The sequence below is a fragment of the Sebastes fasciatus genome, chromosome 8 (assembly GCF_043250625.1).
Source record: "Sebastes fasciatus isolate fSebFas1 chromosome 8, fSebFas1.pri, whole genome shotgun sequence".
Classification (NCBI taxonomy): domain Eukaryota; kingdom Metazoa; phylum Chordata; class Actinopteri; order Perciformes; family Sebastidae; genus Sebastes; species Sebastes fasciatus.
The window spans coordinates 3835603-3907691 of record NC_133802.1 but is presented as its reverse complement, the minus strand read 5'-3'; the positions used below and the strand labels follow the sequence as shown (position 1 = coordinate 3907691).

At 40.5% G+C, this 72089-nt stretch overlaps 2 protein-coding genes across 2 annotated transcripts; both read right to left on the bottom strand.

Annotated features, from left to right (window-relative positions):
* Positions 1–39658: 39658 nt before the first annotated feature.
* On the bottom strand, positions 39659–52993 carry LOC141772165 (protein NLRC3-like). Its single transcript, XM_074642858.1, has 8 exons — positions 52883–52993; positions 50509–50606; positions 48375–49892; positions 45974–46313; positions 44037–44210; positions 42736–42909; positions 41898–42071; positions 39659–41658 (listed from the first exon to the last, which is right to left on the bottom strand). Exons 1-8 carry the CDS (start codon positions 52948–52950, stop codon positions 41643–41645), a joined length of 2562 nt encoding a protein of 853 aa, XP_074498959.1. The 5' UTR covers positions 52951–52993; the 3' UTR covers positions 39659–41642.
* An 8096-nt stretch (positions 52994–61089) lies between these two features.
* On the bottom strand, positions 61090–70228 carry LOC141772164 (troponin C, slow skeletal and cardiac muscles-like). The gene is made up of 6 exons (XM_074642856.1): positions 70083–70228; positions 68453–68483; positions 65736–65882; positions 65417–65531; positions 64973–65109; positions 61090–61417 (listed from the first exon to the last, which is right to left on the bottom strand). The coding sequence occupies exons 1-6, from the start codon at positions 70104–70106 to the stop codon at positions 61386–61388; spliced, it is 486 nt and encodes a 161-aa protein (XP_074498957.1). The 5' UTR covers positions 70107–70228; the 3' UTR covers positions 61090–61385.
* Between the last annotated feature and the right edge of the window lie 1861 nt (positions 70229–72089).

Sequence of the window (72089 nt, the reverse complement as noted above, 5' to 3'; positions counted from 1 at the left end):
CTAGTAGCACGACATAAACAGAATTTAATGTAGTTGTAGGTTATTTACTAACACGCAGGACAAAAGCACAGGACACAACCTCTTCTACATCCATGGTGTGTGGTCTGTTGGACATCCATTTTGGATCCTTGACATGAAAAGTTTGAGATTGTTCTCAAAATCTGTGTGCTGGATTTCTTCCATATCCGTCCATCGCTCACTTGAACATGCTCCTCTGGGAAGCAAAAAGTTTAATTAATTAATAAATAAGTAATTAAGTAAATAGTTATAATGGTATGTATATTTATAATATTTTTATTGTTCAACACAGGAAATTTTGGTAGGGACATTAAAATTATGACAACTGAATAGAAATAATTGTTTTATTTTGTAGGGCACTTCGTAGGCAAACGTTTTACTGGCGTCCGGTAGTCGCTTTCAGTCCAAAATGGCGGAAGCGTAGCTCTGCTGCTGGGCGCTGACGTTACAAATGGAACGAACAATTGACTTTCACTTATTAGCAATATCCGTTCTTTGACGGATGTGGAAGACCGGAAAACACTGATGTAATGCTATATGCCACGAGCTCTTGTAATACAGATGCCAGGTGTGTAAATTGGTAAGTGCAAAATAGAGGCATTTCAGCTAGGATTTTTAGTAGGTGAAATTACACACATGCTCTTTCAGGAAAGGATAAAATTCCTGGGCTCCTGTGGTAATAATTACCTATTATCAGCCATCCTCTGCTTTTGCTAATGCACTCTAGAGAGAGCTTTACACTTATGGTGTTCTTTAATAAAATATTTCACTACACAATAGAGCAAAAATGTTGCTAACATTCAATTTAAAAAGCCATCAAGCTGCACACATTCTGTATGATCTGCAGCACCGGCAGCACTCAGATATGAGAAATTCTGCTCCCAGCGTACATATTTTATACTCAGGAATGTAGCTACATCATTCTTTAGAGAGAGATTTGTGTTATAGAATATCCTTTTTAAAGCCAATTGATTATTCCATATAGTCACCAAACAGCAGAAAGTGATGAGGGGGGAAAGGTGAAGATGGATAAGTGAGGAAAAGGAAAGAAAGAAGAATGGGTTTGGCGGAGGGAGAGAAATAAGTGTTGAGAAGCGAGACCGTGAAGAGGCAGTAGTTGTAGCTTCAGCAGGCAGATTTAAGTCTGGCGTCAGACTTACATCACTTGTAATACAACTGCTCTTATTGTGGCCTTTGACTACCATGAAGATGAGGCGACAGAGGTCAACTTCTATTAGACGAGAGAGAAAATGCGAAGGAAATGTCGGCAGATTTCCCCCCAACAATGTCTCGGGGAAAGTGCTGACGGGGACAGAGCCCGGAGAATGAAAGATCAGGGCTTTTTTCACACACCTTTATCATTGTAATGAGCCAGAATGGACAAGGGCCGAGCTTTTTGCAGGACGGTGTTATAATGTGCATGTTCGCAGCAGGTATGGAAAGATAGAGAAGCGAGCAAGAGAGGGAGGGAGAGAAGAAGGGAGAGTTTTTATTTCTTCCTTCAGCGTTTCATTACTTTCTATTTCCCATTAATACAAGCATCTCCAGAGTCAGCAGACAGCGCAGGGGTAAATGGAAATGAAAGTGGAGCATCTCGCCATGGTTTGGCTGCCATCAGCGTGGTGCATTTAGTCGCGCACACAAGCTGCCATCACGGACAGCGGGAGCCGTTTGCGGCCGGCGTTTCACTAAAGCAGCGGGTGTTCGTCATTTGTTTGGCGAGATTACATGGTGGGGGATCTCGTTCAGGAGGTTTCACTCTTTGTTTCACGCCGGATGGGTGGGCAATGTTTGGAGGGAAATGAAGGAAGAATAACAACTGTGAGAAATAAATGCCAAAAGTAAACAGCAGAGATTGAGGAATGTCTGGAAAGCACAAGAATCATTGTATATAGCCATAGTCAGGCACATTTTAAACGATGAAAATGAAGCTGAGAATGCAAAATATGGTTACACATCTTTGTCCTTGATGAACATTAAAAACAAACAATTAAGGATTTCCTGTGAAGATTCTGTCCGTGTGCTCAACTTTAATCAAGAGAGAAACTTAATGTCATGTCGTCTGAAAAGGATGTCTCTTCATCAGTGCACAAAAAAAATATAATAAATGAATAAAATCAAACATGACAAATCCCTTCCAAGTGAATGAAATGAGCTTTGAAAGAGTTTCGAGGGAAAGAGAGCAGACTTTAAAAAAAATGCACAGAAGGATCATAATTAGGGGGAAAAAAGCTTCAAATGTCGGTTCCGCTAGCTTAGACTTCTCCCTCCACCACGTCATGCAATCTGCCTTTCTAATTCCCATAAGCCCCCCAGGCCAATTTTCTGCTATGCTAGCACTATCCTTCCAAGGAATTGCTTATGTTAATATGGTGGATAAAATACTCTCAGCAATTAAGCAATTAGTGTGTCTGAAATTTACTGTTGTTGTTTACTGCCATTAAATATTGCCATTTTCATGCGTCCTCGACCAAGTCCGAAATGGAATAAACAAAGAAAACTACTTTTTTTTATTTATATTATTATTATTTTTTATCTTCTTTAGAATTTGGGATTGGGTGAGTGGTCTCTCAGTACAGAAAAATTATAAGATCATACAAACACAAACGGATGGTGGGAATTTATTCATAAATGTCTTTAATAATTGTCTTTATCTTTGGGGCTTTGGACTCAATTGATTTATGTCTCATAAAATTGGGTTTTCAATTTCACTTTTTCTGGTGATCTCCTTGCATACCACTTTGTAATATGGCACCCATTATGGAAGGTTTACAAGTTTTGATGGCTTTAGTAGCCGTTTAGAAATCATTTACTAATGTTTCATAAGTTACAAGCTTCAATAATAACGGCTGGTGTTTATGCTTCCTTTGTATGACACTTGCTTTGTCTTTTTAGCTAGTTCTTTAGCAGTTATAAATGTCAGTATGTCACGAATGAAGGTAAATAGATTTCACTTTCACATAAACCGTCACTTCTGCAGCTGCAAATGTTGAAATGCTGTATTTGATTTTATATCTTTTTTCTCTCTTTTTTTTGTCAACTTAAGGGCCGCTGATCAAGCTGTGAATTGTGAAATCACATGATAAAGTTGGTATGGTGAACGTGTTAGCAAGCAGTTGCCTATTTACACATTCTATCATATATGGAAGGATATGTGGTAATATTAGCAACGGAACAAGCTTAAAACCGTTTAATAATGTTGTTACAACAACAACGACGGTGAGACTGAACCAAAACAGTAAAGTTGTAAAGTGTCCTAAATCACTCTTTGGACCAGATCGCAGTTACCTGCATAAATGCATAAACCTGCATAAATATGAATAAGTCATTAATAAAGGGTTTTTATAATCTTTTACCAATGTAAGTGGTCAAACAGTCCCTTGTCCCTTAGATTGAAAAACAAAGAAAGTGCTGGAGGAGGATAAACATACGGAAGCCCTGAAAGGCAAGCAAGATTTTTTTTTTTTTCTGGTGATCCATTTTCTAAGTCTGATCTGAATTATTTTCACTCCTGTGTTTATTTCCCCCATCATTTCTATTCCCGGTAGTGATTTTGAAACGCTTAGACCATCATGTTGGGAAACTTATATAAATGAACAGGGAACTGAGCAAAATGTGAGAATCCAAATATTTGGACAATTTTACAGACTTTCTTTTTGGTGTCCAGTCAAAATGTTCTAAGGAAGGTAGGGTTTCCTTGGACTACCTTAACCTCAGTATTTATAATATCCAGGCGACGGATACATATATCTGTAAAACATTAGTAAAATTACTTCTTAATGAAGCCATTTATAAAATGTTATGAACCCTTTATGATTTTTTTTTAGTAAGTGGAAAGTCTTCACATCTGACTGAAAAATAATAAGTGAATTCTGGCCTGTTTGTATCTGAGCTGCCTGTCACGCATGAACTTGATTAGATCCACATGCAAATGATTTTCTACCGTATGTAACCATGTCCGTATGTTGATTGGCGGCATGCTGCGTTTGCACCTTATTTTTAATGTGCCCCCATGCGTCTCTGACCACCTACAGAGGCGCTTTGAATGATTACATCTTCGATACGTCTGCGGCGCATTTACATCTTAAACTAATGCATTTTTGCATAAAGTTATGATTACGGCCGAATCGTCACCAGGACCATACTGAGTGAAATTGTAATTTTTTTTTTTTTTTGTAAAAGTCAAGGCTTGTTATTAATGCAACAAAGCTTCAGTGTAGCATGGGAAACAGCAAGGACAGACAGACATATACTGATGGGGGAGGAGAGGAGGGGTGAGGATGAAAGACTGGTGGCTGGAGAGAGAGAGAGAGAGAGAGATTATTGCTCATCATAATATAACCCAACCTGAGCTGAGGTAAGAGATGGGAAATTACAGAGGCTCCTAAGTGCACTTTTTGATGCTGAAAGAGCAGGTAAGGCTCTTTGAAACCAGCCCATCAATGCTTTTTCCATGGTGTAGTGCTAGGCCATACAGGCATGGGTAAATAACACCTGCAGCACTCAGTCAGTGTGACCCAACAAACAAAAACACTCCTCAACATCAGACATGTATAGTGTGTGTGTGTTGATGTGTGAACTGCTTTCTTTCTTTTCCAATAGAAGTAAACTCAAACAGTATGTTGCTGTTGTCTGTTCTGGCCCTCACGTCTCCCTTCCCTTCTTTGGTTTCCTCTGCCCTCTTTTACCCGCTTTGACCTCCAGTTTACCTTTCCATTCAGAACCACCATTATCCCTCTCAGACATCTCAGGTCAGGTTGTCTCCCAAGTCTTCTGGTTCTTTCTCACCTTATGTTACATCATTGCACCTTTAACATATCCCTGCATGCCTGTTTTCTCTTTTTTTATTGAAATGTTGTCCCTGACACTTCCACCTGTTCTAAAACATAAAGTAGGGTGAGCATATTTGTGTACCACACGTTCATGCACACGCACATGTATGTGCTTATGCACACACAATAGGCGTTTATCAGGATGGGGGACAATTATTTTTTTAGCGCATAGCACATCTACCGAGTGCATCTTTCAGCACCATGGACAGCGCCTCAGCAGACGAAAACCTTGGGTGTATTAAGAGAACTGGATACAGCGTTGGAGGCGGGGCCTCGTTCATTCCTATGAGAGTTGCTCATTGGCGCATGAAGCCTAAATGGCTCGACTTCCACGTGGAAAAGTACCCGGATCTTGGGCACTTAGAACAGACGCAGTCACATGCCTCGGTCAAGGGGTCCCAACGTCGCGCCATCGTCAAAGCTTGCGCTCAAGCCTCGGTCTGGGTCTCATTCACATGAACGGAGGAAGGGAAATAACTGGATTCAGCTATTAGTGCATTTTACAACTTTTAAAACTTAATGATTTAATTAAGGACTATTAGAGTGTTCGTACTGGGGAGTTTATTTACCTCAAAAAAAAAGATCCACTGAGTTACTGACGTCTCTTTCTCAATGTAAGTCTATGGGAAGGTCTTTTTGGACCTAATGGCATCATGTGACGGACAGAGAAGTTGTAGTACTGCCGTTTGCTCACTATGAAAGTTGGCATCAACGACCGACGCTCTTCCTGGGGGATTGACCAAAACTTATGTATTCTAAACCGCCTGCTACATACTACTGAGGAACGCAGTATGCAGTATACAGAACATTACAGTACACAGTTAGGTCAGTGTATGAAATTATGGGTGAATGCTAACATGTAAAGTAAAGTGCTTTGAGTGGTCGGAAGACTAGAAAAGCGCTATATAAATGCAAGTCCATTTACCATTTACATATTGCATACTGCGTTCCTCAGCAGTATGCAGTATGGAACACTTAAAGCGATTTACTTTGCGCTATGCTAGACAGAGCTTTAGCATTTAAACAAGCTCTTAAAGCACTGGGAAAAAAAACAACTCGTACCACTATTGCAATAATATCGAAAAATACAACTTCGATTTTTTTTTTATTAGGAGATTTCATTACCGGAGTGAGCTTTCCCCTGCTTTAGGCGCATAACGTTACAGCAATGTAGAGCCGTAACGAAGTCTGTTTTTAGCAAAGGCATGCGATCCCCTCGGAATATTAAACATTTTCAATCCATCTTCCATCCATCAGTTTACTGCACAACAACTCCTTGTCATCTCTGCTTTGGAATTTGGCTCTATACTGGACATGCTGTGCTTTCTGCCCCATAGTTGTGCACATCCCTGTGACGATGTTGTACAGACTGTTCATTGCAGATCTCAGAAAATCCTTTTGATAAGTTACCATTAGACTTCCTGTACAAATGTTTGCATTATTTCAATTTTGGTCCGTCAATAATTCATTGGATAAAAACATCATATAACAATTCAAAATGCAAAATGTTAAATAACGGTGGATTATCCAGTAGCAGTATATTTGCAAAGGGGACTGAAAGCTGTCCCTTATCTCCTTACTCATTTATTTTAGCTGAAAAAAATGTTAGGTCTAAAAGTATGAAACAACAGTTACATAAAGGGACTTAATTAATAATGTAGAATCAAGAGCAACAATGTATGCCGATGATGCAAATTTCACAATAACACTAACAAAATAAAAACATTAGATCTATAAATGAATAGATAGAAAGATAGCTATAAACCTGATATACACCTTAAATACGCAGGAAGACGCCATAATAATCCCATGGAAAGATATATTTCGTATTATCTATAATTCAACCTTAGAGTTCTCCATACACATAATACAAATACATCATATATAAATTCTTACCCACCCTGAAGATGCAGCATATCTGGGGCCTTGAGCAAACCAGCTTGTGTAGATTTTGCAATGATGATGAGGAATCAGTCTTCTGTGGTACTGCCCAGTTGTAGCCTTATTTTGGGGATCAAGTTCAAATGTGGATTGTGAATTATAATTTAAAAAAATTACATTCAAATTATAATTTTTAAGAGACTTCATTTGTAATTTTGTATCCCTTTGGGAAAGGAAACGTAAAATATCTACACACGTTAAAATAACAGATTCCAGAAGCCTCCTTTGGATGATAGATAGATTACCATCAAAACACAAATCTGCAAGCTATGAAATACCTAAAGGGATGGGAACAACTGAGCCATGGTAAAGGATGAGGATAGAAAGTGAATACATTATCAGTTAATTAAAGCGTGCCCAGGTGTTTGCTGAATTGTGCTCTTCCTCCCTGTCTTTTGCTGCTGCCGTATGCAGTATGGAGGGTTGTGGGGTTGTTGGTACGGGTATGAGCCCTGCTGCCCGATTGTAGCCTTCTATTTCTATTGGGAAGTTTGAAGAATAGCTTTGCTAAAACCACACGCCTGTTTCCAGCTTATTATAGGCATTATTGTGCACTATTATATACAGTATGTTACCTGTTCACCTATCTTCGTCGTGCCTCGTAGCGCATAAGGCCTCTGGCTTCTGTAATAATGCGGTTTTAAAGGGAGCCCTCCGTCCAACCCCCCAACCTGGAGGACCAGGGGACACACTTTGTCTGGTCTCTACCCTTTGACATGTTCGGTATGAGTGTCCCTACCAAGAGCACAAGACTTCAGCCGACATAGCTCTAGGATTCATGGAGACGCGCAAACCACCTCACCATGATAAGCTGATGATCCCTTTGGGAAGGACATTATATATATATATATATTCCTATTTAAATCTGCACACATTTTGATGCTAAGCTTCCGGTTTCTTTTACCAATGGCTGGGGATTTCCTCTATTCTTAATGAACCGTTGCTCAGAGGTATCTTTGTCTCCTTCTCCCCTGTCAATTGTCCATTTGGTTGAACCATTGTACAACATTTTGTTCTCCATGTTCAAAACCATCCCTTCATACAAAATAACATCTACAGTATTTGTAAAGAGGACTTTGTACAACCTAAAAACCATGAAAGACTGTATCTGTCTGTACCCAATCAAGCTTTCACGGCAGGAGATTACAAACTTTTGAAATGTAGTGTAGGTACGGCATGTATGTATACCATTGAAATCGCAACAAAATGTCACCCTCTTATATGCTGCGGTGATCGGGCCTTAAATAGCTTTCCCTCGTTAGCAAGGCTACTACCTGAGAGGCACCATGTTTGTTGGCAAGTCCGCCGGCTCATTTAAATATTGAGATCCGATCACTATCAAAATCGAGAAAAAGAACGCTTATTAAAGCGGCAGAACATTTTTTGCATCATTGGGCAAAAATTCTATAATAACCTTTCAGCATATTGTAATTCAAATGTTCTAAAAGAAAACTAGACTTCTGCACCTCCTCTTGGCTCTGTTTTCCAGGGTTTAGAAAATCTAGCCTGTGACGGGAGACTTTGACCAATCACAGGTCATTTCAGAGAGAAAGAGCGTTCCTATTGGCTCTTCATTCAACGGAGGCAGCTGTCAATCACTCGCAAATTCCAATCAAATCAAGCTAGGCAAATGATTCTGTTACTCTAACGCTCATTTTTCCGGTAAAAAGTTTTCAGAAACATCTTGTAGTGTACTGTTTAGTTGTAAAATGAGAAAGTTTGCTTCGGCTGGTCGGCGGTGCTTGGTATTTCCTCAACTGATCTCAACATGGCTGCCGGACCACAAACCTTCTAATTTTACAGCTAAACAGTACACTACAAGATGATTCTGAAAACATTTTTTGCGAGAAATAAGCATTACAGTAACAGAATATTGATTCGTATTTGGTCAGCGCTGCCTAGTTTGACCGTTTGATCGGAGTTCGCAAGTGATTGACAGCTGCTCAGACACGGCAAGGCTCTAGCTTGGCTCTGATTAGTTGTTTTCTTCCGGTCTGTGAAATCTTGCACATGCCATTAGGAGCACCGGAGGACACCGGAGGACACAGAGGCACATGATTTTTTTCAGATTACATGTCTCATGCACTACTGTCAGGATATAGTGACCGTTTCATAAAAATTACTCTTTTTTTTTAAAATCATATTTGCTCCAATCTGCCTACTGCTGCTTTAACCAAGTATGAACGCAAAGGGCTGTTATACAGATCACATGTTAGTAAAGTGTATATGAGGTTCTGCATCAGGATATCTGCACAAGAGCACACACACACACACACACACACATACTGACTCCACTTCTAATCTCCTCCACTTTGCCCCACCTGTCTGGCCCCCTTTCCTCCTGTACTCAGCCATCCATCACCACAGCTCTGTTCCACACCTCGCATCCTTCTTCTCCTCTTTCCTCCTGACTGACGGGCATTACTCCATTGCCTCAGAACCCCCCGACCCCCTCCCTCCTCCCTCTTCATGTACAGACAGACAGATGGACAGATATGTGGATGGATGGCAGGGACGGAGAAAAAGGGGGATTTGCCGCTTCACCTCTGCGCCGTTATGATATCGAACGCCCGCCCACTCCTGTCATCACCGTGGTAGCAAATAGATTGCCATCACACTCAGCCACTTCACACGTCCGTATAGCTCTCTCGCTCTCTTTCCGTCTTATGCTGTTTTTCTTTTATGTCTCTTAAGCTCCTTTCTGTCTCTGTCTGTCTCTCTCTCTTACTCCGTCTCTCCAGAGTTTCATTTTTCTTTCTACCTCTGGCATATAAGCAACACTGGCGTGACGTTAACGATCAATTTAACAATATATATTGAGCACATTTCCCGGGAGAAATTTGTAATCAAGAAGTGTATCGATCCAGTGTATTATTCTGTAGTTTGCTGTGAATGTTGGAACAAAGTCACATAACAACGCTCGATTATGGGCAGTTACATCCCAGTTTTAGTGAAAAAAAAAAAAAAGAGACAAAGGTAATACCTGGAATTGAGTTTCTCCAGAGAAAAATTTACTCAGTGGCTTGCTTTTTCTCAATCCAAGATAAAGCTCCATTCCACTGAGCAAGCTGCATTCAGGTACAACATGAAGTACATTTTCAGGCCGCTTTGACCTCTTGGTATACTTTGCAAATTGTGTATTTTGACCACAAACAGCCAGTCGACGACTTTCCCATGTGACTCTCGGGATGTGACTGTGACTCTGTGTGGCAGCTCAGACTGACTGATTAGCAAACTTGCCATGAAGTCTACGTTTAGTTATTTTCCTCCTGACCAACTCTGTTGTGCTCCTATTTCTGTACATCCAAAAAGTCATACAACGTCGACGTCGGCCTAGGGAAGGGGTCTGCAACCGGCGGCTCCCGAGCCACATGCGGCTCTTTAGCCCCTCTCCAGTGGCTCCCTGTGGATTTTTCTGAAATAATAGGAACTGTTTTTTGTTTACATTTTCATTTTTATTTATCATTGTTGTAGGTCTATGGTATGAGGGTATAATAAAGTTGTAATATTACGAGAATAAAGTCACAAATTTAAGAGAAAAAAGTCGTAGTACAGTACTATGAGAATAAAGTCATAATATTATAAAGTAGTAATTTTTATGTGTTACTTTCTTTTCTTCTCGTAATATTATGACTTTATTCAGGAAATCTCTGATTTTTTTTCCCTCAATGTGGCCCTATTACTCCGTAGTATTTGCACTTTGGCCCTCACTGCATTAGACTTATATACTATATACTTAGACTATAAACTGTGTTATCTTCATCACAATGCTCAAATGTTTTGCGGCTCCTGACAGATTTTCTTCTTTTTCTTTACCTAAAATGTCTCTTTTGATAGTAAAGGTTGCTGACCCCTGGCCTAGGGGACACTTGACATGGCAGCAGGATAGAAGCACAATTAAAGATAAAAAATAACAAAGAAAATTGATGCATATGATGCAATTGCTTAAAACTTACCTGACAGAAACATTTCTAGGTTTTTAATTAGGGCTGTCAAAGTCAATGCGATAATAACACGTTAACATGATCAATACCTTTTTAACCCCCTCCTGTCTTACCTCCTTGTGCAACAACACAATACCCATCATCCAAGTTGCAACCTTGTCAGTATTGTAGCTGCTTCTTTTACGTATACAATCTTGTTGAGAGTTGTACGGAAGACCTGAGAGGGAAGTGAGAAGAAAAATTCTATGATCCATTTTCTAAGTGTGATCTAAATTGTTTTGTCTCCTTTGTTTATGACTTAAGAATCTTCCTTCGTTCCTTAGTTAGAATTTGGCAGGTGATTTTTTTTTGTCAGGATTATGTTTGTTGTTGTAATACCCATTTCGGCCTCAAGAGGCTGAATTGCACCACTACCCCATGTTCTAAATAGGACTAAGCTGATAAAAATACATTTCTAGCCAAAAGAAAGACATGACAGTAATCTTGCATAACTTGCTTACGCACAATATACAGTATGTATCTTTAGAGTGCATGGGAAAATTAAAAGTCACCTGTAAGAAAACACGAGTGTTTTTAGTCCTATTTAGAACATTTGTGCAATTCAGCCTCTTGTGGCTGAAATGAGTATTACCACAACAAACACAAAATAATCCTGACAATAACAAAAATAAAATTCACCTGCCAAATTTTTTTTACTTAAAAAAATAATGTTGGCAAAAAAAAAATTTCACTTGGCAATTTTTTTTCTGCCTGTTACACAGATGAAAAAAAATAAAAATAAGGAACTTGGAAAAGATTATCCTTGAGAAACCTTTTTTTCACCTGTCACCAGGAGAGAAAACAATCTAAATCAGACTTAGAAAATGGATCAACATATTTTTTTTTTTTCTCCCTTGCCTCTCAGGGCTTCCGTAGATTTCTGTTCTGGTATTATTCCAAATTATTACACGGCTGTGTTGAATACTCGCTTCTGATTGGTTACGGCGTTCTGCAGTCTGCTATTTCTTTATAGCAGACCGTTGCTATGTATAGCAGACTGTTGCTATGGGCGCAATTCTGATATCGGACTCTAGCGGACCGTTTTTGTGTCAAGATATTGATTTCTTAAGTAAGTAGCCATGTAATTAGCGGGATAATGTACAGCTAGCGGGCCACTTCAGGGGATTCTGGGATTCTTTCACACCAATGACCGGCTCGCTGTACATTCCATCCATCCATCCATTATCTGTAACCGCTTATCCCATTTGGGGTCACGGGGGGTTGGAGTCGATCCCAGCTGACATTGGGCGAAGGCGGGGTACAACCTGCACACGTCGCCAGACTATCACAGGGCTGACACATAGAGACAGACAACCCTTCACGATCACACCTACGGGCAATTTAGAGTCAACAATGAGCCTAACCTTCATGTCTTTGGACTGTGGGAGGAAGCCGGAGAACTCGGAGAAAACCCACGCTAACACGGGGAGAACATGCAAACTCCACACAGAAGGGCCCCAAGCCAGATTTAAACCTGCGTCCCTCTTGCTGTGAGGCGACAATGCTAACCGCTGCACCTTGCTGTACATTATCCCTTACATAATTCATCCTGCTTCCTTCTGATCAGTTTAGGGTGGAGGTCAACTGTGACTGAGTGCAACTCTGACAGATGTGTCAGTTCTCACCAACTTCCGGATTGTTGTGTGGAAAATGTGGATAGTATGAAGTCAGCAACATGCCATCCTCTGGAGAGGTATACACCACAACACCTTATATTATTGCACTGTTGTCCTCCTTTGGAGTGGAAGTTGGAGCGAGGAGCAGGCCAGCTGTGCAGGATGCACTCAACAGCTGGCAAAAAGTGACAGCCACCTTGCGACAACATGCCGGAGCGCAATCTTTTTCAAAGAAGCGAGCGAGGCTTGTGACATACTTGACAGACGATGAAAATCCCACTTTGACGTCAAAAATACAAGGCTTTCATTTCATTGTTAAAGCAGATGTAAATGATTTGACTCTTGCATCCATTCTGTAGCAGCCCTGTGTTTGCATCCTTTAGATTCTCAAACCATGAACATAACTATTATGTCAAATTCACTGAAGCATTAATCACACTCAAACCACAATTTTGCCACTCTATCTGGCTATTTTGGATCCCTTTAGTTAGTGAAAGGTACATTTTGTTGTCCTTGTTTGAAGTATCAAATCCAAAATCGATACAATTTGGGAGCCAAATCATACTTGAGATGCTCCTGCATTGTATTTTTGATTCATTTTGAGATGGAGAAGCAGTTCAGTTAACATCTTGTTGGTACTGTCTGTGGTAGTGTATAGTGGTGTGTCATGGAGGTTACCTCGCAGAGTGGTTATCTTAGCTCAGCTGCAATTACAAGGCTCTCTGGAGAGGAGTCCTTATCTGGAGTGTTTTTTCTTCACTTGCTTGTCCAAATCTTTGTGTTTCTAACTGGTATCAACACACCTGTCTGCACTTCCCTTCAAATTTGACAGGAAAAGAATGCAGCCAGAGGGTGCATTCAGCTGTGAAATTTTCCAACTTTTCTGAGCAATTGTAATGTTTGAACTGTAAACTTTGTGAAATGCTTTCTTTCTTCTATGAAAGGTATATGACTGTCTGCCAGAACACCCAACTGGCCTCACCGGTCCAACAGACTTTAGGGTATATTTACTAAGGATGAGCAGCCATATCAGGCACTAAATAGTCTGTTTGTCCTTACTTACCAAAGGATCGAACCTAAGTTTTGTGCAGGTAAAATGGAAGAAAAGTGAAAATTGCGTATTTGGGCGGTATGTATTTTACGGTGTTCACTGTTTAGATGTGCAAATCATGGGAGGCTGGAATGGAAAATAAATCCACAACACCTGATGGATTTGTTTGGTTTCAAACGTAAATGTAACAGTTTTTACACTAGTATTATTATACTATAATTCATGAACTGTGTATTACACAGTCATTGAATGCATTTTGTTTTCATAGCAATAAAAACAGATCCACATTCAGCCCGTTCTCGCTGCCAACTCGTCAAATACGGCAACTTGGTCAGATTATGATGCTTTTCGTGGCTGTGGTTATGGCGGGAGTAAAGGAGGAAGTCAGGTTACGTAGTAGGAAGAGCGATAAAGTCCATGTAGGAAGGAGGTCGGGATGGATGGTGTCCGTGTCCCGTGTGAAACTAAAAGTCAACGTTGACCTATTTTAAGTAACTTAACGTTACTACAGCGCTTACGTAACATAGCCTAACTAACTACGTGACAGACTTGGGGCCCTATCTCACACCAAGCACAAAGCGCTCCTCCTTCTCAGTTAAATACGATGTCGGAGCAAGAACAATGTTTTTATTTATGTTAAGGAAAAACACTAAATTCCGACGGCAGGGGACAATTCAGGATATCATGAATATAATGAAGTATGGCTCTCAGGCCTTCTGTATTGCTCAACCTGCCGCGCGCTGACAGCACTCCTCTGGTCACTGGCATGACCGCCGTGACTGGAGAGATCATGGTGAACACACGCCTCGGTGGTGTCTCCTCTCATCATCGCTCTATATGTGCGAGTGTAGATGGAGGCTTCTTCAAAGTTTGCGGGCCCTCTCCTCGTAAACGGCGGCGTTTTGAGGCTGATGGATCCGCGCGTTACGCCGCCTGCACCGGTTGAATAAGTTATCAGTGCATTTGCTCATATGCAGTCAGAGGGAGTTGTTGATGACACAGAGGATTGGGAGATGGCGGAGGCAGAGGGTCCACCGGCCAAGGACCACATACATCTGCTCGCGCACTCTTACTTTGTGCGGGCAGATCCGTCTCGCTTCTCCAATTTGCCAAATTCTTCATTTAAATAGCAATGCGCCAACGTTTAGGCACACGTGACTTTTAGAGGGAATGGGAGAGGACACTCTGATTGGTTTGATTCCTGTTACACCCCAAAACACACCTATGATTAATTAAGAGAATAAATACAACCCCTTTGCCCCTTGCGCCTTACTTTGCACCCAGATTATGTACCGCTTAACTAGCAAAAGTGGAGTTGGACACACCTTAAATGCGCCATGCACTTTGGACCATGCGCTATAGATCATTTAAATAGGGCCCTTACTTACTTTTTTAACCCAAAACACAATCTTTTCTTAACCCTAACCAAGGTGTTTCCTTTGAAAACGGAAATTTATTTTGAAAAGACAGTGGCGTAGCGAGCGGAAATTGACACGTGCAAAGCTGACGCTAGAGGGGTTACGTAGAGCGTCATAGTTTGAAACGTAGGACCAAGCTGCCTTATTTGACGAGTTAGGAGTGAGGACTATAGAGTTTTGAAAAAGTGGAATCAGTCCTAAGAAATACATGTTACCAGTTTTTTGTTTTTTTAAAAGTGAATGAAGACGGCCGTCAGTTTCTCAGAGAAGAGAAACTGAGAGCAGCAGAGTATGAGTATGGAATGACTCGGTTGTGTTTGTGCTGTGGAAATGTACATAATATTGAATTTAGCAACACAACAATTAAACATGGAGGAAGTTTTGAGTTTGCATTAACTGGGAATCAGGGGAAATTAGGAATAAAAGCCTGTCTCTAATATAAGCCTGTTTTAAATAAAAGCCTTGTTCTCTTTTTGTTGTATATCAGACTCCTACCCAGTGTTTCCCTGTGTTCCCTGCCCTTTTGTTTCCTGTGTTGTCTCCCCCTCTCTGTCTTTGTGTGTGTGGAAGTGCAGGTGGGCGTGGGCTTCCTTCCTCCTCCTTCTCTCAGGCGTTGAGGCTGGCGCACCTGATGAGGATCTTCCAATCATATACAACCTCTGCAGTATATCAGCCCTGGGATTCCTTCCACAATCTGCCAGATCGTTCAGTCACCTTCCGTGGTATTGTCGTCCTCTGGCCAACTTAACTTTTGGAACTCGTTTTGATGTTATCTGTCGCCTTGACTAATCCTGCCTGTTTTTCCCTTGTGTTCAAGATCCACCACGTCTGCTTGCCGCCTTCGCCCTGCCTGCCTGCCTGCCACTCTCCATATACTCCTTCCTTGTATCTTTATTGAACTCACAAACGTTTCCTGTGCTTTAATCTGGAGTTGAGTGGGAGATTCACTCCTCGTGCCCTGCCTGTCCACACTAGGATCAACTCTCCAGGACAGGACACCCCGAGCACCCTCGGCGAGCTCCCTACCCGATCCCAGCTTATGATTACGATTCATTTTTGTTATTAATAAATCTTTATTTAAAATAACTTGTGTGTTCTGTGTGCTGCATATTGGGTCTACTCTTGCCAGCTTATAACACTTTTAGTGTTTTTCCAGCGTGAGTGCTTTTCCACTGCACCACACAGCAGAGTAAAGTTGTTTAACTTGATGAAGTGTTGCAGGTGTGCTCGTGAGTAAGAGCCTGTCATCTGCAGCCCTTTACAGCTCACAGTGGCTGTTAGTGTTTGTACTATTCTTTCCTGCAATAAGCCACTATCTGCGGTAGTAGTATATAATTTGAATGTCTAGGAGATAGTGTCAGATATTGTGAGTGGATTAAACTGTTAAACCCTGTTTTGTGTATCACACCAAACCATACATTAGACCGGCACATACGGGTACTTCGCAAAAAGTCCCCCCCCGCCCCTTTTGGGGAATAGAAAAACCAAAGATCCCATAGACTTCAATGCAATTTGACGTATGTTTGGATTGTAATTTTGACAAGTTCGCATGCCTTCATCTCCTGTTATACAAACGTTTGTTTTATACACATGTCTAATAATTATTTTGTGACCTTGTCTGAACCTGAGTGTTCGTAATATCTTAATAAATTAAGGTTGATCGCCGCCATGTTCCTTCAGTCTTCCCCCGTCCAACACAGTGGACAGATATTACTTATCCAGACATCTCTACATATTTGACTGAATCACGTTAGACTAAGTGTTGTCTGTAAATAGACAACTGTTTGATCCATAGGCTGAGATTTAGTTGGAGACGACAGTCTGCTGTTGCAATAACGTTAATGTATGACTGTATTACTGCAGCAGCCTCCCACTCAAGCTAACGTTAGCTAGCCATTATGTGCACATCAAATGTGTTGTTTTGATTAATTATTCTACACAGTTACTTCTGCCAATCAACAGGCTTGTCGCTCCGCTTATGACTCCCTCAGGACCGTCCGTTCCTGTCAGTCTTTTACCTTAGGTCTAATTAAGGGTCCCAGTTTGGGGGATTAAAAACATGGTCACCCTAAATTTACCACACAGAGTGAATATTAACGTGTCATATGTGCCTCAAATCTCAGTGTGAGAGCCTTGGTTAACCCGCTACAAAACAGCTTTTTCATAATTTTCTCTCCTCTGACAGCAAGTTTCTTTCCCCCCAAACGGGAACGCAGCCTCGGCGATGATGCGATGTTAGTCTGGTCTATAGCTTGGAGCCATAAAGCCCCTCTGTTATATCTTTTTTAGGACATGGCAGGGAAACAAATCAGAGATCAGCGTTTTTGGATATATTGTTGGTGCAACCAACTACACAGCAACTCTTCAGCATAGCATTATTACTGTTAGCGGTTTGTTTAAAGTAGAAGTTTGGAGACATGCTTACTCTGTTGCCGTCTATGAGGGACGCGTGGTCATGAGAGCCTACTCTGGATGACATATTGCCTGGATGAGCAAACTGTATATTGTTACATTCCAACCAATAACAAGGCAATATACTTCAATGCACATTGAGATCAGCAAAAGTGTAACTGTGTCACAGCATTGAGCTGTTTCCAGGGGGCCAACATTTCGAGCTGCACTCCTATTTCTCGCATCCACGGGAGATGATGGATCCAAACTCGAGAGTAAAAATCCAAAATGTCTCTTAAAAGCAGCGAGTGAGCGCTCAATCCAGAAAAAGCTGGACTCGCTGATATTCTCACATCCCTTGGGTTTCCATAAAGCACATGACCTTAATACACACCAGTGGTGCTTCTCTTAAGTCTCAGTCACTGCTTATGTGTTCCTCTCTGAATATGTCTATGTGTTTGTGTGTGTGTGTGTGTGTGTGTGTGTTTACTTCAAGAAGTCCTCCCACGATCACCGCTGAGCGCCTCATGAAATAACTCCTCACTGTCCCGATTGGCCTCGTATCCAACAGTGTTCAGCGTTTTTCCGTTAATGCACTGACATGCCGGGAACCCTGGGTAAATGGAGGACCCCGCTGTTGCGGCCAGATCACAACACAACAAACTAAACAAACACAACAAGCAGGGTTCAGCTCAGCGGAGACCCGATCACAACACTAATGGAGCGTTCGCTGTATTCATATTTACATTAGGGATGCTTTAATTTCTTTATTTCGAAATAATTGTATCTCTGAGGATGAGTGTGTGTGTGTGTATGTGTGAGCACATGCAAGTCTAGCGTAACGGGTTTGTTTGCTCTCTGGTGAGTCCAATCACAGCGGAGTTGTGTACACAACACTCATTACGACAGTATCCACGCCTCCACTGTGGAGACATGGCAGGAGTCAAGCAGCTCTTCTCAGTGTCTCTGCAGTACAGCTTTGGCACACACACATACAGTACATAACATATCACACACAAGCACAAATCACTCTCCATGTTGAGATCACCTCTGTTAAAGCTAATCCGTTTAGCTCAGCCGTATTCGAGCTGCCATTACATGTTTGTGGACGTGTGTAAGTGCAATATGTACCCATTTCCATCACAAGATTAGTCGACTAAGACTTTTAATTGAGACTTCATGAGCCAAATAATACCAGAGAAAGACTTATTGTTAAACAACAGAAGGTTCGCCAGATGTAAGGACGTCTTCATCTCACACTACAGCTCCATGCTGCTGTTGGCTGCTCTTAATCTACCATACAGCGTGAAAACAAAAACATTTTTGAGTGGCATTTGCTCAAAAAAGTGCTTAGCTAATATTTAAACTAAGTGTTAAACACTGAAATAAACTGTGACAGTTCATGTTTCATGATCCCGCATGATACAGGAAAACAACTGATTCACATGGATTCATATTTTCTCTGTTATATCATAAAAAACTGTTAAAGCTGGGTTAGGGAGGTTGGAGCAAATAAGATTTAAAAAAAGTAATTTTTATAAAAACTGTCACTATATCCTGACAGTAGTGAGGTTACCCTAACCCTAACCCTAATGAGACAGGTAATCTGAAAAACAAAAATAATCTCCCTCATGACATCCGGTGCTCCTAATGATATCTGCAAGATTTCATAGACCGGAGGAAAATAACCAATCAGAGCCGAGCTAGAGCCTTGCCGTCTCTGAGCGGCTGACAATCACTCGCAAACTCCGATCAAACAGTCAAACTAGGCAGCGCTGATCAAATATGAATCAATATTCTCTTATTGTAATGCCTATTTCTCACATATCATTTTTTCACCGCCATGTTGAGGTCAGTTGAGGAAATACCAAGCACCGCCCACCAGCACAAACTTTCTGATTTTAAAGCTAAACAGTACACTACAAGATGTTTCCGAATACATTTTACGTGAGAAATAGGCATTACAGTAACAGAATATTAATATTAGTTTGCGAGTGATTGACAGCTGCCTCCGTTCAGCCGAACAGCCAATAGGAACGCTCTCTCTCTCTCTGCAATGTTCTGTGATTGGCCAAAGTGTCCCGTCATGGGCTAGATTTTTTAAAGCCTGAAAACAGAGCCATGAGGAGGTGTACAAGTCTAGTTTTCTCTCAGAACACTTGAATTGAATTGCCTTGAGCTTTAATGTACAGTGTAGTAAAAATAAGAAAAAAGGGAGTGCTGCTTTTACTGTTAAAGCACTTCTAGGAATTATTTACTGGGCTTAGCCATCATTGGATACTTAGAACTCAATAACAGTTAATAAAAATCTAATATGTCAACATTTCAGAAAATACAGACGCTTCTGTCAGGGAAAGATAACACACAAATAAAAGATAATCGACATTCTCCACAGAAGCCTAGCTGGAATCATGAGGGCTGGTTAATGAAGGACTTGTTTAAATTTAAAGGAAAAGGCCGGTGTTATTTCCTATTTGTCATATTGTCAACAAATATCATAAAAAGACTAGAACCAACAATGTGTTTGTCCCTCTGTCCATACTTTCTGATTTACCAACCCAGTCTGTGGAGCTCAGCCCCATACCCATTCGTTCCTCCTGAGGACTTAAATCTTTAAGGCTGCAGCAATTGATATTTTTGGCCACATGAACAAACTTATTTACTTACTTATTGTTATGGCGAATACGTTTGCAAACATTTGTCTATTTACACATCCAACAGACCAGTACATTAGAAATTCATTTGGAGTTGTGTCTCTGGCCACCTGACAAATGTAAGGCATTCACTCTCCTTTTTACCTCTGGTTTGGTCTCCACCAATTCTCGCTTGTGAAATGCTTCATTGTGTTCACCAGCTATAGTTGCTAATTTTGTCTGGCTGGCTGGGAAGGGAGCACACAGTGGGTTAATCAGGCTAAAAACAGTTGCCTGATGCAGCAAATGTGGTGGAAGCAATTGTGGGCCATAAAAGTAAAACAAGAAGCTGAAAGATGCTAAAACACTCTGTAGAGCTGAGGGAAACTGCATGTTGGGTAAAAATATTGATTAGTGCAGCTTTTATAAAGGGTCATGGGTTTCTCATTTTCTTCTTCTTCACAATTACTCCAATTTAATTGTCCCAAAAAAATCATTGTTATTTTCTCTCTTTGTTTACAGCAGGTATAATGTCAAAATGGATTCAGCGTGTTATGCTGTGGGCTACAACTTGAGCGTCAACTGGCACCATTGAAAGTAAGCCAAATACTGTTCCTGTTGGCAATGTACCTATGAACTATCACTGCATTACTTTGATACTGGAGAAAATGTGATGATTCGCAGATAAATTCATTCATGGTCATGTCTATAATGTTAAATGCAGACTCACATGTCCACCAGGTCCGGCGAGGACACAAGGTAAAAAAAAAATTATTTAATTGTAATATTGCCCAGAAGTGAAAGTCAATTGTTTGTTCCATTGCAACATCAGTGCCCAGCAGCAGAGCTATGCTTCCGCCATTTTGGACTGAAAGCAACTACCGAACGCCAGTAAAACGTCCGCCTAAAGAGTGCCGTTCAAAAGTAAAACAAGATTATTTCTATTCTATTTTATATTCTACCGAAATCGCCTGTGTTGAACAAGTGTCAAAAAACACAGGAGTTTCGTCTCTTTGCTTCTATACTCTGACTAGGGGACGCGCTGCTCCACTCAACTGGCCGATTGGTCCCTGGTTTTCTGCTTATAACTTTCTGTTATTCCGTCTAGACAATGCACCAAAATATCCTTCTGAAAACATTTTAAGCGAGTAATAGGCGAACTACACCGCCTAGTTTGACAGCTTGGTCCAAGTTTCGTGAAACGGACGCGTCACGCGGGACAGGCTCGTTTGCATAAAGGACTGTTCCCCGCCTTTTTATTTTGAAAGCACAACGGCCAGTGAGGAAACTCGGCCGACCAATCGTGTAACTACATCACTCAGAGACACACTTTTGCGTTTGTAGGGCTGGCCCTCTGCAGTCCAGCCAAAAAACTGTGTACCCCGTCTTCCCGTCTTCGCCTAATGTTAGCTGGGATCGGCTCCAACCCCCCGACCCCCGCCCCTGAATAGGATAACCGGTTACAGATAATGGTGATGGGAGCTCCTGTGTGTGTGTGTGTCTGTGTGTGTGTGTGTGAGTGTGTAGTTAGTATTAGGACAAGTCAAACTCCTGCTAAAGGCACCTGTGAACTCCAGAGATAAAAACAGGGTTGTTGTTGTTGTTGTTGTTGTTTCTGATAGAAGGTTGTTGTGTCGTCTTTCTATCCCTCTGTCATCAAACAACTTTCATAATCTCCTTATGGAAATTCATAATCATAAACCACCACAACAGCACAACACAGGCCACAGTTGCTGCAGTGTAGGTGCGTCACACGATGAAACGAAGATGTAAATAAATAATTTTAACAAGTGTCACCTCGCCGGGGAAAAAGCTGGAGGAGCTCTTGGGGATTGTGACACATCCCACGTGGCTTTACTGTTTCCACTTGTCAGCTAAAAAAAAAAAAAAAAAAAATCTAATCCAGCCGCTTTTCACCTAAGAGCTTAGGTACGCCATGCCGCTGTTTCAGGATAATTTTGGACTTAGCATACATCAACTTCATTTTACGCTTCTTATCTTTCCTCCCTGTTCCTTGTCACCCTTTCTTTGATTAACTTTGTTTTCTCACCTTGTTGACAGATTCCGTTCTTTTGTTTGTTGTTTAAACCAAGTGAGGATTTAGCCCTGCACTGACACAGCATTTGGCCTCGGAGCTGAACTGTTTGACTCCAGGCAAACAGCTTTTTTTTTCCTCCCCGCGCCCAGTGTAATCCTCACAGATAAAGCAACCTCTTCGAACACAGTGGAGTGTAGCAGTTGCTTAGGCAACAGACTATCCCATCTAATCCAACCTGTTCCCATCTCCCCAAAGTCTGAATACCTGTCGAATTGAAAGGCTTCTTAAGCCCACTACTTGTTAGCCTTGAGTCTTGTGAATAACATTTTCAACTAAGATTTCAATAACACCATGTCAGCTTATTCATTGGCATAAAAGCTCAAGCAGCCTCTAACTAGTCTAAGTGCAGAACTGTGGGGAGATGATTGCACTTAGTTACATTTTTTAAGGAAACAATCAAGAAGCAGCAATTCCATGACTTCAATAACAACATTCATTTGTAACAATGTGTCGAGCAATTGATAATAATAAACTTGTATAGCACCTTTCATACAAGAAATGCAGCTCAAAGTGCTGTACAATAAAGAAATTGCATGCACCGCTAAATAGACAAAAGAATGAATATAAAAACAGGGATAGAATGCCATAACTAATGGAAAATAAGATGGAAAATAACACCCACATGAAAATAAGTAAAAAAAATAATGATGAAAATAGAATACATAAAATGCATAACACAAAATAAAACCCATTGAATCACAATTCAACTTTATTTTGGAAAACATAGAACGCATAAAATTAAGTAAAATACAACATTTCAAAAGAAGTACAGCAGTGCATAAGTGTGAATCAAAGTGGAAAAAAGGAGATACGTATTTAGCTCTCTTTTGAAAATATTTAGCGAGTTGGCTTCCCTGACATCTATAGGTGCTGTGTTTCATAGCTTTGGGGTGTAATTGACAAAGGCTGCATTCCCGGTCTTCTTTTGGCTGTTGCTTGGAACCTCCAATAAACCAGCAACAGATGATCCCAGTGTTCTTGAAGGCAAATAGTCAACAAGGGAGTTAGCAATGTAGCTTGGTCCCTAGCACATTAAGAGCTTTGTACTGTTTACAAGGAGGATGACCTTAAAGGTGCTCTATACGATATTCAGAGCATTAATGTAACAGCAAACAACTATTTGCTATGTAAATATATAGAGGCGTAATGTCTACCTGAGCAGAGAATGAAGTCACTCTCCCTCTACTAAGTGTTGTTATCTGAGCTTCTCTGTACTGTGTTGACATAGCCGGGCTGGCTGCGCGTGCCTTTTCGTCCATGTTAGTGCATGTGAGCGTGCCTCGCTGGGTAGCTCATGGCCGCCGCTCTGTGCTGCGCTTATAGGGTGGTTACAGCTGATAACGCTGACCCGACCGACGGCGCCGTCACCCACCCTCCGGTTTCCCCCCCAGACAGAGGCCAGTAAGGAGCTGATGGAGAAACAACAGAACTGGAGATTTAGCAGTCAGTGGGCAATCACCGATCGCTGAAGAAGAAGGAATGCAGAAGCTGCATTATATACTGCGGAGACGCACGTTTATTTGGTCGGCACATCCTGATTGGGTGGCTACGTTTATGCAAATCTGAGTGGGCGAATGCATGCATGTGATTGGGGGAGAGTATTACCCGTAGAGTCCAGTAGAGGGCGCAGCCTGTGTGAGTTAGAACTATGTTACGTATAAGAAACATTCTTATTTTAACCCAATTCAATGATCTTTTCCTAAACATAACCATTTAGCCTAGTTTTGTTGTGCAACCATTTCACAATGTTGAATAGAATGGAGGACGTGTTGCGTAATACGGGTGAATTTTCCCATGGTTACATATTATTTACAGGGTTTACTGAGATCATCTGTGTTTAATTTGACAGACAGGGACAGTTTCGAGTAGCTGGTCAGTAATATTCTACACAGTTTCCAGCATTTTCTGTAATAATCTTGAAAATGTAATCCTTTCTTGACAGAAGTGTTACTTTGTTACAGGCAGTCATGGCCTCTTTATATACTTTATACACAACAGTGAACTGTGAGCCTAGTTTTCCTCCGTTTTCTTTCAACTGCTCACAGATTATCTTAATCTCATTAACACTGTTATTGTTTAAACACGGGGAGATTCTGTCAGTCGACCTGTTTTTAACCTTTATTGGAGCGGCAGTATTTAAAGCAGATGGCAAGATATAGTTTTATAGAATTTTACAACCAAGTCATTTAAAGAACAGTCCTAGCTGCATGACTCAAATTGACTCAGTTGAGAATGTAATGAAAATGGAGCTGCCCCCAGATTTACCCCGCAGAACACCACATTGTTTGTCTTGTGTCCCCCCCCCTCAAAAAAAGAAAAAAACATTCTTCAATTCAGCTCTTAGTTCCCACGTCAGAAAGAAATGATGGGGGGAGAGATGATCTGGCCAAGCATTTTATAATCTTCCCCGGGGTGCCGGCAGCAGCAAAGTGTTGGGGACATAGTATTGATTTATATAAAACTCAATGTTCCCTCTGCTGCCCAGACCTGAGTGTGTCTGGACCGTGAGAGCGATAAGGGATTGGACTAATGTGAGTGCAGAGCAAAAGGGCCTTGATGCCAAATGGATAAGCTCAGAGTTTTAACAACCTGAAAGTTTGCACTCTCTCTACTGTATTTTATTTTATTTTTTTGCTTCATTGTGTCGTTGTTACAGTGCCAGGTCTTGATGAATTGGAACATTAAGGATTATGTTCTCCAAGAGATGCCCCTGGTGATTTGGGGTAAAAACTGGAATATGTCAAGTCAGTGTCTTAGTGGAACTAGCAGCTACTGCATAGATTCTGGCCAGATTTATAAGCCTAATTAGGCCGGCGCAGACAACTTTGCAGACTTTACGTTGTCATAGTTTTTTATCTGAGGGCAGCTGAATGAAAATGTTGCTGGGGTAGCATATACAACACTTTATTGGGTACAAAATCCATATAAATACAGTATACTGCCTGCAAAGTTCACTTTAGGCTATATTCAGAAAAATTAAAACATAGCATTGTAATTTCCAGCTCAGGCAAACAACTGAAGTCATTTATAAACATTTTAATGTCAAATTTAATTTATCTAATTGTCTTTGGAAGCATTGCCTTATTATTTTCCAATTATCCAGAGTGGCTGGCAAGTTGCTTTTCTTTAATTACTTCATTATATTTTCTTACCATGTATAATAAACACACCATTAAGGATCAGTTGTATTGTTCAGGTATTAGGTTAGGTGTAAGATATCCTGTTTACTGAAATCCAGGAAACTAGTGAAACACGTTTTAACAGAAAGTGCATATGGAAAGAGACAGTGGTAGAGAAAGTATTCAGATCCTTTACCTTACGTAAAAGTAGCAAGACCACAATGTATTAAATGTTTCACTTCATGAAAACTATGAAAGTGTAATTAGTAAAATTAACTTAAAGTATCAAAAGTAAAAATACTCATTACGCAAAATGGCCCCATGTCATTGTTATATTTAATATATATTATATTTAAGGTTGTCCATCAATTAAAATATTGTTCAAAATGTACCTTAAAGGGAGATTTGTCAAGTATTTAATACTCTTATCAACATGAGAGTGGGCAAATATGCTTGTTTTATGCAAATGGTTGTATATATTTATTACTGGAAATTAATTAACAACACAAAACAATGACAGATATTGTCCAGAAACCCTCACAGGTATTGCATTTAGCATAAAAAATATTCTCAAATCTTAACATGGCAAACTGCAGCCCAACAGGCAACAACAGCTGTCAGTGTGTCAGTGTGCTGACTTGACTATGACTTGCCCCAAACTGCATGTGATTATCATAAAGTGGGCATGTCTGTAAAGGGGAGACTCGTGGGTACACAGAGAACCCATTTACATTCACATATCTGGAGGCCAGAGGTCAAGGGAACCCTTTGAAAATGGCCATGCCAGTTTTTCCTCGCCGAAATTTGGCCTAACTTTGAAGTGTTATTTAGCCTCCTTCGCAAAAAGCTAGAATGGCTGGTACCAATATAGACTCCTTAGGTTTTTTAGTTATTTTACAGAGGCATTAATCAGCATCATTATAAAGTATATAAAATTTGATGGTTTCTTATAAATTAAACTACCCAACAGAATATACAATTACAGCTGAAATAATTATTCAGTTAATCAATTAGTTGAAAATGAATAAGCAACTATTCTGAGTGTTTAAGTCATTTTTTGATTGCTTAAAAACATTTTATCTGCTAGCTGTGACTGTTATAGCTGCAGTTTCTCACTGGAATTCCATGTGTCATGTTAGCTAGCCATAGCCGACAATTGTGTGGTAAAAAGTTTGAAAAGTAATTTTTCTGGTTTTGAACAAGTTTATTTATTTCTAAAATGCCCATACACAGTACAAGTTATAAAAGTGCAAATAAAATTTAATATAGAATTGCATCGTGCAGTACTTAAATGTCACAGTGTGTTTTAAGTTAATGAAAATTCATTGTAACATTTTAATTGCCTAAAAATGTCTTATTCAGTGTTTAGTTGTACTTGAGACGTCAAAAGCAATTAGCATTGTAATGCATTACCTCATATTTTTGTCAAAGTATGAGGTAATCAATGAAAAGAGTAATGCCTGCACACTGATTTATTTTAATAGCCAATTCAATCACAATCACAATCTGCATCAGGTAGAAATGATTAAAATGGTTGCCACACATGAAACAGCTGAAACTAATTATTTTCAAGTTATTTTTTTTAATTTTGCCCAATTAGTCGATACATTGTATGAAATGTAAAAAAAAAACATAGTGACCCTGGTTTCTAACAAGTTCTCAGATTTGTTTCCCCAAATATGTTGTGCTGCCTGGACTATGTTCACAGGCAACTCTTTTTTCCAGTGAAAGAAGCACTGCATTTTTGTACCATTTTCTACATATATGTAGGAAGGTGGCCAGGTTGGATGGCGGATGTACAAAGTGCAAGAAATTTGGTACCAGAGACTGGGCTTAGCATGCAGAGACCCACTTTTGAAGCACTTTAGTTAAGTTTAGTGAAAGGTCATGGTTTCAGTAAATTAATTATTATTCAGTTAAAAATAGTAACCACATCATGTCTTTTGCTTCAAGTCTCTGCAGACTTTGTATAATTAAACCCAGATGAATCTGATGAGTCTTTCCCTAATCTTAACCAAGTGCTTTGAGTGCCTAAACATTACCTGATATAGTAGGGAAACAAATTATGCAGTCATTGAACTTTTATCAAATATGTTCTGTATCAACATTTTTGCAACCTTTCAGATTTGTTCGTTAAAGTGGAAATAGACAATTGTTTTGCTTTAACTTATCATTATGAAGTTAATGTTGATTGCACAATGTAATGGCTATAGAATAATGACACCATTTGCGTTTAGATTGGTTCTCTATGCCTCGCTTTCACTATGCAATTCTGCATACCGGGTACGATCCCCCAGGAAAATTAACGCTTTATTTAAGGCACAACGGAAATGCGTCAACCAAAACAAGAAGAGAATAGCGATTTTGTTTTCCCTGGTAGCTATTGGTAGCTATCCCCAGTTACAAAAGAGTATCAATGTACATTTTTTGCAGTTACTATCCCCAGAAATGGCGGACGGTCTTTTGCAGGGGGGTGTGAGAACAACCACCTGTACCTAAATCCCCAGGAAATGCTGGTGGATTTCAGGAGTGACCAACAAACCCATCTCATCGGAAGGCGTATAAATAGCACGACATTACACAGATATTCCGCGTGTCATGTGGATGCATTTTAGCCTTTTTGCTTGTCATTTGTAAACCACGTAAAAAAAATTAAGGTAACATCCACAGTTAGGTTGAGGCAGGTTAGGTTTAGGCAAAACGTCATGGTTGGGCATAGAATAAGTACGTACACTAAATAAAATACATACGGAAAAAATGTAACACAACTACAAAAAACATGTCACAAACAACACGTGACAAACGTCACATATGCAAAACAAAACACCGGTCTTAAAAAACAGTCTCTGGGTTAAAAGTTGTGTGTTTTTTGGACCCATTAACCTCCCGAACCGCATGCCATTTTTGTCATGCCATGTATCTCAACTCAACTTAACTCAACTCAACTCATCTTCCCTTTTTGAATGACGAATACAGACTACCGCCGCCTGCTGGTGTGGAGAGTTATTTCCTCTCACGCAGGCGCAGAACGTACATGGTAGTTGGCCGTCGGCTGTAGTCTTTGCGGTGTGTTCAAATGCAACTTGTCGGCCAAGACAAAGGCAACATGACGCGACGCAACAGTCGGCCTTCATCGTCACTAGTTCTTTGATGTCCTGTTGGTGTGTCTGGGCCTTAAGAACCAGAGGGGCCGCAGGCATACACACATAAACAACAGCATTACTGCGCTTTAGCACTGTTGCACTTACTGCCCCCTGGTCTTAACTTGGCTCTGACCCTATGTTTTTATCCTTAGCTTTTTGAATGTGAATTAGGTAGTATTTTTTATATGTATGTTTGTATTGTATGTTGCTTTTACATGTCCTATTTGTCCACTGCACAAATGGAGTAAATTTAATTGAATTGATTGATTAGCACTACCTCCAAAATTCGCCAGATGATGTCATATGCTCATTTGCATATCAGTGACATCATCGCACATTAATTTGCATAAAGCTTAATGGTTGTGTTGGTTGCATTGAGGGACTGCCTGCGCACGGCGCAAGAGGAGAGGGAGAGAACAGCCCGCCCGTTCTCATTCACAGGACGTCAAATAGTGAGGCTTCGTCACGGCCGTCGGCGTTCGGTGCCACCGCACATACATTTTGGTGCGGGTATGAAACACACTGAGCCTTCCATTAACTATAATGTAAACCCATCCGTGGCAACAGTGAACGCCCAAGGAAGGCGCGCCGGGAGTGTGGTGACGTAGAGAGGGGAAAAAGAGAGGGGAGGGTGGAAGGGTCCAACAAACACAAGGTTTTCTTCCAGGAAACCGCTGTTTGTGTCAAGTGCGTCACGTTACAATCAGCTGTTCATTCGTGTCCTGTGTTCACAATGTTCAGTGTAATTTTCACTTTACAAACTTATACGTTTTAAGCCCAACCATGTATTTTTGTTGCCTAATCTTTAAGTGACACCAAGGGTAACTGTGGTGGTTTTGATGCCGAAAATAAAGTGATGCCAAGGGGCGTGACGACGCCAAGGGGCGTGACGAGGCTGCGTGGTATGTGACGAGTTGGGATGAGAACATAATGGAGAGACCCAGTTTTGTGCGATTAAACAGTCCAAAATCTGAGGATAAAAAAACATGATGAAACAGCTGATTAAACAACTTAAGCAATAAATTTACTATCACAATTGTTGCTACATTTCTGCTGATTGACTGATCAGTTGCTCGTCAAATTGTTTCAGCTCTAATCACGGATAACAATTAAACTGGTAAGTACTGCAAGGCAAGGAAAGGGAGGTAATGCCATGGAACCATGACGTGAATTTAAGAAAAATGAATGCATACTTGATGCCCAGTGTGATGGATTATGCAACATTGGGCTATGGGTAATTAAATGGAAACCTGTGGCTGCCTAAAGCAGTGGGAAAAAGTACGGCCAAAAATATAAAAATGAGCAGCATGCATTTGAAAAAGATCCATGATTTATTGTAAAGAAACTAAAACTTGCAAAATGTGCATGTGACCTTTCTCTTTGATGGAAAGAGCATGTGTTCTTTATGTCCAACAGTGAATTTGTGCACAGAGGTTTATTTTGATAGATAACTTTTTCCCCTTTTTATATACTTAATATACTGCTTCATAGATTTGACACCAAACATTGTGTGGTATGTTTTGTATTTACCTTTCAAACGTGAAAACTCATGGCTAGACTCCTTCAGCCCGGCTCTCATGCGCTGTTCCCATTACGAAGGGGAGCGCACATGCTTTGATGGAGAACGCACTCTCCCGCTCCCTCTCTAAAACCCTAATGATACCTGCTTCCAAGCCTTATTTCTGGGACATCAAAGGATCAACTAGCACTAAGTGCTCATGCCACTGTGTGAGGGTACATAGTGAAGCCTGTATTTGTAAGTTCCCATCATTACCATACTGAGTTATTTTTCCCCATATGTGCTGCAAAGAGGTTTGACTGTGAGAGGCTCCGGCTACAAGGATGTCTTTAACGTAAAGCAATGGCACCATCATATGGACAGCAGAGGTATACACCGAGCTGCTAGTGTCTGATTATCTGTTTGAATAAAAGATTAAAAGACTACAGGAGATGGAGAAAAATAAGACTGGTGGAATTCATTCAAGGCTCTAATTAGACGTTGAATTTTTACATCAAATAAGAGTAAAATGACAGTTTATGCACCAGCAATCTTGCTCAAGCAATGAAATCCTCCCTGCTGTTTAAAAGTCTGAAGAAGACACAACATTTTCACCTGTTCAACATATATAATAATATGCTCTGACCTACCAAATTATTTCTCACAGAAATCAGCAAAGTGTCATATTTTTTGTTGACTGGAGAGAGCTAACCGGAGTCACGTCAACTTGTGATTTTCTGTCATGGGTTGAAAAACATCCTCCAACAGCATCTGCTGCTGGAGGAAAGCCAGGGTGATATATCTGTTGCTAAGCAACCACTTTGACTCTTATTTTGTTGTGCAGGACCACTAACTAGATTTTCAGTCAAGGTTGCATCAGTTTGGTCTGATTCCTCTGCAATGCTGGAAACATGCAGAAATCAAAGATGAGGCTGTTTGTTATTGATGTATCTGTGTTACTGTAGCTCTCATTAGCAAATATATTAGAAGACACAGTTGATAAAGTGCAAATGGAAAGTAACTTAAACCCTGTTTTCTAATGATGTTTGCTGCAGATGAGAATAAAAGTCCATAAATCTGCTTGGAGATTATAGAAGAAAGATGCTCCGCGCCAGAACTTGCCTGAGAAACATCAGATTTTTAAGTTTTCTTCAGTAAATAAGCAATAAAGTGATAATTGTCTGTGCATCCATGGGTATATGGCAAACAGGAAGTGCTAATAGCTAATATGGCATACTTTTAAGGGTGCCAATTTGACAAAATGTAAACAAAGGTAAGGCTAAAAAAACAGGGATCCCAGCTAACTAACTGAATCCACGACAGCCTTATACTTCCTGTTTACTTTCCCCAGTGCAGTTGACTCCATTTTATCTGAAGGGGGCCCATGGTGTCAGAATATGAGAAGTCCTGTCCTAGATCAAATTGCTGATGGAGCCTGTAACAGTTTTACAAAATGCAGATGAAACAGCCAGTAGGATCTAGCGGTATCTAGCGGTTAGGTGAGGAGATTGCAACCAACTGAAGTCTCTCCCCGTGTGCTAAGCGTGTTGGAGAGCTACGGTGGCCGATGCAAAAATGCGAATGGCCCTCTGTAGAGCCAGTTTTTGTAAGAGTAGCGTAGGTCATTTGGAGCAGAGCCAGTGCTCAGAGTGTGTCTGTGTACGTGGGAAGTGATTGCTGAAGCAAGAGAGAGAGAGAGCAGCGACGGCAGCGAGTAACGTTATCGACTCCGGCCCAAGCAGGAAAAGTTAACAGAGTTGGTTTGTCTGTACTGGGCTACTGTTGAAACCAACCCGTTCTCAATCCTAGCTCGTCTAATACCGCTGTTTGGTCATTGCCCCTCGGCATTGGAAACCGACGCACGGAGACACCCCATAGCAACAGTTTGTGACGAACCGGGCTTTCAACTTACTCAAATGTAAACCCACCCGTGGCGTTATTTAATGGTCTGAGCAAGTGACATAGTGTTAATAGCGTAAGAGTCCTTTCAGGTGTGGTGTAAGGGGTGGTGGATGGGTCAAACAAATACAAGAGTTTCAACCAGGAGACCGCTGTTTGTGTCCCATGTGAACGTTGACTTATTTTTTCACGTCAGTCTTTAGTCACGCGACTCATCAATATCATCATTCCAATGCGTCATGTGAGTTGTTAGTCACGTGAGTATCGTCAGTCCTGTGAATCCTGTGAGTCACTAGTCAGTGGAGTTAAGGTCAACTACGACCGTTTCCGAACCCTAAGTGGTTGTGTTTGGCGTGAAAACGCTAGTTTATTTTGAAAGGAATGCATGTAAGGAGCGTATATTAACACGCCGTCCGCGGTCTGTCCAAAAGTAACACAAGAGGGGTACCCCGTGCGTCGGCCTCTGATGCCGAGGGGCACTGACCAAGCAGCGGTATTTGACGAGTTGGGAGTGAGAATGTGTTGTTGAAACATGGAGGTGCAACATGGTGGTCTCCATGGAGAGGGAACCCACTCCCTATGTAGATATCAACGGCTCATTCTAAGGGAACGAAAACACAACGATTGAATCCATTGTACGGTATTTTTAATGAAGACACCCTAACAAGTAAGTGTTTTTATAACCTTATCCTCGGTCCTCATATTTGAAGTTAAAGGCACAAAATGAATAAAGCAATGGCATTGAAGATTTTTAATCATATTCTTGTGAAATACGTGTGAAATGTATATTTCATTTCCAGTACTGCTAAAGTCAGTGGCGTAGGCAGAAATCACAGTGTGGGTGGACACAGAGAAAATCAGGTGGGCCTGTCCCGTCCAAAATTTTAAGTTTAGTAAAAGAGATTTATTACTAAAAATCAAGTTAACAAACAATAAAATGAAACAATATAACTCAGGGTGAACAAAGGCCAAATTATCTGACTAACCCTGGACAAGATAAACAAGCAAACACAATGACAGTTACTAAATGTGGCTCCCTACTGTAGGATACAGCAGATAAACAGGAGAAAAGATGGCGGTTCACCCCGACCCCTGAAGTGCTATCTTTGGCAACAAAGAAAACCTACAACAAGTTACACAATTAGGAAGCCAACTAGGGCACTAAGGCTACTAATTCAACTGTAGATCACAGCTTAAAACACAAAGGTTTGGAGGTCAAGGACAGAACAAGGCTGCTAGACTACCTGAGCATTTTGACCTGCAGAGAGGATGGTTGGACCAATCAGCAGCCGACGCACCCCAGATCGAACCCACACTTCCAGTCAATCAGAGAGAGAGCACCTAGATGGGAAACAAAGATCCTCACCAGACAAAGACACTCACTCTGACACAAAACACAAACGCATTTCAATATACGGTTGAGAACGATGGCTGAACTTCTTCCTCCTGCTCCTCAGGCTTCTGTTCCTCAGTGTACAGGTGGTTCCGTTTAGCAAGTGACGGTGTTATCTGGTGACATACAATGTAGTAACTTTTATGTAATTGGTTGACGTAGATAATAAACACAGAGGACAATTTATTTAAAATGCATAAAGTACAATTCTAGGGGCTCTGCACTACCACTCTATGGTCATAGTCAGATAATTGAAACATGGCTGACTGCTATTCACTGGATGAGCCAGCAAAAATAAGGAAGCCTTCTGATTGGGTGGGCCTGAGAACCAATTGGGTGGACCCAGGCCCACCTAGGCCCACCCACAGCTACGCAGCTGGCTACAGAACTGCAAGGCTGAACAATTATACCACTATATCACTCATGGAATGAATGTAGCGCTTGATTTAATTTTTAGTTCTCCCATATACTCCACATGCATTGTTGCAATGCTGCAGGTTCCAAACAGAAGTCACCAGTGTTGACCTTGAGCATGTCACTGAACCACAAACTGCTCCAGGTACCTCTATGAAAGCAAGTGGGTATGCCAAGGACAGTGTAGGTGTATTCAGGAGACAATAGCGTATAAGTGAATAATTGTCCAGTATCACCACCAATACACACTCCTCACCTCTAAAGCTACATACCATTACTGCAGTACAGAGCAATATGTAATTTAACAGAAATAAAATGTACTCCTACGATTCCTCATGTTTCATCATTAATAACTTTTGTCTTCTTTTGAATTTGTCCATATGGAGTGGTCCAGGAATGAGTCCTAAAACCCGTAAATAAGTTAGCATTTTAGCACTTCTTGTTCCCTCGTCTGGAAGTCAATGGGTTTTTTGATTGGGTTTTTAGTTAGATGCCTAAAATTAGGTCTGTGATTAACACAAGGTGAAGAGATTTAACGTTTTGTTCTACGATATAAAATACGTCAGTAAATAAATAACCCACTCGGGAATTTTTAAGCCTTTGTGCGTCTTAAAAAAGGCGGTTGCTAACAAGTGGCTAAATGAGACTACTAAACTACATCACGCCGACTCGTCCTTCTTTACAGCCTCGTTGTGTATACTCACGCTCATGCGACCGTGGTGTAGTTCGTTTATAGCCTAACGTTAGCTTTTTACTTCTGGCGATTGCATTCACATTTCAAAAATCATGAAAGTGGTGGTCATTTGTGAAAATATCTAAAATGTTCTAATATGTGCAACAATAAACTGTTAAAACAACAGAAATTATAGCATTAATTAATAATTAGTAAACATTATTAATTATCATTTCATTGATTGTTAACAGTAAAATAACAATTAACTAAGTTTAATTAACTATCAATTTGCCATTTATAAATGACTGGTTGTTATTATAAAGTGTTACCCCCCAAGGTATCCTTGTGCAGTCGTCATAATTGCTTTCCCCTTTTTCCAGTTGCTTCCTCTAACTTTTCTTCTACGCCCTACACTTTGGGATTCTGAAGAGTTTCTTCTAACTTCAAACTACAATCAAAAATGAATCAGTCATGATAAACGTGGCATGTGCAACAACAAGGCGCAAATTCAGTTTGGGGTCCTCTTTGCTTAAGATGTCTAAGAACACTGGTGCAGTGTCATGAAAAGCAGAAAGAAAGTCTGGATCAACAAAAATATGCTGCACATAACGCAGCATAAAAACACCCATCTTTACAAATTATATAATCTAACTCTTGTAAAATGCAACGTAACGAAAGTCAATACAATCTATTTCCTAAAACAATTTAGAGACATCTCATAACTGGAGAGCTGTGACATTCTACTATGCTAAGCATGGAAATATTAAAATTTCATCTTCAGCGTTTTGTTGTTTGTGTCAGGCAGGTACCAGGGAATTTCTGACATTCTCCTTATATCTGTTGTTGTGACTGCAGCGAGGAAAAGTGACAGATTGTTTTTGGCAAGTTGCTAATAGAGTGCAGAGCACAGTTTCAGCAATGACAAATGTCTCCATTTTACATTACAGACAGGACAGACCCAGTTTGTCAAGTAGCAGAGAGGGAGCCTGAGAAACTTGCACCTACAATATGAAAGTATTCACATAAAAAAATATAAAAATAAAAACTTGGATCCAAGTTTTTGGAGGTGGATAGGGTGGAATGTCTCTGCAAAGTATCTGGACAACAAAACTGCCCTGACGAGGCCAGGTGAGAATGATGAGATAGATACATGAAGTATCAGTGAGGTCACATTTGTTAAACTGCTGAGACAACCAACTGACAGTGGCAATGTCTGCTGCCATCTGCTGGTCCAGACACAAGGTGACATGAAAACAGCTATGGTTTTATTTCAACACAGAGTATGTCTACCATCAGTTGATTATGACCAGTGGTGGAAAATGTACTCAGATTCTTTAATTAAGTAATATTAGAAATACATTAGTCAAAAATACTGTGTTACAAGTAAAAGTCCTTGATTCCAAACCTTACTTAAGTAAATTAGAAATACTCTAGTCTAAAAATACTCTGCTAGAAGTAATCACAAGTGTTATCAGCAAAATGTACTCACTATACAGAATGGCTCCTTTCATAGTCTCATATCTTTATGGAATATTATATTATTCAGTTTTTATCACTAATGAATACATATGAATATTTATTGTTGCAGTTCATCAACGTAGAGCCATTTTTAGATATTTATTTATACAACAGGTAGATTAGTAGTACGGCATCATATCATATAATACCACATGTTTTTTTTATTTTTATAACTAAAGCTGTCAAAGTAAAGTAAATAGCACAATATTTCACTCAGAAACGTAGTGGAGTAGTAGTATAAAGTGGTAGAGAATGGAAATACTCAAGCAAAGTGCAAGTATGTCAAAATTGTACTTAAGTACAGCACTTGAGTAAATGCTCTTAGTTACATTCCACCACAGGAAATAGATTGTCATAGTATACGTATATCATAGTAAATAGTGTCACAGAATTGCGAATTATAATCCAAAAGGGACTTTTAAACATTAGTGTTGTTTTCTTTGTGATCAGCAGAGGTCGTAGTTTACCTACCTTTACTGGTATTGCTGAGGTAAACTGACATGAGAGCAGTTCTGCCATTTGAAGGATATTTTATGTAAACAGGCTCTGGTTTGAATTGTACTGACTGACAAAAGTAGTCACGCCTATTATTATTTTTTATTTCACTGAATTTTGCACAATGCAGTCATATTTGACCAGATCAAAACAATCAAACGATTTTATTTTACCCTTATCTCTTACAGGACAAAAGGATGCTGTTCATTAAACGGGTCTTCCAGAAACTTAAATACAGTGTGCTGTAAATGTACAGGGACTACATAAAGAGTCACCATCTTCCCTCATGGTTCAATTTACTGAAATTATTTTCTGCAGTTTTCCCGCTAAATTCTTTGTTACTCTGTGCCTTTGAAGGCTTTAGTGTTATTTACATAGACTTTAGTTCATAACAAATTGGGTAACATGTTGAGAGCAGGTGTTTCCTGCCAGATAAATCAGGTTTATTTTCTTTTTGTCAGTTTCTGTTACTTATGCCCCCTGAAATAAGTGGATTTGAAATTGCAGCTTGCAAATGACATTAAATGTAGAGACATCGTCTCACCCCGACGCCCCTCGTTGTCAAATATCTTTTTTTCTATGTGGCACAGCATCTCCACATCAGAAATTGAAGATGACGGTTTTGTAAGATGCAAACTGCATAAAAGCTGTCAACAGTTTTTCCACTTATTTGAAAAAGTAAAAAGTCAGAATAAGGAAAGTTGACACTGAAGAGCAACAAAACAGAAAAGCCTGTGTGACTGTTTAACTGTGCGCTGTCCTGCAGGAGGTGTGGAGGTCATGGACCACTGACAGCTGTACTGGTCACTGAGTCTTCTTAAAGGGGACATATCGTGCTCATCTTCAGGTTCATTCTTGTATTTTGGGTTTCTATTAGAACATGTTTACATGCTTTAATGTTAAAAAAAATCATTCTTTTTCTCATACTGTCTGTCTGAATATACCTGTATTCACCCTCTGTCAGAAACGCTCCGTTTTAGCGCATTTCAACAGAGTGGCAACGGAATTGCGTTGCTAGGAAACAGCTTGGGTCTATGTTTACTTCCTGTCAGCTGATGTCATTCAAATACACTGCAACAGGAAATAAACTGGGACACATTTAGAATGTTTATGTTTAAAACTGTGAAATTGTCTAAATATTGTAGATTTGTGACATCACAAATGTACAGAAATCCTGACGGCTTGTTTCAAACGCACAGTTTCTGAATACGGGCTGTGTGTATTTCTCTGTGGATTCAGCGTTTTGATACATTCACAGTATTTATAAAGCACTTAAACCTGCTTTATGATATAAAATACACTTTTTTAAATATGGGACCTTTAACTTGGGACAGATGTGTTGACTGACACTGTTGTTTCTCAATCTGACTACCCAATTCAAACTGAAAAAGTAAATTGTTATGTGGCAAAAGACATACAACAGTTTTTTTGTTTTTTTCTTGACCATTGTGTGGATTCTCTGCTGCTCTTGGCCTATGAAGGATGAGGCCACAGGGAGTCCATGCTCAGGACTGAACTGTTATTTAACATTGGCATCCCGTCTTTGTTAACTAGCAGCAGCCTTTTGCTTTGGATAAACTCTGTCCAAAGTACAGTCATCTGGCACATAGTTATTGTATAATAATGGCAGACACTGATCAAGGATTCAAACAGGGATTTTTGATTAAGGAGTATTTAACAATTTTGCCTCACTTTAACCCTCTGAGACCCACAATAGACCCGTTTTCTTTTTTTTAGGGGGGGGGAACTGTTTTTTTTAGGGGGAGATAGCAGGTCAACAGTAGATGTCACATAGAAGTGGTGTACATCATCTGAAAGCTGGGGACCTGAAGATTAATTTGTGATGCAGTGTCAAATTGTTCTAGTCATAAATCTGAATAAACAAAAATTAATTAATTGATTTATTCATTCATTTATTTATTAAAATAAATTGTGAAAGTGTATAAGAGCTGAGAACATTATGATGGAAGTATATGATGGTCATTCTCATGCTCACTTATGTCTCATAAATTGTTGCAGCAATGTTTGGCTTGATACCATTTGTTACACAGATTTGGTGCTAGATTTAACAATTTTTTACCATTTGAGAATTGATTAAAAAATTATCAATAATCACAATACCAAAAAAAATAAAATTAATCAAAATACCAGATTAAGACACCAAGACCTTGAGGAACACAATAGAAAAAGCCATGCTGTGATTTGGGATCAAAAACTTTTGACATTTGGAGATTTCTGTAAGAATTGCATTTTCCGGCGATTGCATGGCAAGAAACCCCCTTATTGTCAATCTACCTATAGGAAAACCATCCATCCTCTGAATACTCTACGTCTGTTGTTTGTGGTTGTAAAGTTTCATGAGGCTGTGATTATCTTAGAGGTCACCCGAGGTCATTTTATACAGTGAGGTCAAATTTCAAAAAATGTTCTCACTACAATCAAATGGGGACTAACATCATCACACATGAATACAGTTGGGCTCATTGGATCCACAAGAGTCTCAGCTTTACAGTGACACCCAATTTATTTAATTCCAAGACTGTTTAAGGACCCCAGTATGCAGAAATATTCAAATACACCATTTTAGAATAGGCAAAAATAACACATTTATACTGCATTCAAATTGCATGGTTTTTACCCAAACCGCATGTGATTATCATAAGGTGGGCATGTCTGTAAAGGGGAGACTCGTGGGTACCTATAGAACCCATTTTCATTCACTTAGTTTGAGGTCAGAGGTCAGAGGTCAAGGGACCCCTTTGAAAATGACCATGTCAGTTTTTCCTTGCAAACATTTTGCGTAACTTTGGAGCGTTATTTAGCCTCCTTCCCGACAAGCTAGCATGCCATGGTTGGTACCAATTGAATCCTCACGTTTTTTTAGTTTCATATGATATCTGTACCTTCACTCTAACTGAACAGCCTCTGAAAATTGGTAAAGTCCGTCGGGATCACGGTCTCAGAAGGTTAAAAAAGTTGCTCTGATATCCTCAGAGGACAAAAATGTGTAAAAAAAAACTACCATAAAAATATTACATATTAATATTATTTTCCACTTTCAATGAGTTATATCTTTTAACCAACTTCAGTCCTGATCATAACAGAATTTTAACCCTTTAAATGCCAGTTTGTTTACATAATGCCATTTGTTGTTTTATGAAAAAACGGTTTAGTTATTTTCGCTAAAGAATATGCTAGTTTGTTTGTTTTTTCACAGTCTGGGATATGTCAATGATTAGCATTTAACTAACATTGATTTTGATGAATTTTAATTTTTTGTGCAGTGTCAGATTTTTGAAAAAAAACGAAAAAACTTGTTACTTGTTACCTTTGAGGACAAAAATGTCCACTTCTTAAAACTGAAGCCAGAAATGACAAATCTTATTGCTCAATTAGTACAATGTGAAGCACAATTTTAAAATGTATTATATTATCATATGAGTTACATTTGTTTATATTGATGTTTCTTCCAATATCGTGCAAAAGTGTTTTTGTTTTTACGTTTTGCCTTTTTTTTTACAAAAAAGAGCAAGGACGTGCCGTTTCCAGCAACCTGGATCTGGAAATACAATCACAACTTGGTAAACTGATTAAAATTTGTTTTTATTTTGCAACAGATGTTCAGAACAGTCTTTGTGGAGTCTTTAAAACAGCTCTAAGTGTTGCTGATGAAGGATTTATCAGAAAATTGTCTGCTTAGCTCTGTGACTTGGGTTTAAAGGTAAGACATGAGGCACAAACTGTAGCTACTGGGACTGTAACGTATACTAGAATATACTCCTGCACTTATAACATGTGAACATGCAGTTTTCTCTCCCTGCTGAGGAACACTGTCAACTTTTATTTATTGTGTGAGATGTTAAAGAGGTTCTGTCAAAGACAGTTGTTGAATACTAATATGACAAAATACCTGCAGTCTCATCTTTACTACAATGATGAGTTCACTGTCCAGTGCAGTATATAGATATTGTTCATCTTAAAATGTGTATTGAAAACCACAGAAACATGTTTGTTTTCATAAATGAAAGTGACCATTGACACTAACATTAGCTGCATTTCTTTGTTAATATCGCAAAGTTAGCTAAGTTATTTCAAAATTAGTTAGCTCAAAATACTTAAACATTGATGAAATAAATAAACTTGTTTTCCCTTCGAAAAGAAAAAAACAAGATTTACCGCCTCACGGTTGCAGTTTACATCCACGTCTGTCGAAAATGTCATCCCTTCATTATTTTTTATCATAATAAACATTTGTGTGAAATTGTCATAATTAGCATATGAATTCTTGAGTTATTGCCAAAAAATGTGTTTTGTGAGGGCACAGTGACCTTTGACCACCAAACTCTAATCAGTCCATACTTGAATCCAAGTGGGCGTTTGTGCAACTAGTGTGCTGAGTTTAATTTCAAATCCAGTTAACATTATTTTAAATCACGTTTAACTACATTATGATGACACTTAACCTTTACAAACCAAGTCAGTCAGAAAGAAAGCATTCACACCATCAGTTCAGTGTTCACTGCATCCATTCAGCTAAACCACCTTTGTAGTAAAACAGAGTGATGGGTGACATCTGCTGGCAGAAAGCAGCTCCAGCAGGAACAACAGAACATGAACGGTGGTGATATCGACCGCTTCAACACAGATTTCTGAGGGGAAAAAGCTCCACGGGTGACTTTATGTGTCTGTGTTCAGTCATGTAACATGAAGAGTCACACATACAACTGGAATTTGTCAATTCCTATGAGACTGTCTCAGTGAAGCATGAAGTCAAAATGGATCGACTGCCAAGTGATAAAGTACCCAGATCATCTGGCGATCTTCCTCATCCATTGGGTCCACAGAGCAGGAGCAGTAGTGTTTCCTTTAACTCCTCCTCCCAGCCCTCGCTCCAGTCTGGGTCTCATTCACATGAACGGAGGAAGGGAAATAACTCTGGATTCAGCTATTAGTGCATTTTACAACTTTTAGGACCTAATGATTTAAATAAAGACTATTAAGAGTGTTCATACTGGGAAGTTGATTCACCTAAAAAAAAAAGTTATAGACGTCTCTTTCTCAATGTAAGTCTATGGGGAAAAGCCCTTTTTGGCCCAATGGCATCACGTATCGGACACGGAAGTTGTAGTACCGCCGTTTGGCCACTACGAAAATGGGCATCAAAGCCCGGCGCTCTTTCTGGGGGCTTGGTTTTAATAGGGTAACTTTATTAACTTCCACTGTTACTTAGAAATATGTATAATATAAACGGAAAAACTATCGTTCCACAGGGTGGAGCTGCAACACAAAGCAAAGCAGAAAGATCTATTTAAATGTGTTAATCTACAGTTATGTTGTCATAAACTGAACTATTCTGCAGAGGCATTTTGGGTTTAGAATATATGAATGAATAAAAAAAAAAAAAAGATCAAATAAGATCCAGGTCCAGGTGGTGAACATCAGTGGATCATCAGGACACAGCTGATCCTCTCAACACATCCACTTTTCTGATCACTCACTCTGACAGAGATCACCATGTCTTCAGGCTGATGAGAGAAGAAGAGAACAGAAGTCATGAATCAGTGTTTGAAGAGACTCCCTTCATCAGCTGTCAGTCAGTGATGGAGCACACAGTTCATTTATAAAAATATCATTGGCAAAACATCTCAATATCTGCTCACTACTCAATATCTCCAATAGTAACCGCAATTTATGTTCTAGCAAATTCATTAGTATGGTAATTCCTAAAGTCCGCACCTCCTCTCAACTCCAACCGTCTACTGACCTCAGAGTCTCCAGTCTACAGTGTGGACTCTTCACAAGATCAGACAGCAGCTTCACTCCTGAATCCTTCAGCTTGTTGTCTCTCAGATCCAGCTCTCTCAGATGGGAGGGGTTGGACTTCAGAGCTGAGGCCAGAGAAGCACAGCTGATCTCTGTCAACCTGCAGTCCTTCAATCTAAATAAAGAATAAATGATGAAGATAAAAATAATTTAATAATCCAATCAGATGTGTTCAGGTTTTAAATGTATAGCTCAACATTACTATGTCCTAATCAATGAGCTTTTCCCTAAAATGAGTATAAGGACTTTGTCATTGTGTTATTGTGGATCATCAAAATGTCAGCCTTCTACAGACATCCTCCAAATGTCACCACAACATTCATACACCTATTCATGTCAACACACATTAATAATATGCTGCTGATCTCTGTGTTCATCTAAGTGTGTGTGCGCTGAATGATAAATATCAATGATCAGACATTATTTGTGGAATACGTTGATATTAACAGAAACCAGAGAAATATTTCTACTTCATTACCTAAACTTGATAAATTTAAAGCAAATATTAGTTCAGAGGATCTTCTGTATCCAGATGTGACCATTTACCACAAATGATAAACATTAATTTACTTTAACAACAAACAGTGGACATTTTCTACAGTTTCTTTAAGAAACACAAGTTTTTTGTGACTGCAGACTGAATTTGGTTCCAGAAACATGAAAATATGACGAAAAGGACATTAACAACTTTATGGATGTAAGTTATCTTTGTACATAAATTAGGTTCAATTTTTAATTAAAAATATAAGATCTATAACAGTAACAGTCAGTGAACTGACCTCAGAGTTTCCAGTCTACAGTGTGGACTCTCCAGAAAACCACACAATAGCTTCCCTCCTGAATCCTGCAGCTCGTTTCCACTCAGCTCCAGCTCTTTCAGATGGGAGGGGTTGGACTTCAGAGCTGAGGCCAGAGAAGCACAGCTGATCTCTAACAAACTGCAGAAATACAATCTGAATAAAGAATAAATGATGTAAGTTTAGAAGACAACGTTCCTGCTTGAAATCATTCAATGTTTAATAATCTGTTCCGAGCTGAAGAAGGTTTAGAATGTAGAAGTTTAGAAATGTAAACTCCAAACACCTGAAGCCAACAGGATGCAGGTTAAAAACTGTAAAGTACAAAAAGTGAAACAGAGCTCTCATTAATATTAATGACAACATGCTGCTACTTCAATAAAGACGTAGTGACTTCACCTCTGAAACTCTGACAGCTCCACCAGTGGATCCATGTATACAAACTCATGTTGTGCCGCAAAACACAAATAAAATCCCAAAGAAATTGATTCAAGATTCAACTAAAGATCTCAAAGTTTCCAAAGATGCCAAATATGTCAGGACGGATTTTGGGGAAATGTCAACAAAAGTCATCTACAATATATATTTTATATATATAGTCCTCATCTCGTAACACTCAGGTTATATGGAGATTGCCTCACAGACAGAAGGAATGATTACAGACATCAATAACTCTTTGAATGTACGAACATGTGAGTATTGTATGGAGATAGACTACAAAAAAAATGAACCTGCAAAGATGTTTCTGATGTAGAATATTTATTTGTTTTTTGATGCAATCGAAATGTCTGCTGCTTCTAATAATTAGACAATGCCGACACGAAAACAGAGCACAGTTAGATCTGCTGTCAAAAAGAACGTGGGAATAACCTCCAATTAGATGGCGTTGTTCGTAATCATCACTTATGTGTCTTTAAGTTGGTGCAATACGTGTTTGTGAGAGTGCTGCACCTTTAGACATGTTCATATAGAGAGCTACAGGAATGAGTCCTAAAATTCAGAAATGATTAGCATATTAGCACTTCCTGTTCCCTTGTCTGGAAGTCAATGGGTTTTGAAAAAAAGGTCTGTGGTTAACGGTCCAGTGTGTAGGATCTGGCGGTATCTAGCAGTGACGTAAGGAGATTGCAACCAACTGAAGCCTCTCCTGTGTGCCAAGTGTGTTGGAGAGCTACGGTGGCCGACGCAAAAACGCTAAAGTCTCTCTCTAGAGGCATCTGGAGCAGAGCCAGTTTGTAGAGAGTGTGTGTACAAACTACATAAGCTACAGTCAGTGAACTGACCTCAGAGTCTCCAGTCTACAGTTTGGACTCTCCAGTGCAGCAAACAGTGGTTTCACTCCTGAATCCTGCAGGTTGTTGTTAGTCAGGTACAGCTCTCTCAGATGGGAGGGGTTGGACTTCAGAGCTGAGGCCACAACTTCACAGTGAGTATCTGAGAGTTCACAGTCAGAAAGTCTGTCATGACACAAAAATTACAAAATTTGTTATTATGAAAGAGGACAGTTTATATTTACTTCATGCATTTGATGACTAAACAGTTTGATTTATACTTCTTTGATTAACATTTTGCTTTTCCCATCAGCATTCAAATAATCGTATATCACTGTTTGGCATGAAACAATAATTCTCATCACTCTCTCTCAAACCTTGTTTGTGTTTCTTTAATCTTGCAGATGAAGAGAGAGGAAATGTAGTTACATTGAGGCTTCCATAATGTCCAGTCTGTCAGTGTGATCTGATCCCAGGTCTGTCTCCACAAAGTTAGAATGAGGCCTTCTTGATTAGAAAAGCATTTTTAAAACTCAGTGAATAAGTAATAATAATACAGTTGATAAAGTTGACCTCTCTTTGCTAGCAAACCTGCTGCTGTCAGGTTCACGTCCATAAATGGGAAAATTCAGTGACTGCTTCCAAACGGTAGAGAAATTAAACAAATTGCGTAATAATATTAGACCTGTACATAATTAAACATTCATATAATTAGATATTTTGATGACTGCATGACGTTTTGTCATTAACACTCTTTTCTGAGCATCAAACGTATTCAGCTCACAAACACAATTAACGAACCGATAAGGTTACATTATTTTCAATATAATGTCACCAGAAAGATGTTATCATTGTATCAGCATTAAAAACATAACATTGATCTTTGGTGTGTATAAGATCTCTTAAAAAGTCTGAATTCTACCATTCTGCTGTTATTGGTGGAAGCTGTGTATTTCCTGCTACTACTCTTCTCTACAGCAACAAGAGAGAGAAACACCTGAGATTCCTTCTGTGAGTAACAGAATAAAAGGAAAGACTTAAAAACAAGATAATTGAACACAACTTGAATTCATTAGCAACTAGAACTGCACTAGGAGAGCGCAGACCTCCGCCAACGCATGACTTTAAAAACAGATCACAGCTCACAGCTGGCGGTACCATGAGGTGGTCGGTTTATTATTGTGTGTGTTTCCGTGTAACGTATCGGCGGATGTCTCTCTCATTCAGCAGCCTTGTTATGGCTGCATGACGTTACACTACGTTGTCTGTCATCCCGTCAGCTACAGCTTTGTTCTTTCTCACCGCGAACAGCCAGCAGCTTCCGCACACACATCCACACACGTATCTCTCTGCTCTCAGAAGGAGGCGGGGTCATGCGCCATCAACGCGTCATCAGTCACACTGCGCATGTGTTATACCCTGTGGTCTTAATGCTCAGGCTGATCGGAATCCTTAAAAACATTTCTGAAACCGGATCATGATCCGGATCGCCACCAAATTCTAATGGATTGGTCATTTTGCCACACCCTCCTCCTCCAAAAAATGTCATTCAAATCCATAGCGGACTTTTGGAGTAATCCTGCTAACAGAAGGACAGACCAACACCGGCGAAAACAATACACTGTTTAGTATTGGCAGAGAATTTTGTCAAATTTTACTTGGGCGCTACCCATATAATCAGCTGTGCTGCTCATCCCACAAATGCATGATCTTTACAAGTTGAACATCATTGTGAATGTAAATAAACAGGCTTTACAACCATGTAAAATACAATGCCAATTAGCATTGTAACAACAGAGAAATAATCCACCAAACACAAATTTCCAAACTTTTTTTTCCGAGTTTATAAGAATATTACATTTTTAAGAATAATTTTATAGTGTGTATATTTGAAGAACTAAACTACTTATCTACACTGATCTATAAAGTTAAATCACACCTGGACTTACAGAGCTTTTCTGCAGTTCCTCACAGCTGGAATCAGTCTCTGTCGTCCTCTAACTGTTGTTTTGTACTTCTTCAGGTCCAACTCATCCAGAACCTCTTCTGACATCTGCAGCATGTAGGCCAGAGCTGAGCAGTGGATCACAGAAAGTTTCTTCTCTGATTTGTTCTTTGACTTCAGGAACTCTTGGATCTCCTGATGTACCGAGTGGTCGTTCATCTCCGTCAGACAGTGGAAGATGTTGATGTTTCTGTCAGGAGAGATATTATCTTTGTTCATCTCCTTCAGGTTGTTGATGGCTCTCTGGATGCTTCCTGAACTGATCTTTGTCCGACCCAGCAGACCTCTGTAATGGCAATTTTCATATCTGCAGTTAACACTGTACCTTTAGATAATCTCAGGGCCTCACATCTAGCAGACCTTGTCACCATAAGCATTAAAACAGTGACCCAACAGTTTTATCTTCTGTGACTATAAACAACAGAGGGCTGAAGTACTTGTTATGTCTTGTGATGCTCTGTTGTCTGTTCTGTGCTGACGTAATGGTACACTTTCTATCTTTCTCTTCTTTGCACTTATCTGTGTGTTATGCTTTAGTATGTATAAATGCTGAATACTCTTTGTGTTCGGGGCTCACTTGCCACAGTCCACTCAGGTGGCTGTGCTTGTGAGTCCATCTGCAGATGCTTTTCTTATTAATATACACACGTAGGCAAAATTGTTGGTACCCTTCCGTTAAAGAAAGAAAAACCCCAAATGGTCACTGAAATAACTTGAAACTGACAAAAGTAATAATAAATAAAAAATTACTGAAAATTAACTAATGAAAATCAGACATTGTTTTTGAATTTTGGTTCAACAGAATCATTTTAAAAAACAAACTAATGAAACTGGCCTGGACAAAAATGATGGTACCCCTAGAAAAGATGTAAAATAATTTGACCATAGGGACATATTAAACTAAGGTGTGTCCTGTAATTAGCATCACAGGTATCTTCAAACTTGTAATCAGTCAGTCTGCCTATTTAAAGGGTCAAAAGAAGTCACTGTGCTGTTTGGTATCATGGTGTGTACCACACTGAACATGGACCACAGAAAGCTAAGGAGAGAGTTGTCTCAGGAGATTAGAAAGAACATTATAGACCTTCATGTTAAAGGTAAAGGCTATAAGACCATCTCCAAGCAGCCTGATGTTCCTGTGACTACAGTTGCATATATTATTCAGAAGTTTAAGGTCCACGGGACTGTAGCCAACCTCCCTGGACGTGGCCGCAAGAGGAAAATTGATGACAAATTGAAGAGACGGATAATACGAATGGTAAGCAAAGAGCCCAGAACAACTTCCAAAGAGATTAGAGGTGAAATCCAAGGTCAAGGTACATCAGTGTCAGATCGCACCATCCGTCGCCGTTTGAGCCAAAGTGGACTTAATGGAAGACAACACAGGTGGACACCAAATCATAAAAAAGTGAGACTGGAATTTGCCAAAATGCATATTGACAAGCCACAAAGCTTCTGGGAGAATGTCCTTTGGACAGATGAGACAAAACTGGAGCTTTTTGGCAAGTCACATCAGCTCTATGTTCACAGACGCAAAAATGAAGCATACAAAGAAAAGAACACTGTACCTAATGTGAAACATGGAGGAGGCTCGGTTATGTTATGGGGCTGCTTTGCTGCATCTGGCACAGGGTGTCTTGAATCTGTGCAGGGTACAATGAAATCTGAATACTATCAAGGCATTCTGGAGCGAAATGTGCTGCCCAGTGTCAGAAAGCTTGGTCTCAGTTGCAGGTCATGGGTCCTCAAACAGGATAATGACCCAAAACACAGCTAAAAACACCCAAGAATGGCTAAGAACTAAACATTGGACTATTCTGAAGTGGCCTTCTATGAGCCCTGATCTAAATCCTATTGAACATCTGTGGAAGGAGCTGAAACATGCAGTCTGGAGAAGGCACCCTTCAAACCTGAGACAGCTGGAGCAGTTTGCTCACAAGGAGTGGGCCAACATACCTGTCGACAGGTGCAGAAGTCTCATTGAGAGTTACAGAAATCGCTTGTTTGCAGTGATTGCCTCAAAAGGTTGTGCAACAAAATATTAAGTTAAGGGTACAATCATTTTGGTCCAGGCCAGTTTCATTAGTTTGTTTTTTAAAATGATTCTGCTGAACCATAATTCAAAAGCAATGACTGATTTTCATTAGTTAATTTTCAGTAAATATTTATTTATTATTACTTTTGTCAGTTTCAAGTTATTTCAGTGACCATTAAGGGTTTTTCTTTCTTTAACAGAAGGGTACCAACAATTTTGCCTACGTGTGTGTGCTTTTTTATTAAATTTCCTTGAAAGACAAGTCGTTACCTTGGTTTGTGTCTTGTTTTAACAGAAACTGCCACCACGCCTCCTAAGAGCCTCTGGTTGGACTCCAGAGAGAGGCCATGAAGGAAGCGAACAAACAGGTCCAGGTGGCCATTTTTACTTTCAAGGGATTTCTCCATGGCTCCCTTCAGGAAGACATCCAGAGATGGGCCATGACTAGCATTGTTTTCAAAATGCTTCGAGGTGTTCGCTAAAGAAAACTTTGGGTTTGACTCTCTGTCATTGTTTTCTCCCAGGAAGGCCTCCAGTACCTCTGTGTTGCTGTTTGTGTAACAGTGGAACATGTAGACTGCAGCCAAAAACTCCTGAATGCTCAGGTGAACAAAGCAGTAGACTGTTTTCTGGAAGATCACACACTCGCTTTTGAAGATCTCTGTACAAACTCCTGAGTACACCAAGGCCTCTGTGACATCAAGACCACACCGCTCCAGGTCTTCTTGGTAGAACATGATGTTTCCTTTCTCCAGATGTTCAAACGCCAGCCTCCCAAGCTTCAGAAGAACTTCCCTGTCAGCCTCCGTCAGCTCCTGTGGACCCGTCTCATGTCCCTCACCATACTTCAGCTTCTTCCTCTTTGTCTGAACCAACAGGAAGTGTGAGTACATGTCAGTCAGGGTCTTGGGCAGCTCTCCTCTGTGGTCTGTAGTCAACATGTGGTCCAGAACTGTAGCAGTGATCCAGCAGAAGACTGGGATTAGACACATGATGTTGAGGCTCCTGGATGTCTTGAGGTGTGAGATGATTCTGCTGGACAGCTTTTCATCACTGACTCTCCTCCTGAAGTACTCCTCCTTCTGGGTGTCAGTAAAGCATCGTACTTCTGTTACCCTGTCAACACATGCAGGAGGGATCTGATTGGCTGCTGCAGGTCGGGAAGTTATCCAGACGAGAGCTGAGGGAAGCAGATTCCCCTCGATGAGGTTTGTCAACAGCACGTTGACTGATGACTTCTGGGTGACATCAGACACAACCTCATTGTTGTGGAAATCCAGTGAAAGTCTGCTTTCATCCAGGCCGTCAAAGATGAACAGAACTTTACAGACAGCGAGCCTCTCTGCTGTGACCTTCTGTAATGTTGGATGGAAATCATGGAGCAGCATGAGAAGACTGTACTGCTCAACTCTGATCAAGTTCAGCTCCCTGAACGAAAGCAGAATCACCAGACTGACATCCTGGTTTTCCCAGCCCTCTGCCCAGTCCAGAGTGAACTTCTGCACTGAGAAGGTTTTTCCAACGCCAGCAACGCCGTTCATCAGAACGACTCTGATGTGTCCCTGTTGGCCAGGTAAGGCTTTAAAGATGTCGTGGCACTTGATTGGAGTGTCATGGAGGGTCTTCTTCTTGGAAGCTGTCTCAAGCTGCCTCACCTCATGTTGGGTATTAACCTCTTCACTCTGTCCCTCTGTGATGTAGAGCTCAGTGTAGATCCTGTTGAGGAGGGTTCCACTTCCTGTTTCATCAGTTCCTTCAGTCACACTTTCACATCTCCTCTTCAGACTGATCTTATGTTCATCTACAACCTCCTGCAGACCTCTATCTGCTGAAAGAGAGAGACAAGTTTGAGACAAAACAAAGAAACTTATTATTTCCGATGCCAATATGAAAATAATCAATATAATAACATACAAAGAAGTAAAGGTTGTAAAGTCATCATCCCTTCTTGAAGTCAAAACTAACGTCAAAGTGATTTTTATATTTATTTTTAATAGTTTTTCAACAAGTTGCTCTGCAGGACAAGACATGTGTTTGTAAGTTAGAGAATGAGGCTGTAGCAGGAAAGCTAATTTTGTTCAAAGTCTGTGGCTCCTGTTCAGCTCAGTTCAATTCAATTCAATTTATTCATGTAGCGTCAAATCATAACAGAAGTTATCTTAAGGCGCTTTCATATAGAGCAGTTCTAGACTGTACTCTATAATTTAGATCATTCTAATTGTTAATGCAAAGACGGAGTGCTATCATAAAAACAAAACATAAAAATATAAGATTATTTCTTATGGGTTCAGATTTTCTCTCAAAGGAGAACAAAGTACAAATGATGCAGAGCAGATATGTATGATGGAGAAGATCTTAAACAGTTGTCACAAGAATTGTCAGTGATTTAAACAACAAGTCCTGTTTCCAGATCAAGACTTCAGCAGACCGATCTACAGTCTTACTTTGTACAGTGCTGGTCTGACTGGTTGTCTGCAGTCCAGGTCTTGTTCTGGATCTGGACATCGGCTCCTCCACAGAAGCATGACTCCTCTTCTTCTCTCTGTGGAGACATTACTTTAGAACTAAAATTATTTGTTGATTGTTGGGGGAAAATATCAAGACTTGGCCGATACTGAAGCTCAGATGGTCAAAGGGAAGAGTTAAAGTGTTGTTACTTTTCTGTTTGAGTTCAGCATTCAGTCTGTATTGAAAATGTTCCTTTATTTTAACTCTCCTGCTTTAATAAACAAGAATTAGCTACTTTTCCTATCTGACTGTCTTATTAAACATTTAGTGATCTGGCTGAAGTTTGTTTATTAAAAGGGGAATAACGGCCATTTTTAAAACATTGATATTATTCTATTGTAACAAGGAACACCAGAGGCCTGTATTACGAAGCAAGTTCAACATACCCAGGGTATCTTCTCGTTATCTGGCTTCACTAACCCTAACAAACGAGATCTCGCTAAACTGTACTACGAATCTGGTTATCAACTCAGTAAGTCAACCCAGGGTTTTCCAATCTCGTTATGAGCGCGTTCACATAAATGGGGCATTGTTTGCAGCATCTGACCAATCACAGACACGAACAAGTCTACTGACTGCAGACAGAGACAGAGAGACACATTTAACAAAGAGTGAACTATATTAGACAAATACGAAGAAGTTAAACACTTAATCCAGACTAAAAGTAACACAGTTGAAGCTGCCAGATGCAGGAAGGACAGCTGGCAAAAGAAAAAACTCCCGATGTGTGAATGTATAAATTAACAGACTTATTCATTTAACGGAACACTCAAAAGTAAGAAATAGTCGTCTAAATATAAATAGCTTTAAAGAGTGTAACAGATGACTAGATTACACTTCTTTCTACCCTATGAGTATCATTTGGCGTATTTAAAAATCCTTTCACCTGCTTCCACCCTCTGTGGCGGTGTGAAACGGACTCAAGAGTAAGTAAAAAAATTAAATATAAAAATATAAATCAAAGCGGTAAACACCCCCAGCATAAATCCAGCTGTCCTTCCTGCATCTGTCAATTTAAACTGTGTTGTTTTTAGTCTGGATTATGACTTAAACTTCTTCATATGTGTGTGTGATATTAACATATGATCTGCGCACTGAGCTCTGATTGGTCAGTAGGAGGTGCTTTTATACGAGTTGATCTCTTATCTGGAACATAACCTGCTCCGGAGCAGGTTAGCTGTTCAGCATCAGTTACCATGGCGATCTACCCCGGTAAGAAGTGAACCAGCTTCGTAGTACGGAAAACCCAGAGTTAACCCTGAAGTTACCTCGCTAACGCCAAATCCTGCTTCGTAGTACAGGCCTCAGGACACCAGTGTTACATGCTGTGTGTCTAAGACCGCTGGTCTACATCAATATTTAGACCACTTGTATCCTCAGTTCAAACCTAACTAACTTAAGCTAAACTGCCCAAAGTGACTGTGAATCAGTAAAGGACATAATCAGCTCTCTTTAATGTAGGACTTTTACTGTGAAGTAGCTGCAGAAAGTGTGTATTACAGGGGAACAACGGACACTTTGAAAACATTGATATTATTCTGGAGGCTATATAACATGATGGGGAAAAAAAACTGCAACTTGCTCACGGACGCGCCGGGAAAACCACAAGGTGGCAGCGGCACATTTCTCTCCTCTACAGTCCACAGGGAGAAAACTGACTCAGACACTTTGGCAGTAAAGTATTAAAATGTTGGATTAACACTCACCCTGCCTCAGTCTACAGTTTTTGCTCTGTAAACACAAAAGGGAGTCTGAGCTGACTGACTGAACACTTTAAAGGTTCCCTCCCTGTTCTTATGTACCTAGATCACCTGGTCAGTGTGGCTCCTCCCCTCTCCATTTACAGGAAACCTTTGACCTTAGAGTTTATCTATGAGGCGTGTGTGTGTGTTGCTCACACAAGTCAGCTTTTTAACACGGTGTGTTTATGAGAATCTCTTTTGGCTTGAACAGGTTGAATTAAAATTGGTTTAAATGATGTTTAAATCAATTTGGTTAAAAACTAATGTGCTTTTTCTGTAATATTTCTGTTTGTTTTTCAGAATTATATGAGTAAGATTCTTCTCAACATCTGAAAGAAAAATTATTGTCTGTGGCACAATAAAAAGTAATTTATGCCATTTTCCTGAGTTGCAACTCTTTTTCATAATCCAAACAGATGGTAGCCAGAAATGACACATCTTCGTGCTCAATTAGTACAACATGAAGCTGCATTTTGAGGGAATATAACATTTTTAGCAGAACATTTAGTCTGCATCCTCAATGCATCATCGTCCACCAGGTCAGCTTACAGTAAAAACAGTCTCTTACTCTGTGTCTGAGGGTCCAGGTTCATTACTGAAGTTTGGAGGACGACCTCTGGACCGGTCACTCTTCATAGACAGACAGCTGGGTACTGGAGATTCTGCTCTCGGTCTGTACTGAACTCTGCAAACACCAAGATGATTGAACTCATATCACATGAATCCTTGATAAATTCTCTGATGTTAAAGCCATCTAATTATCTCTAAATACACAAACTACTGCTACTGTCAATAATTAGAAGGTTTAAAAGTTTGTATCCGTCCTATTTGATCACATTACAGCTTTTCTAGGTGACTGACAGCTGTCACAGATACTAAGAGGAAGATGGCACAAATGATTTAGCTTTGTCTGGGTCACAAAAAGTTTGTTAAATTTTAGTTAACAAATAAACTTCAGTAAAAACTAACATACAAAACAAGATCAACAGAAAACATTGGCGGAGATAGCTGAAAAATGAGTCATGTAAATGAGTGAGTAGCAGCTCTTACCTTGTGTCAGAGGGTCCAGGTTCATTACTGAAGTTTGGAGGATAACCTATGGACCGGTCACTCGTCATAGACAGACAGCTGGGTACTGCTCTCGGTCTGTACTGAACTCTGCAAACACCAAGATGATTTTATTCATATTGCTTGAATCCTTGATAAATTCTCTTTTTAGGTCATTACGGTAGCTCTGAACACACAAACTACTGCTACTGTCAACAATAAGGAGGGTTAAAAGTTTGTAGCCGTTTTAGGAGGAGCGTTTCAGACAGAGGGTGAATACAGGTATATTCATGCAGACGGTATGAAAAATAATGCAGCATTGTCGGGATAAACAAAGGGTGTTTCCACTGAACATTTAACCAGCACAACATATTTGCAAGGTCCTGCTAGCAAGCTGTTTGTGACTGAGGGGATAGATGGACTGGTACCACGGGCGCTGCACGCTGCTGGGCTGTGAGCACAGGTCCCCCTAGAGGACGTCGGGCCCTCATGCCACACTCATGGACTGAGTTTCCGACGGTTTGGTCAGAAACATGCACACCAGTAGCCTGCTGGAGGTCATTTTGTAGGGCTCTGGCAGTGCTCCTCCTTTTTCTGCTTGCACAAATTGGAGCAGATACCGGTCCTGCTGCTGGGTTGATGCCCTTTTAGGGCCCCGTCCAGCCCTCCTCGTGTAACGGCCGGTCTCCTGGTATCTCCTCTGTGTTCTTGAGACTGTTCTGGGAGACACTGCAAACCTTCTTACGACCGCACGTATGGATGTGCCATCCTGGAGGAGCTGGACTACCTGTGCAACCTGATTGGGCTGCAGGTACCGCCTCATGCTACAAGTAGTGACAAGGACACTATCAGAACACAAAACTAGAGAAGAATCAGTCAGGAAGGATGAGGAGAGAGTAGCTGTCTGTGGCCATCACATGCAGAACCATTCCCTTTTTGGGGGTTGTCTTGCTGTTGCCTCTCCATCGCACCTGTTGTCACTTTCATTTGCACCAAAGCAGGTGAAAGTGATTCACAATCACTTGAGCTTCCTAAATGGACAGATTGATATCCCTGAAGTTTAACTGACTTGGTGTTATACTGTGATGATTAAGTGTTCCCTTCATTTTTTTGAGCAGTGTATTTCAGCTTAGCTGCCCCACTATCACCCTGCCTCAGTCTTCACTTTTCTTCCTTCTGCTCTGTTATTCATTTACAGGAAATATTTGACCTTTGAGTTTATGTATTAGGGCGTGTGTGTGTTGCTCATACAAATCAGCTTTTTAACACGGTGTGTTCATTAGAATCTCTTTTGGCTTGAACAGGTTGAATTAAAATTAGTTTTGGTCAAATGTTATCTCATTTTTATGTTTAAATCAATTTGATTAAAAACTAATGTGCTTTTTCTTTAATAGTTCTGTTTTTTTTTCCAGACTTATATGACTAGATTCTTCTCAACATCTGAAAGAAAAAAATTATTGTCTGTTGCATAATAAAAAAAAGAATTTAAGCCATTTTCCTGAGTTGCAACTCTTTTTCATAATCCAAACATAGATGGTAGCCAGAGATGACACTTCTTCTTGCTCAATTAGTACAACATGAAGCTGCATTTTGAGGAATATAAATCTTTTAGAAAAACATTTTGTCTTCATCCTCAATGCATCATCATCCACCAGGTCAGCTTACGGTAAAAACAGTCTCTTACTTCGTGTCTGAGGGTCCAGGTTCATTACTGAAGTTTGGAGGATGATCATTGGACCGATCACTCTTCATAGACAAACAGCCAGAGAATAGAGACTCTGCTCTGTCCTCCTCTTCCTCCACACAATCACTCATCTTCTGACCTGAAGTCAGTCTGACAGGTAAAACAGGAACACTGACTGTGAGTTCAGATCATTTAACGAAAACAAGTTTGTTCAAGAGTCACAGGCAAGACTGAGAGATCAGGAAGTCACACACACACGCACACGCACACGCACACGCACACAGTATACAGTATAATAAAACCATCCAGCATCCACCTGGTCAGTTCTCTTTAAGTCTCTGCTTGTTTTCTTGGGTAACGGCAGGTTTAATGAGGATTATTCAGCCAGTCATGACTTTGTGTTCACAGATGAGTCAAACTGTTGAGTTCATTCTAACATTTCTCTCCTCTACAGTCCACAGGGAGGAAACTGACTCAGACAGACAAATAATAAAATGTCGGATTAACACTCACCCTGCTTCAGTCTTCAGTCTTCATCCTTCTGCTTTGTTGACTCTAAATGATGTCATTGAACACTTTAACAGTCAGGCTTCTCTTCCTCTTCATGTACCTGGATCACCTGCTAAGTGTTGTTCCTCTCCTCTCCATTTACAGGAAGTCAGGTGAGTTCATCTGAGTGTGTGTGTGTGTGTGTGTGTGTGTGTGTGTGTGTGTGTGTGTGTGCGTGCGTGCGTGCGTGCGTGCGTGCGTGCGTGCGTTTGACACAGTAGGTGGAGCGGGAAAATACTAAGCTGTCACATAGAGCAGCCATTCTCAACCAGTGGGCCACGGCCCACTGGTGGGCATCAGAGCGCCATCTAGTGGGTCCTGTATTGGGTATAACACATGCGCAGTGTAACTGGAGCTGCGGTCGTGCGTTGTGATCGGCTCAATTTCGGCGAGTGCAGAGCAGATATTACTGCGCATGTGCGGTACCCCGAAGACGCGTTGATTAAGTGTGACCCAGAGACGGGCTTCAGGCACAACAGAAAGTCATCACAACATTAACAACTCAGTCAAAAGCCACTTTGAAAGCTAGCTACATGGTTGCTGCTCGTGTAGCTCGTAGCAAGAAACCCTTTACGATTGCAGAGGAGCTTATTTTGCCAAGCGCTGTGGATATGTGCTGAGAGTTACTGGGGGAAGCCAATGCAACCAAAATTCAGTCAATACCACTCTCCAATGACACCGTGAACAGAAGAATTATTGACATGAGTGATGACATCGAATGCCAACTTCTGGAAGGAATAAAGGCAAGCCCATACTTTGCCATACAGCTGGACGGGTCGACTGACGTTAGCAATGCCGCTTTATTGTTAGTTTTTGTAAGATACTGCAAGGACAGTAATCTTCACGAGGATCTATTGTTTTGCAAAGAGCTTCCAACAAGAACAACGGCAGATAATGTAATGCGCTGCCTTGATGATTACTTCACCGAAAAAGGTCTTGAAATACTGTACAGGTGTTTGCACAGACGGCGCTGAATCAATAACGGGAAGACATCGTGGTGTTGTAAAACAGATCCAGGAGAGGGCGCCAGACGCCAAGTGGATGCACTGTTTCTTACATCGGGAAAGTCTAGCTACAAAGCAGATGTCACCAGAACTGCATGAAGTCATGAACGTGGCTGTGAAAACTGTTAACTATATTAAGAAAAATGCACTCAACTCAAGGTGTTTTGCTGCTTTGTGTGAAAGACTTGATGCAGATCATTTGCAGCTGTTGTACCACAGTGAAGTAAGGTGGCTTTCAAGGGGACATGTGCTTAATCGCCTTTTTGAATTGAGAGAAGAAGTGCACACATTTCTGGAAGAGCAGCACTCCCCTCTTGCTGAGCATTACACTGATGGTAACTTTTGTGCAAAACTGGCCTACTTGTCAGATATATTTGACCAGTTAAATCAGCTCAATATATCAATGCAAGGCAGAAACAGCACAGTGTTTTTGGTTTCAGACAAAATTGAAGGCTTCAAGAAAAAACTTATTCTGTGGAACAGAAGAGTCAAGGAGGGACGATTTGACGTGTTTTTACTCCTAAGTGAAACTTTGGAAGCCACTCCTCATGTCAACATATCCAGTGTTATAACCCAGCATTTGACTCAGTTGTCAGGAAAGTTTGCAGACTACTTCCCAGAAGATGCACGAGATGGAAACCTTTGGATTTTGGACCCTTTCTCTGTGGATCCTGCTTCAGAAGACATACAGTAGCTCTCTCCACTGTGTTGGAAAATGAACTGATGGAACTATCAGCAGACAGCAGCCTGAAGCTTCAGCTCACACAAGTAGACCTTGCTTCATTCTGGATACTGGCTGCCAGTCAATATCCCTCTCTGTCAAAACAGGCAATCAAATTTCTGTTGCCTTTCACCACCACCTATTTATGTGAGTCAGGGTTTTCCATTGTGACTGTCACAAAATCAAAGGCAAGGAACAAACTGAAAGCAACTTTGAATGCTACTCTGCGTGTCAGCCTCTCACCCATCCCACCACGACTTGATCTCATTATTTCCCAGAGGCAAGCCCAAGTGTCTCACTGAGGGTAAGCAGAATATGTATTTTGGTCATTACAGCTGACAGTGGCATAACACATATCTACAGCCCAGTTTATTATCTGTTGTATAAACATGTTAGGTTTTTTACTCATTTATTTGGGAAGGTGGTCCTCGGAAATGTTTTGACAATGACAAGTGGGCCTTAAGTTGCAAAAGGTTGAGAACCCCTGACATAGAGTAATGTGCTGGTAATTCTGATTCCCAGCTGGACAGTACTGTCTGCAGATTCACTTTGGAAAACAATGACTAAGCTTTCCTCATCTATATTTTTTCTCTTTTTCTGTCTGTCTTTCTGTCTCTCTCTCTGTCACTCTCACCTCGTCCACCTCACTCCTGTCCTCCCAGTCTGATGGTGATTTGTCTGTGGGATGAACAACAGTGCCTCCTGGTGGTTAAATTTGGCTCCTCTCCGAGCTGTGTTTCAGTTCACATTATTTCTGACTTCACCTCATGCCCACATACTGTACATCTTTTATATGCTCTATTATATGGCACCCCCAAAAGTCTACTTATTTAAGAAACTTAAAGAAAAAAACACAATTTTATGAACTAATCCAGGATTAAATGAACATTAAAAGGATTTTTGTAGTGTTAAATTTTTCTAGAAATACATCTCTCCAACAGATGTAATGTGTAATAATTCAACTGTGGAGTTGTCTAACAAAAATGGCAGAGGATAGAATATATAAGAAGGTTTTTATATAAATCAAGTTTTGAGTAGGAATTTAGTTCTAAATTAGTAATTTAGAGGTCAGGAATTGAGTAAATCTCACAGTTCTCCATGAGCAAATAGATTTTACTCAATTTTTGAGGAGGCTTTAATGCTATATATCCACAGGATTAATGTGTGTTGTAATGTGACTTCATTATAAGTATGCTTTTATTGAATTTAGAAGCAAAATTGTTTGAAAATATATTGTCAAAGCTAAAATGAAGGACATATATGCATGTCAAACAAAAGTCTGGCTCTGAATCATACGTTATATCTTGTTTAGTGCTGAAATGTCGAGTTTTACATGAAATTGAGCTCAGAATGAAGATCTGCTGCTTGGAGGTCAATTCTTTAGTGAAATCTGATAAAACAAATTTAAAAAAAATGTTGCCATTCATATTTATGGAGTTATGCAAGTTTCCAATACAGATATGGGTTTCTGTGAGGTTTTGTGAAGAAATTACAGCTTTTTTATATGAATCCATTTTTTAGTGTTTCTTGGGAAGAAATGCGTTTCTGGGAGGTTTCGGAAGAAATAAGTCAGTTCAAGCAAGTTCAGTGATGAAATGTAGAGTTTAACATTAAATTGCGCTCAAAATGAAGATTTGCTGCTTGGAGGCCAGTTCTGTAGTGAAATCTCATAAAACTATGTTGCCATTCATTTTCATGGACGTTTGCATGTTTCCAATGCAAATACATGTTTCTGTGAGGGTTTGTGAAGAAATGTCCGCTTGTTCATATGAATCCATTTTTGGGTGTTTTTTTTAGTTTTTGTTTTTTTTAGGAGAAATGTGTTTCTGGGACGTTTTGGGAGAAATAAGTCAGTTTAAGCTAGTTCAGTAATGAAATGTAGAGTTTAACATGAACTTGAGCTCAGAATGAAGATCTGCTGCTTGAAACCAAGTTCTTTAGTGACATTTTATAAAACTACGTTGCCTTTCATGGAGTTACGCACGTTTCCAATGCAGATATGGGTTTCTGTTTTGTGAAGATGACAGCTTTTTCATATAAATCCATTTTTTAATGTTTCTTGAGGAGAAATGAGTTTCTGGGAGGTTTTGGGAAAAATGAGTTAGTTTAAGCTAGTTCAGTGATGAAATGTAGAGTTTAACATGAACTTGAGCTCAGAATGAAGATCTGCTTATTGGAGCCCAGTTCTTTAGTGTAATCTCATAAAACTATGTTGCCTTTCATATTCATGGAGTTTTGCATGTTTCCAATGCAGATGTTTGCAGTGTTTCTGTGAGGTTTTGTGAAAAAATGACAACTTTTTCATATAAATCATGTTTTGAGTGTGTCTTGAAGAGGAATTAATTTCTGAGAGATTCTGGGGGAAAAAGATAGTTTAAGGTAGTACAGTGATTAAAAGTGGCATTTTTCATGATATTGAGCTCAGAATGAAGATCTGCTGCATGGAGGCCAATATTTATGTAAAAATCTAATAAAACTATGTTGCCTTTCATATTCATCCTGCTCTGCACATTTGCAATGCAGCGACAACTTTCTATGATGCTTTGTGAAGATAGGACAGCTCCTTCTTGGAGGCAATTCTTAAATGAAATCTGATAAAACTATGTTGCCATTCATATTCATCCAGTTTGGAATGTTGCCAATGCAGAGATGTGTTTCTGTGAGGTTTTGTGAAGAAAAAAAAGCTTTTTCATATATATCCAGTTTTGAGTGTTTCTTGATGAGAATCGCGTTCCCGGGAGGTTTTGGGAGAATAAGACAGTTTAAGCTTGTGCAGTGATGAAAAGTGGAGTTTAACATGCAATCAATCAAATGTAACCAGTTAGATTCGTTGACTGATATAAATTCGCAGTTTTGATGTTCATCAGTGAAATTTAGTTTTAGGTCATCATTCCAAAGCGCATAGTTTAAGAAGCACCAGGGAAGATTGTGAATCAGTTTAATACTCATTCTAAATTTAGGGGTGATCTACTTTTGGTTTAGAGCTTATTGATTAATTTCTTTAATTATTCTTGGATCTAATATCAACTATCAATTTTTTAAACTAACCTTATTTATCAATTGACTCTAAATTTGTTTAGTAGTCACCAAACTCTTTCACATCTGTGAATGTATTTATTTATCACCTGACGTGTCTGAAGTGGAGATGGGAGGTTGTGCTGGTTACCAGGATTTCTGTCTGAGGTTCTGTCTGGACTGAATGAGCTGATGAGCTTATGACACATAAACAGACACCAACTCATTCGGCGAACATTTAACATTATTTGCTATTAATTTCAGCTGCATGTAAAGTGAATAAACATGATGTCACATAACTATCACTTTAAGATTACCATAACCAACTCTATAGTATAACTATAGTAGTTTCCTATAATGCCAGAAAAACCCTAGAAATACAACAGGAAACACTATATAGCAATACTATATTAACACTGTAGTATAACTGTAATTTCACTATAAGATTACCATAACCAAGTCTATAGTATTACTGTAGTAATTGTCTATAGTGTGTTCCAAAAAAAACATAGAAATAATATAGAAAACACTATAGTGTTACTATATAAACACTATAGTTTAACTGTAATTTCACCATAGCCAAATCAATAATATTATTGTAGTAATTTTCTATAGTGCATTCCATATATAGTAATACTTTTTTGTGGTATATCTATGGTAATTCTTAATAGTAATACTATGAATCATCTTCATGCAGGTCTTTCTTTTATGTATATAAATATAGATGTATAAATCCACATATGACAGACAAAATATGCAATTATGAAAATATTTTAATGGAAATAGTCTTTATACTGTATATGACATTTTTAATTATTGTCACTATCAGAAATGAAGATAATTTAAGTCAATGAAATCCCTCTGCAAACCTTTCAGGGCCTCTGTGGGGTTGTTTGAGAATTACAGACAGGACAGGACAGGACAGGACAGGACAGGACAGGCGTCTACCAAGGACAGGCGTGTTGTTTGTATTGTTAAATGCAGAGGTGAAGGCATATCTTCAGGAATGGCCCCAGATGATGCTGCTGAGTGAGGCCTCCAGCTGAATCCTTTATTCAACACCTTTCATGAACTCAAGGAACTCTGTCAGAGAGAACGCACAAAGTCAATATACATATACAGTATATGCATATAGATACGTGTATATATATATATATATATATATATATATATATGTATGTACAGTATATGCATATATATACAGTGTACTGCATATATACATACATGTATACTAGTATACATACATATATAAACAGTATACATACATATATACAGTATGTATATATATACACACACAGTATATCTACATATACACATATATGTATATATATGTACTGTATATATATATATTTATACATATATAAACATACAAATGGTTAATGAGCTATGAAAGGGGGCGTGGCTAATGTGTAGGGGGCGGGGTTAACCATACCAATGTAACAGGAACTCTCCGCTGAGTACAATGACATCTCCAACAAGACTCTACGACAAACGGTTCATGAGTTACGAAAGGGTGCGTGGCTGATGTGTAGTGGGCGGTGATTACAGTAACACCTACCAATGAAACAGGAACTCTTTGCTTCATACAATGACACCTTCCACAAGATTCTAGGACAAACGGTTCATGAGTTATGGAAGGGGACGGGACTAACGTGTCGGGGTGGGGCTATGAGTCTGTATGGCATGTAAATGACCTCGGGCCTGGACCGCCATCATGGCTGAGAAATTTGGAGCAGATTTGAGTAGTATGCTCAACAACTTCTTTTTTCATGCGCACAGCGGTAGTGCCTAGTGAGACGCAGGAGAACTCCAGGCGGGAAGAACCCCACAGAACTGGAGATCTCTCTGCACCTGTGGCACCTCAAGTCCTCAGGAGGGACCCACTCCAGAGAGCCAAGCCCACCCTGCGAGAGAGCAAATAAAATGGCCTAAGATGAGCAACATTAAAGAATGGCGCCAACTAGACCAAGACCTTGACAAAGTGCTAGAAGCCACACTAGCAGAAACACCTAAGCAGAAGGTCAATTCCCTCACAACAATAACATACAACCTGGCAAGAGAGCATTTTGGAACTGAGGATAAGAAGGTTTACACCAAAAGTGCAAGCAGCCAAGAAGAAGAGAAAGAGAAATCCACCGCTAGAGGAAAGAAATCAAGGTTCTCAAACAAACAAACTGGCTAGTAGGATGACCTCATACATGACTGAGAACGGATATATCGACACCTCTATCCAGAAAGGATAGGGATCCCAGGCTTCTCTGGATGTCTGGAACACACTGGAGTTCTCAGTCAGATGATCCGGGAGGCCAAAGCAAGCAAAAGCGACATAACAGTGGTCTGGCTAGATTTGGCCAACGTACACGGATAGATTCCTCATGTCCTCATTTATGCAGCATTAGACCACTACCACATCCCTCTGCACATCAAGGGAATGATCACCAGCTACTTCGGCGGCACCCAGCTACGGTTCAAAACAACACAGTTCACAACTCAGTGGCAAGACCTGGAGAAGGGGATTGTTACTGGCTGCACAATCTCCCCCATCCTCTTCATCATGGGAATGAATCTCCTTATAACAGCTGCAGGGAAAGAGGCTCGAGGACCAAGAATGGAATCGGGCATTCGACAACCACACTGATCTCACTGTGACAACCGATGTGGAGGCGAGATGGGTGCTAACAGTGCTTGACCACATGGCAACGGGGGCTAGGATGAAGTTCAAGCCAAAGAAATCCAGGAGCATGGTGATCAGAAAGGGCAAAGTAACAAACAGGTTAAAGCTGCAAGTGCATGGAGAAACTATTCCATCGATAGAGGAGCCCGCAGACATCATAGGAATGCCATACACAGGAAGACAGGGTCTTGGAACTTCCCATTTCCAACAATGGGGGAAGGCAGACAACAAGGAGAGGAGAGCCATGATCCAGGAGGATGTACGGAACCTGGAGGAGGATGACGAAGAGCAAAGGTTGTGGAGTTGGTGTCCCAGGTGTGATGGAATAATTGATACACAAGTTATCTTTGGAAGGAAGAGGTCCGGACCTGATGATGTCTTACAAAAGAAGGTTTATTGAAGCTTGATCAAGGAGAATTGTCAGGTCTCCACAATAGATGCTCTCTGCATGAAGGCCTCACAACTCTGTCCTTCCTCCCTGGTGCTCAGTGTCTTACCCCTTATCATGTTTTGACTTACTCCGTTCCTCTGGCATCTCTGACCCTGGTTGCCCTAGCGACTGGCTCTACGGTCTCCACTACAGGCACAGCTGTACAGATAACGGTGGCTCCTCTAGACAGGACTCCAACCCAATAATGTCAACAGAGGGACACTCTGACAAACACTCTGACCTTTCTACCAATAAGAGAGGAATTGATGGAAAATTCCATCACACCAGGGAGCCTGGACCAAATGGAACCTCCCTAAGAGGAAAATCATCTGGGCGGATCTAAGGAAACTGGAACCCTTCCAAATCTCCTTCCTGCTGCTGTCGGATTATGACACACTCCTGACTCCAGAAAATTTGCACAGGTGGGGCATGAGAGAGGACCCACTGTGCAAGCTTTGTGGGGGAAGGGGCACCATGGCGCACATCCTGTAAGGGTGTAAAACAGCACTCACCCAAGGAAGGTACAGATGGCGCCATGACAAGGTGCTCATGGAACTCGCTAACACGCTGGAGCAGGAGAGACGCAAGAAACGCCATATACAGGGGAGACCAACAGCATCAATTAAGTTTGTGAGAGAGGGAGAAAAGCCATCAACTACAGCAAGAACATCAAACAACCTGCTACAAAAGGCCCAATCATGGGAAATGAGGGTGGACCTGGGAGGGAGGCTGCAGTACCCTGAGGCCGGATGTGGTCCTCTGGTCGGATGAGGCGAAGAAGATCATCCTGATCGAACCTACAGACCCGTGGGAAGAGGGTTGCGACCAAGCCTTCGAAAGGAAGAGTACCAAATAGCAGGACCTTTTGCATGACTGCAGGGGGAAAGGATAGCAGGCATGGCTATTCCCAGTCGAGGTCGGCTGTAGAGGACTCCCCGCTAAGTCATTATGGAGAATGCTCACAGCCGTTGGAATAACAGGGAAGGAGAGGAAGATGGAAGCTCGCAGGATGGGGGAGGCAGCAGAAAGAGCCTCTGGTTGGCTATGGAGTAGGAGAGAAGAGACAAGCTGGAAGCCAGGAGGGGGAGATGGGCAGTTTGCTATGGTTCAGGGTCGAAACACCCAGTGAAAGTTGGACACCATCTGATGACATCAACTCCTCTTGGCCAAGGCTACATTCACCATTGGTGAGTGAAGAAGAATCATCTTTTCTAAATGTATTCATTCTCTTATGAAGGATGATGTTTGAAATGAATGACTAGTACTCGTACAGGTTACCGTATGAAGGATGATGTTTGAAATGAATGACCAGTACACAGGTTACTGTAAGAAGCGCATGCATACGCCTGTGCTTGTATGGTGCAAGGGGCTTAGGACAGAGAGGGCAGAATGATGTCTATACTTAATATATATATTATTGTAATAATACAATATTATACTTGTACTTAATTGTAAATGTAAAATCTTTGCATATGAAGATTGTTTGTAGGACATACAGTTGGTGTCTGTTGTGCTACTGGGCTGTGTCCCGTACCATCATAATCAATTTTTCCATCATTGTTTTTGTCTCCATCCTTCATCAGCTCCTCAATGTCGTCTTCTGTGATGGCCTCACCAGTGGACTCCAGCATGGCCTTCAGCTCTTCTAAGTCTATGTAACCATCTCCATTCCTAAACACAAGATATAGGAATCAGTCTTATACTCATCTGGAATATCTGTTGAAGCCCTTTAACACTGAAATGTTCTGAGTGTACAAGGATGAACAACATAATTCCTTTTGTAACACAGTGTGTTCTAGTGAAGTTTTGGGTATTGATCAAAGACACCAGGAGAGCTTTGTTTGACTTTATTGATTTAAAAAAAATCTGTCAATCTACTAGTGGAAATCAGCACTGATTTCTCCTATATTAACTTGGTGGTGTTTCCTTTAAATTTTGAAGTAGCTCTGTACAGTGTGTGAAAAGAAATACGACATACTTGTCAAACATGCGGAACAGTTCAGCCAACTCCTCTTCTGATTTTCCTTTGCTCTCCTCCTTCATGCAGCGGACCATCATAACCAAGAACTCATCAAAATCGACCGTGCCACTGCCTGCGAACACACACCATGATTTTATAAAGACTCCATATCTCTTTATCATATTCACAGTTATTAGACCTCTCAAAATCCACTTCTCCTTCCCTTAAATTTGCACTCAAGTTTCTATTAAGTTGTTCAAATTATTTTATTCCACTAATGAAAATATGTGCTCCCGATGTCTACAGTGATGCGACAGGTTTAATGATGCTGACATACCATCCTCATCCACCTCATCAATCATCTCTTGTAGCTCTTCAGGAGTTGGATTCTGTCCCAGCATCCTCATCACCTTCCCCAGCTCTTTGGTGCTGATGCAGCCGTCCTCCGCATCCTGGATGAAGATGTCAAACGCAGCCTTGAACTCTAGAAGGGACACAGGAACTGTTACTGTCTGACAAGGAGACAAAGGGTTAAGTTACTCATAACTACAAACAGAGAAATCCATCTCCACAATGTAACACCAAGAAGGATTGCTGACATAAAATCACAACAACCATCACAAAAACATTTACAAGCAAGGCCCGCCAAGTCTTTTAGTCCCTACACATCATTACTCGGTAATCGGGAAAAGCAGGAATTCTATTGAAAGAACAGCTCCACTACAACCCAAGTAAATATGCACATTTCTACATCCATTCTGAATGTACGTTGAATTGTTTGCTTGCCTGTAGACATATTTAGGGCCCGAGCACCAACCAGGTGGTTTGGCAAAGGCCCTATTGAAACTGAATTAATTATTATTTTATCTCCAATGAATCACATTTTTGAGGGGCTAGGGATGCTCGAAATTCATGAAATTTTGCACAAATATCAGATGTGGCTAAAATGTACACGTGATATGGATCTTGCGCATGGGCATGGCAAAATGGCTCACTGGCACACCCATTAGTAGCCCCTGCGGTGCATTTCACCTAGATCTATGAAATTTGGTTGGTATATGTAACACGTACAGACGTACAAAAAAAAGTTTCTTGAGGTTTACCTTACAAACACATTGTTTTTTTCCGGAGCTGATGATGGAAGTAGCTAACGAGTGAGCATTTCCCGTCTCCTTCTCATCTCTGTTGAGAGCTTCACATGCGCCATACTGATCAGGCAGGAGGTACGAATCGGGTCTTTTCACAGCAATATAAACATATTAATTGTTGCTTGGAGCCATCAGATGGACTACCTATTTAGCCTCAATACTAACTAGGGATGCACCGATACCACTTTTTTTCAGACCCATTACAAGTACAAGTACTTACATTTGGGTACTCGCCGATACCGAGTACCGATACGAGTACTTCTCTGTGCCAAAAGACCCTCGTTAACAGCCAGCTGGAGGGTGTGATCGAGACACGGCAGGCTGGGGAGTCCCGCATACGAGGCGGTGCGCCGCGACCGGCTCTAGGTCGGCTTGGAAAGGCTCGGGGCGAAGGTGGCTCACGGCCGCAGCTTTTCAGCGATCCCCGCCCGGACCTCGCCGGACCATGGACAACGGCCCCCTGCTCCCGGTGCGACTGTCAACCGGGGCGGACTGTCTTTAGTGCGCCCCAACCGCGTTGGTCCGCCAGATTTTGGCTCGGCCCACGTAAAAAGGCGCCAGGGGTCTGCGGCGATGTCGGCAACCCACCCGACCCGTCCTGAAACACGGACCAAGGAGTCTAACGCACGCGCGAGTCAGAGCAGAGGGTGCAAGCAAAACCCTGTGGCACAATGAAAGTGAGGGACGGTGCGCGCCGGCTGAGGTGGGATCCCAGCCCAGTGGGGTCGGGCGCACCACCGTAAAGTGGTATCGGTGCCGTTGTATCAGAGCTGTTTTTGCGAGTACGAGTACTTGAGCACAGTACTGGACCCGATGCCTGATACCGGTATCGGTGCATCCCTAATGCTAACTGTGTCCAACAAGAACTGGTGAGTGAAGTGGACAAACAGTTAGCATTAGCATTTCTACTATCTGCAAACATGCTAAGGTTTACCAACGTATAGATCTGCTAATGTGCTGAAGTCAACAGTATTGGGACTAAAGCAACCTATTTGATTATCAATGAGAGTAGTGTTCCTCGCTCTTTACTGCATGATTCTGATGTTTGAATGGAGACAAGCAGAAGTGGACAGAGACAGAAAGGGTCAGTTATGTCTACTGTTCTAAAGTAGTGACGACAAGTTAGCGTTTTATGCTTATTTAGACTATTTCTGCTTTAATTGATGAAAGCATTGAAACAACGCAGATGGTAAAGTTTTATTTCTCTCCTTCACTTGGTCGCTCTTTCTCAATCGCCCCGCTCTCTCATTCATTAGCTCTCACTCTCATCTGCACACTGTTTCGCTTTATCTCACTTTTCAGACTAGATATTTTTTAACGGCAATAAACTTGAAAATCGTAGTGGCACTGGAGACCAGGAACCACATTTATTTCCTTCAGTGTTCCTAAAAATGGTCAAATGTGAATGGTTTGCATTTATATAGCGTCTTACTACCAAATCACTTTACAATTCATTCCTTTCATTCACCAATTCGCACACACATTCATACACCAATGGTGACAGAAAAAGGTTCCTGGAAAGGGGGCTCAGCAAGATGGTAAAATAAATCATCAGTAGAGGAAAAGTTCCTCTCTTGGAAGGCTCAGTACAAATTCCATGAAAGCGACTTAGCGGGATAAAACTCTCAGTGATGTCATGTTTAAAAGGGAGGGTCCCACTGACTACATTCATCATTTATCCATTCAGTATATACCCAATAATATATAAAGGACAGTGTATGTGCATATTTTATTTGATATTTTTCATTGTTTCAACTGATTGTTAAAGTCAATAAAAATGAATGACTTTTCTATTAGTATTGTTAGTAGTAGTAGTCATACCTGTGTTGTTATGGGTAGTATCAGTTTAGGTATATAATGGTAGTAATAAGTAAAAGTATTAGCAGTACAATAGTAATTTCCTCACCATTTTTCTGCTCCTCTGTCAAGTTCTCAACCTTAATGGAAACAAAATCAGGATGATCATTGTATGTGTATCACTGTTTTTTCTCGCTTTTTATTTTTTACCACTGTACAGGTGGAGTATAACTTCATCTGATAGTCTCTGAGTCTCTCTGAGTATGTGCTGCTCTCAGTGCAGTATGACTGCAATGTCACACTGCTTTCCTCACTTACTATTCTTGTGTGGCAGAGTACAAAGGGGGATTTCTGACACCAATGCTGGTGTCTGACTGGGTCATTTGTTTTAATAGCCATCAGCTGTCCCTTCTCTTCTACCCCCTTGAACCAGTGGTACTTTGTTCTATTGTCAGCCACAGACATATGAACTAACCACAGCAGCCTGTCACTGTGCTCTGTCTGAGTTTATCACACCTATTGTTTCAGTGTCATATAAGTTGTAGGAGCACACTTCCTTTGTCCTGTAAAACATCATTATTTTATTTTTTACCTATAAAATAAACGTTAAAAGTGGTTCATCACAGGAATCTTCCTGCCAGTGTTCCTCAACCACAGCCACAAGCACGACTGCAGTCAGGATCCACAGAAGGGACCTCAGAGATACCGCTGTCATGGGTTCATTCATTTCAATTTGTTCATTATTTGGATATTTTCATGTTTTATTAATTATTTTTCATAATATTTCATTATATTTTCGGAAATGTTGTTTCAATATTGTATCCATACTGAAGGAATAAAACTTTATTTTTTTTATTATTTATATACTTTCTTCTAAAGGTAGTCTAATTTAAATATAATTATTGTAAAAATAATGATGCGTTTTTTGTTAGTTAAAGCATTCATAGTTCCTTCAAAAAATACCAAGGACATGACCTCAGAATTCACAAACAGAAGCTACGGCCCTGACCAAAAATAGAAATTACATTTTCAGAAATCAATTAAATTACCCCTAATATTCCCTGTTATCTTATATATTAGATATCTTATGGATAGATATTTGTTTATAGATTTTCATATAACCTTAATCAGTCCAATGAAAAGAAAAATGATATGATCTAATGTATGTTCCATTTCACCTAGTGCTTAAAGGCAAAGCATCAAAATGTGATAAACTTTATTCTGCAACCTCACTGGGTATAGTTCTTTATTCCTTCTTTCGTTCTTTTGTTCAAGTGAACAAAATAACAGGATTTTCTGACAATCTAAACCAATAATACAGCAGCACAAACTAAAAGAGCATCCGGTTGTTTCCAAACCTATCTGACAGTCTCAACAAAAGTTTTATGTTGCATCTTCACAAAAGGTAGCAACTACTGCATTGCTATTGCATTGGAATTTACGTAGTGTGTGGGTGTTTTTGTTCTATCAATGTTAAACATTGACTTTGGAATTACAAGAGCAGCTGTTTCTGTATTCGGCTGTCACGGTGGCTTTTAAAATTGTATCAAATACATGTGTGCCAGGCCAGCAGAGACCTCCCATATAATTTGTGTTTTTCTATCTTTTTTGTTGTTGAAGCATTGCACACAAGGACAGAATCCGCTCCAGTATTTTCAGATTATTACATACTTCAGAAGTCATCACCCCAAAGTGAATTATCAGAAAGAGAAATAAAACAGCGCCTTATCTGTACTCACCGCTGCTTTATATACGTCATCCATGGCTGCTGGTCTGTCCCTGTCTCTAACACACCACTGCTGCACTCAGACACTGCCAGCAAAAGCTGCCTCAGTCTTTATTGTTGGAGGAGTGTGGCACTAAAAAAGCTCTTGACCCATACCGCAAAATCCAAGGGTGGTGGAGGGAGGAGTGACAGAGAGAGAGCAATAAAGAGAGAGCGAGATCTATAAATAGGAAAATGAAGCCACCCAACAAAAGTGAAACATTGGCACCTAAGTGGAGATGCTCTCTTTGATACAAGCTGATGAATCTCCAGTTGTCCTTTTTACATTTTTAGGGCCCAAGCACCGACAACGTCGGTCCAAGTACCTATTAAACTTCTAATTAGGGCCCGTGCACCGACGACGTCGGGCAGTTAAGGCCCTATTGAACCTGTAGGAATTATTTAGGGTTCAAGCCCCAAAGGGGCAGAACCCTTCTAAGTTTGTGCCGGTTTGTTAGGGTTCAAGCCCTTAAGGTAACAATTAACCTTATCCATAAATTTCATTTCTACTGTATATGATAACCCTCATGTATTAGTGATGGTTATCTTATCTTTCGTTTCTCCTTCCTCTCATTACTCTTCATCGGTGGTACTCACAGCCAGGGGGCTCCAGAATAGCCTCCTGGAGGGTGGCATGAGGGGACCCAGCTTCTGGAGGATATCCGTCTTCTTGACCTCCTCTATGCCCTGCATGGGCCTGTGGCCTCACTTTTTTTCTGCAGGAGATCCAGCTGTCATGGGAAATCTTCACAAACATGTTCCGTGAACTACGTTGCAACTGGACAACTTTAAGGTCAGCCAGTTTGGGTATCTGCCTCCCTTTGACTGCAGTGTGGTTATCAGTCCTTGATGCCTTAATTTCGGAGCTCTACCACCTCAACTTTCTTGGAAGAGGAGTTTCCCACCGCAGAGAGAAAGTCTTCAAAAACGTAGACCACCCCTTCTGGTGTGCTCTTCATCTCCTGCTCCACACCATGATGTCTGTACTCATAAATGTGTGCCCTGGCTTGAAGAACTGGTGATGTCTTCAGTTGTGGTGGTGTTGGATTTAACTAAGCGAAGACAAGACACCAGTTATTTTTTAAGATTATTTTTTTTGGCATTTTCAAGCCTTTATAGATTGGATAGTGGACAGTCTAGAAAGGGGGGCGAGAGAAGGAGCGACATGTGGAAATGGCCGCAGGTCGGATTTGAACCCAGGCTGCCGCGGTTAGGACTCAGCCTTGTTATTGGGGCACCCCTTTCTATCATCCGGGCTATCGGGGCGCCTGAGAGACACCAGTTTTGTTCTAACGAGTAGACAACGTGCTTTATGACCCGCTCCTACGCCAATACCGCTGCATAAGCCAATGTTATCTCCCTAGTGTTCTGCCCTGCAATCCCTTTGTGCCAGACAACAGAGATGGTCTTCTTTCTGTTGGTCTTACTCTTTTGTCCAACTGACTGAGTTTTCATGATATGCAATGATCCGTCTTGTGAACACAGCTGACTTGACATCAGGCATTTGTGAGAGCACGATCACCTCTGCAGATCTACACTTCTGGTAGATGTATCTTCAGGCCAGTCCCTTTCCACATCTGATCTGTTGTGTAGACCGTTCTCTCCGGCTGAATCCTTGTGTTTTTTTGCCACCTCTCACACTGCGGGCAGTTTGCTGCAGACTCCCCCTGTTGGTCAGCCTTCATGTGCTGTTCCTGCAGCAGACAGCTCTCACACTCCTCCTCTCCAAGCTCTGTAAAGCTAATGCCCTAGACTTTACAGCCTTTCGATAAGACTTGTAGGGGCAGTTGTTGCCTTGTTCTACATAATCAGCATACATGAGTTTGACGCTAATGTCACTGGGGAGGTAGCAGCGGGGCCATGGGGCATGGGGCATGCTCTCTCTGGTAGTGGCTGACAGTCAGATGGAAGGACTAAATGTGATCATTCAATGTCTTCAGGTCCAGCTTGTTGGCCCGGTGCATGCCTCCCTCTCTGACCT

What these genes read in the sequence shown, in the direction of transcription:
- LOC141772165 (XM_074642858.1), bottom strand. Translation starts at nt 52,950, where the DNA reads ATGAAGAGTGACCGGTCCAGAGGTCGTCCTCCAAACTTCAGTAATGAA. An exon ending in CAACCAGAGGCTCTTAGGAG is followed by an intron (nt 46,314 to 48,374) that starts GCGTGGTGGCAG and finishes GCCATTACAGAG; the next exon opens with GTCTGCTGGGTCGGACAAAG. An exon ending in TGTAGACTGGAGACTCTGAG is followed by an intron (nt 42,910 to 44,036) that starts GTCAGTTCACTG and finishes TTCTTTATTCAG; the next exon opens with ATTGTATTTCTGCAGTTTGT.
- LOC141772164 (XM_074642856.1), bottom strand. Translation starts at nt 70,106, where the DNA reads ATGGATGACGTATATAAAGCAGCG. An exon ending in CTGTTCCGCATGTTTGACAA is followed by an intron (nt 65,110 to 65,416) that starts GTATGTCGTATT and finishes TCTTGTGTTTAG; the next exon opens with GAATGGAGATGGTTACATAG. An exon ending in TGGAAAAATTGATTATGATG is followed by an intron (nt 61,418 to 64,972) that starts GTACGGGACACA and finishes TCTCTCTGACAG; the next exon opens with AGTTCCTTGAGTTCATGAAA.